Source organism: Bidens hawaiensis, unplaced genomic scaffold, assembly GCF_021521415.1.
Source record: "Bidens hawaiensis isolate Kalapana, Puna unplaced genomic scaffold, B.hawaiensis_p1.1 tig00037647_1, whole genome shotgun sequence".
NCBI classification, from domain to species: Eukaryota; Viridiplantae; Streptophyta; class Magnoliopsida; order Asterales; family Asteraceae; genus Bidens; species Bidens hawaiensis.
The window spans coordinates 1-72089 of record NW_027496581.1 but is presented as its reverse complement, the minus strand read 5'-3'; the positions used below and the strand labels follow the sequence as shown (position 1 = coordinate 72089).

General features: G+C 34.9%; 1 protein-coding gene across 1 annotated transcript; it reads right to left on the bottom strand.

The window, feature by feature from the left end:
• Positions 1-40935: 40935 nt before the first annotated feature.
• On the bottom strand, positions 40936-64797 carry LOC143589599 (RAF-like serine/threonine-protein kinase PRAF). The gene is made up of 8 exons (XM_077070317.1): positions 64612-64797; positions 43266-43370; positions 43020-43172; positions 42786-42949; positions 42481-42628; positions 42247-42369; positions 41685-41772; positions 40936-41574 (listed from the first exon to the last, which is right to left on the bottom strand). Exons 1-8 carry the CDS (start codon positions 64795-64797, stop codon positions 41408-41410), a joined length of 1134 nt encoding a protein of 377 aa, XP_076926432.1. The 3' UTR covers positions 40936-41407.
• Between the last annotated feature and the right edge of the window lie 7292 nt (positions 64798-72089).

Here is a 72089-nt window from a genome sequence, read left to right as displayed (position 1 = left end):
ATTTTTATTTTTAAAAAATTTTATAACACTGTTTCCTTGCTCTATGTTGATATGTATTCTCAATCTAGTTCTATTTTGTGTTTTAAACAAACTACTTTATCATTGTTTAAAAAAACATGTGAAATAATAAATGCAATTGTTATTAAGTAATTTAGTGACTACTTTTCAGTTTCAATGTTGTAAAAATAGGTCATCAAAACTGAATATTCTTCGAGTACTTGCTACAAGGTATGGCGTCGAAGAGAGTTTATTTAACTCCACATAGTTATTAAAATAATCAATCAAATATGATCAACATCAGTCATAATTACATATAGCCGGTCAATTTGAACCGATTTTGACTTAAAAAGTAAAACATAATTTATATTTAATATTGAAAAAACGAATATCATTTTTTCTTAGTTAATGCTTAGCAAATGTTAGAATAATATAGTATTTAAAAATGTATTTATCTTATGGAAAAGGTTTAAATTCACAACAAAAATGTGAATGGTGAGAAGAAATCTAATTTATTGATGTTAGATTTGGATGGAGGAGATTAATTTAAGAATAAAAATTGATGAGAATAACATTAAGATAATAACCAACTTATGATAACTTTCTCTCTCCACATACAAGGTGCATGTCAATTCACCCATAATTTTAAAAGTTTCATAACTATTTCATACGACATTTTTTTATAAAAAATTCACAATAATAACACGTGTTTTTTTCACTTTAATATGAATATCATATTGTTGTATAAATAAAACAGTGAGTTTTTTTAATATTGTGTTACTTAGTTGTTCATTGTGTTTTTTAATTGAGTTTTTCTATAAATTGTGTTATAGATTTTGGTCATTGTATTTTTAATTGATACATATATTAAAGATAAAAATTAAAATAAAGATTACATCATTGTGTGTTTTTGTTCGTCATTGTGTCTTTGTGCTCAACATTTTTCTTTCTAACTATCATTTTGTTTTAGTCATTCTGTAATACGTTCATTGTCTGTTGTTCAGAATTGAGATGTGGCATTCACTTAATTTGATAAAAATAGTATTATGTTCATTGTGTATTACGTTCAAGTCATTGTACGTGTAATATGTAGTTTTCATTGTGTTTTACGTTTCAGGTCATTGTGTTATATGTATTCATCATTGTGTCTTACGTTTCAGGTCATTGTGTTATATGTATTCATAATTGTGTTTTACGTTTTAGGTTATTATGTAATATGTATTTATCATTGTGTTTTATGTATTAGATAACTTGTTGATATTTTTCATTATATTTACATATTATTATTACATAACGGTGTTATTAGAGCATTCTCAATGGGTTCTCCATACCCATCTTTATTTCTAGAATTTAGAAAAAAAAAACATCTAAATAATCACTCCAACCCATTCCCTATCTCCAAACTCCATCTCTAAAATTTAGTGAAATGATATATGAAGCCACCAAATTTAGAGTGTTGTCACGATACTTCATTTCCAACTACCCTTCTATACATATATATTAGAAATAAATTTATATTGAAAATGATAATAAGACAAAATAGTTAGGAGTTAAGATTATAAATGAAAAAAAAAAAGAGAAAAAAGAATATAGAGATGGTAATGTAGAATGAGTTGGGGAAGGTTATTAGAAAATGATGTATAAATTAAAGAAACTATATTTTTTAGTTAAATTTTAAAGATCGAGATAGAGAACATATTGGGAATGCTCTTAGTCCTCAAAAAACACAATGATGAGTTGAAAAACACAATGACTAAAAAAACACAATGACAAACAGAAAGACACAATGGCGAAAAAGACACAATGGTAACAAAAAAGACACAATGACATAATTTTGTTTCAATTTTTATATAATAAAATTATACTTATATTAAAGATAAAAAAACACTTGTTATTATGGTGATTTTTTAATTTTTTTTAAATATCATAAGAAAATGTTATAAACGTCTTAAAATGATGGAGGAATTAATATTTGACTTGCATGTGAAGAATGAAAATATGTACCATTACTTTTATACATTTTTCTTTTGGTTCTCATTGACGCATGTCAAATAATTATGACATCTAACACTTCTCATTTTTTTGCCTTGATAGAATAACAACTTTTATCTTATTTATCTTGATATTCACCTATTTTGTTATAAATATTAGTATACATACTTATAACATTTGACATATATATAATATCCAAAAGTTAATTTTCTTTATATTTAACAATTTCCGAGTACTCCCCAAGTACTCCAAATATACCCAACTTCTCAGTCGACCGCCTAAAATCTGTCTAGCGAATTTTGCAACCTTATACCTTGTGACTAAAACTGGTAAAAAAAATTTCTTCACTGTATATGATTATGAATCTTGATATCACAATATTTGAAAACCTAATGAAAGTCATTTAGAGAAACAAAAAGAAAATTAATTAACTTTATTAATAGAATATGGGAGAAAAAAATACTTACTATTGTTTAAACCTTTTTTAAGAATCATATTAAAATTAGTCTTGCTTTAATTAAAGTTGGAATGTATACTAATAAACAAATAAAATCGATCTATATTTTTTTAATCGTTGAGGTGAGGTAGTCAAATAATTCATTCTAAAAAATGAGAGGTCTTAGTCCCATACGTGAAAAAAAAAATAAAGTGTTTTAAGTTGAACCATAAAATTTCCCATCTATGATGGGTTTCCTCTTAAATATGAGATGAAGACAATCGGATAGGTCAGTGACCTGTTAGTATTAATACAAATGGCCGTTCAAAAAAAACGTTGAAATCACTTTTTTTAATGAAAATTATATCCTCAGTGCCTGAGTGATGCACCATACCATTTGCACCATGATTTTTTGCAAGTCCTTGTCCAAGAAGTCGGATAGATTTGAGAGTGATGCAATATTACCCTCGATGCTTAGAATATGTCCTCTATTTCTCATGCAAATAATGAATTAAGTGTCAAAATACACGAATTAAAATACATACAATGTCTCTACTTAAAAAGGCTATAGTCTAGTCATACTTATTAGAGGGTATTGTTATGAATATCTATTTTATAAGATCAAGATTTACCATCTAGATCTACCAAGCAAAGTAGATGAGCTTTTTGTCAAACGTATTGATAATGTACCATACTTCATGACCATCAAATAGTTAATCTTGTCTAGAGAAAAAGTTAATTTTTTGTAATATAACTACTAGCTCAATGTAAAGGAGAAAATGCACCTCATACATACACATTCATAAGTGACACATTTCACTACTTGCTCTCGTTGTCATATTCTCTAAAGTTCTCAAGTCTTAGTACTAATCTTGTGTTAATTCTTGTTAAATTATAACACGTTATCAGCACGAGCCGCTTATATCCTAATCAAGAAAGGTAATAGACACAAAGGTATCCACATAAGCATCATAAACACTTCTTTAATTATATACATTAGAAAAATATATATGCATATACATATACTAAGTAATAACAATAATATGTATAAACAATGTTATTAAAATTTGATAATTATTCTAACTTTTCATTATGCATTTAATTTTTACTTTCATCGCAACTAACTTTTATTTATATATGCACAATAATATTTCATTTAGAAGTTAGATTTTTTATACTAATAATTCTATTCTTATTATTGTGCATACTAATTATATATTTTATAAAATAAACTTTATTTACTACCTTATTTATTATCGTACTTTAATATTATAAATATTATCTATACATATATAGTCATCATGTAACGGCTATAACGGTAATATAACCGTTATTAAATGGGTATAAATTTATCCTATAAATTACCGATTTTCAATCTCATTTCTTTCTCCATAAACACTCTTCACTTCAAGGTTACTCAAAATAGTTTTCAAGAAATGATCCATCCGGTTTTGATGTTAACCACCATAATGCTAATAATCTTATTGTTCTTAATTTGTAATCTCCCTCCTAAGGAGTTTGATTTTTTCATTTTCCAGAATTTAGTTATGGCTCTACATTTGTATTTTCTTTCAAATTTAATAAGTATGTAATCCTAATGTTTATCTTTTTTGTGTTTAGTAATATAATGGCAAACATCGTAAAACTTGAATTTCCGGCTATTAATATCACCGTAGATAATTATATGTCATGGACGGCACATGTTACACATCTCAAATCAATGGGTGTTTTGAATATGATAACGGAGGGAAATAATTGTGAGGAACAAGACAAGGCAAAAGCCGATGTCTTCTTCCACAAACAATTGACGAGATGTTACAATTTGAGTATTCAAATTGTGAAGATCCATACATTTTGTGGGAAGATTTAAAAAGCAGATTTGATCATCAAAGGGAAGTTCTACTTCCTACTGCTAGATATGAATGGAACAATCTCAGGTTCCAAGATTTCAAAAAAGTAAATGAGTACACCTCTGCTTTGTTCAGAATATGCTCAACGCTCTGATTTTGTGGGCAAATTGTTACTAAGGAAGATATGTTGGAGAAAACTTTCTCCACATTTCATGCATCAAATATGAATTTGCAACACCAATATAGGTTGCTAAAATTTAAAAGATATTCTGATATAAAATCATTTCTCCTCTTAACAGAAAAGAATAACGAGCTTTTAATGAAAAATCATCAATCTTGTCCCACCAGATCACTAGCAATCCCATAAGCTAATATTGCTACTAATAATGACACTAAAGAAAAAAAGTGGGTACGAGGTTGTGGTCATGGCCATTTTGATAAAGTTATTCTAACGGTTGAAACCGTCCATTCAAAGGTAATAATAATTACCGAGGTAATTTTCATGGTCGTGGACGTGGTCGTGGTCGAAATAAAAGAACCACCAATTACCACGCTCCACAAAATAACAATTCCAACCAACTCAATAAATGGAATGGAGCCGGTAGGTCCAAAAACAATGGCACTTCCTGTTTTAGATGTGGAAGTACAAACCACTGGTCAAAGGCTTGTCGCACATCTTCACATCTATGTGAACTATATCAAGCATCTCTCAAAACAAAAGAGAAAGAAGTGAACCATGTGAATAACTTTGATGATCTCAATGTTGAGCTGAACATTGCAGACTTTGATGTGGAACTCTGAAACATATGTTGCTTGACGGCCATAATTATATGCAACAATTATGTATGTTTCTTATTATCTTTAATTATGTGTTTTCCTTCATGTACTGTTTGTTTTTCAATTAAATAAAGTTCTTATTAAAATATATTATAATGTCTTCATTATACACTCATTATTTTTCTTAAATATTTTCAAGATTGAAAATGAAAATCACTAGAGCACAAGATTAAGCAAATGAAGAAGATATATATATATATATATATATATATATATATATATATATATATATATATTGCAGATAGTGGAGCCACACATACTGTACTTAGATCTAAAAAATATTTTTTTGAACTGAAACCAACAAAAGGGATCATTAATACAATATCAGGTCCTACAATCTTAATAGAAGGAATGGGAAAAGCTAATTTACCATTACCAAATTGTAAAAAGATCAAAATAGAAAATGTTTTTTCCCCAAAATCAACAAGAAATTTGTTAAGTTTCTAAAACATATATCATAATGGATACGATACTCAGTCAAGGACTGTTAATAATGAAAAATATTTACATATAATAAGCAAAGATGAGATATTGGAAAAACGGTCAATGCTCCATTATGGTTTGCATTATACATATATAAATGTGCCTCAAACACATATGGCAGTCAAAGAAAATTGTTGTGATTCTGGTATCATAAACTTATGGCATGACAAATTAGGCCATCGAGGATCCACAATGACGAAAAGGATCATTGAAAATACACATGGTCATCCATTGAAAGATCAAAAGATCCACAAAATAGATGAAATTGTAACATTCGTTACTTTTCAAATCCAAAACCCGACCCGTTTATTTTCTTTTGCCTCATTTATTATTCGAACGTTTGTTACTAAATAAATTCCCGTATTCGTTTAAGTATATATATTTCCTTTATTTATGTATTTATTATTGATAATAACTATGAATTATAGGCAATAATACCCCCCCCCCCCAACTAACTTAATACCACTTTTGAATCCACAACTAAAGATTAGAGACCATATTGCAATAAACCACAAATTTTTCTTTTCTTCCTCCACCCAAATCCGTCACAAACAGCCACCTCCCCTTTCCTTATTCTCAACCTCCATTAACGAGTATAGACAACCTGTAATGACTTGTATAACATTCCAATCAACCTCGTATTCTATTTACATCGAAATCCTGAGTCAAACGGCATGAAAACAGGCCATAAATTGTGTAATTTATAAACGAACAGCGGACCAAATTGATTCCTAAAACCCTATATAAACTCGTTTATATTTCAATTAAACCTGCACAAACACTCACCTCGACGTCGTGCATCTAAACCCCAACTTATTTACATCGCACCAGCCATCATCAAGATCGTTCTATACCGAAACAGAGCCGCGCCACTTGTTCCTTGTTCACCATAAATCCGTCACCATAATAGGTAATTAATATATGCCGTGAGATCGGTTTTAGCCCAGAAGCATTAACCCTAAATCAATTTTAACAAACCTTGAACGAATTGGACAATTAAATTTCTAGGGTTCATAAGGGGAAAGAACGAAAATCAGTTATAGTATATAATACTTCGATGTCAAGTTATAACCGTGTTAGGCACCTGCCCTAGTGGCAGGTGCGTTTATGCTAAGGCCTTTGAACTGACCTGGGGACGCGGGGTTCGAGTTTCCCGAGGCTCGGTTTTGCTTTGTTTTTTTTTTGTTATTATTCTTTTAACAATTTTGTTGTTATTTTTAGTGTTCAAATTATTAAATAAACATTATTTTGATAAACCGAACTCTAAGATAACTCTTTTCTTTTCATATTTATGAATATATATATATATATATATATACTTGTTTAGATGTTATAAGTGAGTCTACATATATATTATACATGTACACTTTATAAATAAGATGTATATGTGCATAGTTATCTAATAGTACCGTATTTGTATCATAAACTACCTATGACCGATTTCCTACAAACATTTTGGAAATTGGGACTATGAACATGTGTTGTACATAGTTATCTAATAGGAGTCACATGTACAAATTTTATTTCGATATTTTAATGCATGACTACCCAACCCCTTCAAACTCACCTCATTCTCATGTCACTCTTTTCTCATTCGATTTTATAATCTTGATTTCGAGCTTCATATGTTATTATATTTCTCTAATCATGTGATTCGTTTGTTATGTGAACCTGTCTATGTGAATACTTATTCGTGAATTTTGTTGTCATCCGAAGTATTTCTATTCAAAATTCCCTCTATCTATTTATTTAATTTAGTTATTATTACTTTTGACAATTAACTTAGTAATTTCGCTTTATTTGCAAAGTTGTTACTAGCTATTTATGCTAATCAAATTTCACTCATTTATTTATTTATTTTTTATTTTATTTTATTGCTCTTGCTCAGATGGTTCCATTTATTTATCGGTTTAAAAAGTTTTTCATTTAACTTGTTTTTTCGAACCCGCACAACGGGACGAACTATGTGCATCATGCAACGACCTAAATAATTATGAGTGCATGCATAATTATCAAAGTCCTCGCATGGAACTCATAGTGAATACGGTTGTGTGTCATAACTCAGAACCGAGGGCGATTTTGGGTAACGATAAAAATGTCGATGTGATAAGGGCATGGTGGATAAGCCGCTGGTACATCCTATATATAAGTGTCCTTATCATGTCTTCCGTTTGTAGCATTATTTGGGTCACCTGAATATCTGTGTTATATATATATATATTATAAAAAAATCTCTTGGCAATTACCTTCTTTCTTTATGTTATGTTTTTCTTTAATTTCGGGACGAAATTTCCAAAAGTCGTGAAACCTGTAACATTCGTTACTTTTCAAATCCGAAACCCGACCCATTTATTTTCTTTTGCCTCATTTATTATTCGAACGTTCATTACTAAATAAATTCCTGCATTCGTTTAAGTATATATATTTCGTTTATTTATTTATTAATTTATTATTGATAATAACTATGAATTATAGGCAATAATACCCCCCCCCCCCTAACTAACTTAATACCACTTTTGAATCCACAACTAAAGATTAGGGGCCACATTGCAATAAACCACAAAATTTTCTTTTCTTCCTCCACCCAAACCCGTCACCAACAGCCACCTCCCCTTTCCTTATTCTCAACCTCCATTAACGCATATAGACAACCTGTAATGACTTGTATAACATTCCAATCAACCTTGTATTCTATTTACATCGAAATCCTGAGTCAAACGGCGTGAAAACAGGCCGTAAATTGTGTAATTTATAAACGAACCGCGGACCAAATTGATTCCTAAAACACTATATAAACTCGTTTATATTTCAATTAAACCTGCACAAACACTCACCTCGACGTCGCGCATCTAAACCCTAACTTATTTACATCGCACCAGCCATCATCAAGATCGTTCTATACCGAAACAGAGCCGTGCCACTTGTTCCTAGTTCACCATCAATCCGTCACCATAATAGGTAATAATATATGCTGTGAGATCGGTTTTAGCCTAGAAGCATTAACCCTAAATCAATTTTAAAAAACCTTGAACGAATTGGACAATTAAATTTCTAGTGTTCATAAGGGGAAAGAACGAAAATCAGTTATAGTATATAATAATTGGATGTCAAGTTATAACCGTGTTAGACACTTGCCCTAGTAGCAGGTGTGTTTATGCTAAGGCCTTTGAACCGGCCTGGAGACGCGGGTTCGAGTCTCCTGAGGCCCGGTTTTTCTTTGTTTTTTTATTATTCTTTTAACAATTTTGTTGTCATTTTTTGTGTTCAAATCGTTAAATAAACATTATTTTGATAAACCAAACTCCGAGATAACTCTTTTCTTTTCATATTTATGAATACACACACACACACACACATATATATATATATATACTTGTTTAAATGTTATAAGTGAGTCTACATATATATTATACACGTACACTTTATAAATAAGATGTATATTTATATTCTTTTTACGAATCTCGTTAATGACCCAAATTATATACTTAAACTAATCCATTTAACTTTTCCGTTATTATATATAATTTATAATTAATAATAATGATAATTAAATACTAATAATAATAAAATTAATAATTAAAATGTTAATAAAACACAACTACCATATGATTATGATAATAAGACTAATTACACGCTAACAACCATATCAAATCTCAAAACCCGTCTAAATCTTTGTATTTCGCTATGATTATATTTAATTCTTGGTATCATTAACAACTATGAATTTTTATCGGTGAACCTCGAGGAGCTTGACCGTTTTCATCCTAATTCTTTATATTATCTCATCATCACCTAATTGACACGTTAAGGTGAGTTTACATATCTCCCTTTTTCAATATATGTTTATGTGTGATTATTGCATGCTCTATGATAATGCTCTATGTGCTTAATTGTTTATTTTATGTTTGATGGTTGGTATCTCATCCTCATCTATCCTCATCTAGTATGATCATACACTTACCCAAGTACTTTGATTTCGTATCAATAGGAACGGGTAACATCTATTTAGTTGTTTACATTTTTCATGGAAATTGTGATGCTCACATTAACATATGAATTGTGGTTTTTATCTATATATGTATCTCAACTAAAACTTATGTATTCTCATCAACATTCGTGTTGACAAACTCTATTTTTACACATGTTACAGGTACAAGTAATTTACATTGATCAAGATTGAAGATATTATTTTTTACCTTAGGATATTTATCCAAACAATAAATATGATGTAATTGTTTTGATTATTATAATTGTGTACGTGTTTTGATATTAATGGATTAAATCATTATTGTCACTTTAATTAGTGTCTTTTAAGCTACTGTCCAATCAATACGTTACGCCCGGCATGTTCCGCCGCCTTTGGTCGGGGTGTGATAGAAATGCCTCAATATACATCTTGTTCTCTTGGCAAATTAATTACAATGCATTCACCATTAAAAGTTGATAAAGAATCACTAATGTTTCTTGAAAGAATTCAAGGTGACATGTGTGGACCAATTCATCCACCATGTGGACCATTTAGATAATTCATGGTCTTAATAGATGCATCCAGCAGATGGTCCAATGTCTCTTTATTATCGTCACGTAATGTTGCTTTTACAAAATTTCTTGCTTAGATTATCAAATTACTCGCACATTTTTCCGATTATACCATTAAAAAAGTAAGGCTTGATAATGCGGGAGAATTTACATCGAATGCTTTCAATGATTATTGCATGTATGTGAGGATTGTTGTTGAACACCCTGTTGCTCACGTACACACACAAAATGGTTTAGCCAAGTCGTTGATCAAACGCCATTAATAATGAGGACAAAACTCCATGTTTCTATTTGGGGTCATGCAATTATGCATGTTGGATCATTAATTTGTGTGAGACCAAGTGCAAATCATAATTCTCTCCCCTACAACTTGCCTCTGGCCAACAACCATATATATCCCATAATAGAATTTTTGGATGTGTGGTGTATGTTCCTATTGCACCACCGCAACGTACAAAAATGGGTCCTTAAAGAAGGTTGGGAATATATGTTGGATATGAATCCGCTGCCACCATAAGATATCTTGAACCTTGGGTGATGTATTTACAGCACGTTTTCCTGATTGCCGCCTTAACGAGGCATTTTTCCCGGCATTAGGGGGAGAAAAGAAAAAACAAGAAAATGATGTCTCATGGTGTGTACCTTCATTTTTACATCTTGATCCCAGGACTAAACAATGTGAGACAGAGGTTCAAAAAATAATACACCTATAAGAAACTGCAAATCAATTGACTGATGCATTTACTGATGCAAACAGAGTTACTAAATCTCACATACCAGCTGCCAATGCCCCAGCTCGAATTGAGATTCCAAATAATCAAGTAGATAACAAAATGGCTCATGAATCTAAAAAACGTCTGAAACGTGAAAGACCAATCGGTTCAAAGGATAAAAATCCTCGAAAAAGAAAAAATCTTGAAAAGGAAGTTAATCACAAAGTGTATGATCTTGATGAAACATTGAATACTAAAACCTCTCATGAAGAAGATGTTGATGACAATAACAAAGAAATATCAATCAACTATGGTCACACACATATATTTTGGAATCAAGATGAAAAGGAAAATATTGATGAAATATTTTCTTATTCTGTAGCAAGTGACATCATGAATGGAGATGGTGATCCTGAAACTAAATCTGTTAATGATTGTCAAAATAGACATGACTGGGATAAATGGAAAGGCGCTATGCAAGCTGAATTAGATTCACTTAACAAACGAAAGGTTTTAGACCTATTGTTATTACACCAAAGGTTGTAAAGCCTTTAGGGTATAAATGGGTTTTCGTACGAAAACGAAATGAGAAAAATGAAGTTACAAGATACAAAGCTAGACTTTTAGCTCAAGGTTTTTCACAATGGCCGGGGATTGACTATGAGGAAACGTATTCCTCTGTTATGGATGCAATTAACTTTAGATATTTAATAAGGAGTCTCTAAAAATTTTGAGATGCGTCTTATGGACGTTGTCACAACTTACTTGTATGGATCACTAGACAATGACATCTATATGAAAGTTCCTGAAGGATTTAAACTCCACGAAACATTAAGCTCAAGGCCTAAATAAATGTATTCCATCAAGTTACAAAGATCCTTGTATGGACTGAAACAATCTCGAAAGATGTGGTACAATCGCTTGAGTGATTATTTGATAAGCAAAGGATACACAAATAATCATATTTGTCCATGCGTCTTCATTAAGAAGACAACATCAGGATATGTGATCATAGCTGTGTATGTTGATGATTCAAATATAATTGCGACGCAAAAAGAAATTAATGAAGCTATTGCTCTTTTAAAGAAAGAATTTGAAATGAAAAACCTTGGAAAAACCAAATATTGTCTTGGTTTGCAGATTGAGCATATGCATAATGGAATACTTGTGTGTAACATCCCAAAATTTCTAAAATGATATTAATTATGTTATTTATTGTCAGTAAGGAAGTTTACTCGGGTTAGCGGGAAATAATTAAATAAGTAGGAGTTAGTATGGGTCGGGCTAGTGTTGGGTAATGGATATGGGTTATGGACTTGGGAAAGAAGGAAGAGACCATGGGCTTAAGCCCATGATCCATAATTATATAAACCTTAAATTCCCATTTTTCATTCATTTCACACATATGCCATACACCACCAAAACACACACTTAGCTCTCTCTCATCCTACTTTCTCTCTCTAGCCGAAACCAAGAAGAAGAATCGATCCCGACCCGATGTATGATAGTATGATGTTGTTTATACTCAAACCCGTTAGATTTAGTCACGAAACGACGAGCCGACACCGTTAAACCGTTAAAGTCATGAGATCCAGGTGGAATCGGGTATAAACCGATCCTAAGATGAGCTTAGGGGTCACCCTAGCTCAGATCTGGATCGAACGGGACGAAAAAATGGTGAAAATGGTGGTGAAATAAGCGAGATCTCGCTTTTCCGGCGAGATCCCGTTATTCCGGTAGTGGCGGCGCCGGAGGTGTGGGTACGAGGATGTCAGGGAATGTTCTGACATCCTGACCTAACCCTATTTCGCTATGTGAGACTAAAGAATTAACGGTAATTCGTTAACGGAGGTTTGGCGAACTAGCCTTAATTCGTGAACTGATTCGTGAACCGATTCGTTATTGAAGGAATGACGAACTAGCTCTGATTCGTTAAGGAATGAATAACTAATTAAACTCAATTCGTTAAGTAGTTCGTTAAGGGAAAACTGACGAATGAACCACCAGTTCGTTATGGTTCAGTTCATTATGGAAGGGTCCAGTTCGTTAAGAGGACCAGTTCGTTATAAAGGTTCAATTCTCTACAATTTCCACTTTGTTAGAGGGTTCAGTTCGCTATAAAGGACGATTCGTTATAAAGTAACGAATTAGCCAATTCGTTAAGGGAGACTGAATAACGAATTAAACCCAATTCGTTAAGGACCAAGTAACGAACCAAATGTTTAATAGAATGACAGAATGGTCCCTGGACTTAGACAGAAAGATATAAATACATATTATCCCTTGGACTTTATTAAGACATGAAAGATACCTTTAAAGATTAACGAGTAACGATTAACTAACCGGTAAAGATTCAATGAAGTAAAACCGGCTTAGACGCGTAAGGCTAATTAAGTAGCAATGAGAGGGACTAGAGCGGTACTTAATATTGTATTTATTAAACAGTTAGTCGCACACAGCTAAAGAGGAAGTAATTAATGGAAGACGTAACCGCATTTAGGTGAGTTTCCAGCCCTACTTCCTTGTTATGTTTTCGGTTCTATGTGCATACTCGATGTGATAGTTAATACACTTACCTTAAGTGGTAAGTGTATGCCTTGTATGATTTATGTATGATGGTGCATGAACGATCTTCGGATATTGCATGTACCATCAAGTGATAGTTAAAGGCACGATTGATGTGTATATATGATAGGTGAAAGATGTATGTATGTTATGATGTTAGTACATGAACAGTCTTCGGATATTGCATGTACTGCCAGGTGATAGTCGAAGATATGACTATATAAATAAATTTGATATATGAATGATTGATTGTCGTACGTGAATGATATTCGGATATTGCATGTACTGTCAGTTTATAAATAAAGATATAAATGTCATATGTAATACATGGATGATGTATGAACATTATAAATGAACACTTTTCGGGGCGTGAACGATCTTCGGATATTGCACGTACCGACAAGGGGTATAACTGTTAAACGAAGGATGTGTAGAACGCCTAGCGTGTTCTTATGCTACAGTGTACTTATTGTACATGTATATAGGTACGTGAATGGTATGTAAGTTCTACGTCTGACATAGTAAGTTAGGACGGAAAATCCCTCTAACTTCCATTGGACATAGACTTGGCATGTGGTGGCGTAGTTAAGGACTGCGGGCCATATACGTGTTATAGATGTTAGATGGGAACGTAGTTAAGGACTGCGGGCCTTATACGTGTTATAGATGTTAGATGGGAACGTAGTTAAGGACTGCGGGCCTTATACGTGATATTGATCTTAGATGGGAACGTAGTTAAGGACTGCGGGCCTTATACGTGATATTGATGATAGATGTGAACGTAGATAAGGACGGTGGGCCTTATACGTATTATAAATAATAGACGTCAACGTAGATAAGGAATGTGGACCTTATACGTATTGTAGATAGGCCCCAGCATAGGAAAGGACTATGGACCTTATACGTGTTGTATTTGTGTTGTGGTAGCATAGGGGAGGACTGCGGACTTCGTACGTGCTATGGTTTAGGTTGCAACATAGGGAAGGACTGAGGACCTTGCACGTGTTGTCAATATAGGATGGTATAGGGAAGGACTGCGGACCTTGCACGTACCATAATTTGGTTAACATAGGTAAGGAATACGGACCTTTTACGTGTTCATGACCTTGAGTACAGGTATAGACGGCGAACTATGAACGTACTCTCGGTAGACTGAGGTAGTGATTGTAGATATGTTTGTATGTATGGTAGTAGGGTAATTGATTATGTATGGGTACATACCTTCGGATATGTATGTTTGTATGATATACGTATGTGTTGTATGTCGCCTGATTAACTAGAACTCACTCAGCGTAGCTGACTTTTAGTATGCACGCAGGTGATCAGGCTGAAGAGTTAGCATGAGGATGGCACGTGGCATGGATTGAACGGCTGGCATTTGAAGATGAAAGAAATGATGTTTTAAATATAATGTTTTATGTTATGGTTTAAAAGAAAAGATTAATGTTTTGTACCAAATGATTAAAGTTAACGTTTCCGCGAAAGTTTTTAATTAACTCTGATTTGTAGAACTGTGTTTATGAGTAAATCCAACGCTATAGTAGGGCTACCGGGAACGGGGCCTTACATTGTGCATCAGTCAACTTATACTGAGAAACTCTTAAAGCGTTTCAATACGGATAAAGCAAATCCTTTAAGCACCCTAATGGTTGTTGGATCACTCAACGTTGATAATGATCAATTTCGCCCTTGCGAAGATAATGAAGAGATTGTTGGTCCAGAGATACCATACCTTAGTGCAATTGGAGATCTTATGTATCTTACTAACTGTACAAGGCCAGACATTTCTTTTGCAGTTAATTTGTTAGCAAGATTTAGTTCAGCTCCTACTAAAAGGCATTGGAACGGGATAAACACATTTTTTGATACCTTCGAGGTATTGTTGATCTAGGCTTGTTTTATCCTAACGACTCAAAAGAAGGGTTGGTTGGTCATGCAGATGCAGGTTATTTATCTTATCCCCATAAAGCAAAATCTCAAACTGGATATGTATTGAAGAATGGAGGAACTGTGATTTCATGGCGTTCTCAGAAACAAACACTCGTTGCAACATCTTCAAATCACGTCGAAGTTATTGCACTGCATAAAGCTTCAAGAGAATGCGTATGGTTAAGATCTATGTCAAGACACATATTGACTTCTTGTGGACTATAGAAAGATCAAAGTCCAACTCCTCTCTATGAAGATAATGCAGCTTGTGTCTCTCGGATGGAAGAAGGGTATATCAAAAGTGATAAAACAAAGCACATACCACCAAGATACTTTGAGTATACTTGGAACCTTATTAAAGACAATCATTTCGAGATGAGATATGTCCAATCCAACAACTCAGCTGATCTTTTCACAAAAGCACTTCCTACAACAACATTCATGAAACACGCTCATGACAATGGCATGCGCCATGTACAGAGAATGTAACACCTTATATATTGCAACTTAAGGGGGAGCTACAAACTGCACTCTTTTTCCCTTGGCTAAAGTTTTTTTTCCCATTGGGTTTTTCTTTAGCAAGGTTTTTAACGAGGCAGTACTTCAAGACCCCAAAGTTTGCAAAGTGTCATCCAAGGGGGAGTGTTATGAATATCTATTTTACAAGATCAGGATTTACCATCTAGATCTACCAAGCAAGTGGATGAGCTCTTTTTGTTAAACTTATTGATAATGTACCATACTCCATGACCATCAAATAGTTAATCTTGTCTAGAGAAAAAGTTAATCTTTTGTAGTATTAGTACTAGCTCAATTTAAAGGAGAAAATGCACCTTATACATACACATTCATAAGTGATACATTTCACTACTTTCTCTCTTTGTCAAATTATTTAAAGTTCTCAAATCTTAGCACTAATCTTGTGTTAATTCTTGTTAAATTATAACAAGTATATTATTATTATTATTATTTATAGTTGACTTATACTTATTTGTTTTCTAATTAATTTGTATAGAATTGTAATTCCTCTTCTTTATAATGAGGTTACATTGTAAATGATAATCAATTAATGAGTTGAGTTATTCTATAAAGGTTATAAAATGAGAAGAGATAAAAAAACCGATAAATGATTGTCATGTATCAAGTGAGTATCAAAAGAGGAAAGACATAAATGAAGAAGACACATATTTTTCTACTTAAATGTAAGGCAAATGTCAATTCTTCGATTATTTAAAAATGTCTACAACTTTTTCATACAACATTTAAAAAATATCACCACAATAACAAGTATGATTTCGTTTTAGAAAAATTTAAAAAAATTACGTCATTGTGTTTTTCTGTTTGTCAATGTGTCATTTGTTCGGCATTGTGTCTCTCTATTTATCATTGTGTCTCTATGCTCATCATTTTATTTTTGTTTTTTTCAAAAATGATGAAATCTGAAAATTGTAATAGTTAAATAACACTGTTGTGTAATCCTAATATGTAAATATAATGATAAAATAAGAACAAATTTATCTAATACATAAAACGCAGTGATGATACATATTACATAATGAATTGCAGCGTAAAACACAATGGTAAACACATAATATACAATGACCTGAACATAATACACAATTAACGTAATAAACAATGATTAAAATACGATGATGAGTACAAAGACACAATGACCAGGGCCGGCTCCGAGAACACAAAAACAATTTTGGGCCAAAGGCGAAAAATATTTTGCCCAATAAGTAAAAGAAACATTTTTTTGGGTTTAAACAATTTAATTTTACATGGACTTACTTGGTTATGATTTAAGTTGTGTAAAAAACTTTTGTATAAAAATAAACTTAAAAAGGTTTCAAATAAGACTTGAACCTACAACATCTTGGTTAGATGTCATATCTCTTTGCCACTAGACCAAGCTAGTGGTTATGTAATTGTGTTGAAACATTGATTATACATATTTTTTTTCATAAAAATACATATAATTATAAAAAAAATTCGGGCCTAGCGGGGTATCGGGCATGTGACCGTCGACTACCCTGCTTCACCCTTAGGTTGGCCCTGACAATGACTAATAAGAGAAAAAATGATGAGCGTAAAGACATAATGGCAAACAAAAGATAGAATGACATAATTTTTGTTTTAATTTTTATCTTTTAAAAAACAAAATGACTAGAACCTAAAACACAATGCATAGAAAACTTAATTAAAAACACAATTACCAACCAATAACACAATGTATAAAAACCACTAATTTTTTTATTTTTTTATACCAATACGATACTCATATTAAATATTACAAAATTTTTGTTGTTATGGTGATCTTAAAAAAAAGTTGTCGTGTGAAAAGTAATAGACATTTTAAAATGGTGAGAGAATTGACATGTGTTTTGTATGTTAAAAGAGAAATTCATCAAATATAGACTATTCTATTTATGCATCTTTCATAATATTTTTTCCTCTCAAATTAATCACAATCCATTCAAAACTAATACCAATTTTAAAAGGGATAATTCTCAAAAAGACCCAAATGAATAGAGAGAAAAATATCTAAAAAGTCACAAGATTCCCAAAATAACCCAACGAATTTGTACTGATGCGACACTTAGGAAATATAACCGACGGGATTGTAGAACCAATTAAAATTTGACACTTGGCATGACTCTAACAAAACCGACCAGATTTTTGAAAATCTTGGAGTTTTCGCCCAAATCTGTTATTTAAATTCTTTTGTAAAAACAGTTTCTCCATATGGTTTTTTTATGTTTGGTCCGTTCAAATTCTCCATAATTCCTAACTTCTTCTTCATCTTATTCATCTTCATCTACATCTTCATCTTCATCATGAAACCACCACCATCTTCATCTTCATATTCATCATCATATTCATCTTCATCTACTTTTTTTTTTCTTCTTTATTTACTAATCTCCAAACCAAACTTAATTTCTAAGTTTTCTTAACCCACCATGAAACCACCACCAACCACCTTCAAACCCGAGTATCCACACTCCAACTCACCACCACACACCACCACCGCCATTAACCTCCTACAAGAATGCCTTAAAAACCACGCCACCACCATTAGCGGCCACGCCACCGACGGCTGCGGCAAATACTTGCCGTCACCGCAATCCTCCCATCGCCACCCCACCTCAATAAAATGTGCCGCATGCGGTTGTCACTGTAATTTCACCGTCGTAATAATAATAAGATGAAGAATTTCGTGGTTTGGAGATGAGTAAATAAAGAAGAAGAAGAAGAAGAAGAAGAAGAAGTAGATGGATGAAGATTAAGAAGATGAAGATGAAGAAGAAGTTAGGAATTATGGAGAATTTGAACGGACTAGATAAGAAACATAAAAAAAGCCGTCTTGAGAGACTGTTTTTTAAAAGATGATTTAAATAAGAAATTTGAACGAAAACCCCAAGATTTTCAAAAATCTGGTCGGGTTTGTCAAACTCATGCCAAGTGTCAAGTTTTAATTGGTTCTAAAATCCCGTCGGTTATATTTCTTAAGCGTCGCCTCAGTACAAATTCTTTGGGTTATTTTGGGAATCTTGTGACGTTTTGGATCTTTTTTTCTCTCTCTTCATTTGGGTCTTTTAGGAATTATGGTGAGAGAATTGACATGTATTTTGCATGTGAAAAGATAAAATACATATTTTGTCCACCCACATAAACACCTTGATATCTTGTTCAATGGGTCTACAATATTGAATCCTTTTATATGAAATATTAAGTATCTCATTATGTCTTATTGATATGTTGTGTTACATTATCAATCAAAAAGAAATTGTACGTACTGAAATTTCAATATTGTAGACGCATTGAACCAATTATTCTATGAAACCCATTGACAGGAACGGCAATTATCATAATGAGATAATGGCCCATGAGGATAGTTGATGCCAGCATGACTTATGTTTGTCATACCTGTCTAACATATTACCACACTAAACGCAATCATTAGTAAACAAATAATAATGAGGATCGTCGATCCTTTATACCCTAATACACATTTCAGGAATAATCTATCCGTAAGATAGTTAAGGATAAAGAATCCTCAGCATAAAATTCATGCCCTAACAATTGCCCCCAAAATGGCGTGTGACAGTGGAATACAACTGTCATTTTGAATTTCAAAATTGATGTGAAAATTGATAGATGGGACGGTTCCGCCAGAATATTTACCATTTAGCCCCCAAGGTTAATTATAACCGTCTATATATGCAGCCTATATCTTCGATTATAAACATACCTTACGCCGACTCATCAGGTATCCTTCTTATCTTTTTTCTTTTATTTTCTTATACAATGTCCAGCGCTTCGTCTTCTTCTTCTCCGTCTGCTTCTAAACCCTCCGAACAAATTTCCGATAACTGTGAGTTGTCGAAAATGGAACCTCAGTGCCATATTGCTAATCCGTCCGCCGAGATTTGCAAACTCATGGATCCCGAGGTTGACGAATTTCGCTCATTATTCCCTCCAAAAACTCTATTTTGTCTTTATGAGTCTAGCATTCGCTGCGACATATACTCCAAGATCTGGGTTTGTTTTCCGGCGACTCCGTTCTTGATTGGGTACCAGTATCCTTTTCCTTCTTTCACTCAAACTTTCTTCGACTCTACCGGCATATCCTATATTTAGGCTATGCCTATGGTTTGGAGAGTTCTCAGCACCATCAAAAGAATCATCGAAGAGGAGAAAATCGATTTCGGTCTTCCCGAGTTATCATACTTATATACCCTCACTACCCATGGTCCTACTCGTTTTATCTTCAAGTCCAAGCCCCGACAGCCCCATCCGCTCTTAAAAGTCACTCTAAATGATTCTGTGTGGAGGAATCAGTTTTTATTTGTAAAACGCGATTCGATACCAGCGGGACTGATCTTCCTTCAACATGGGTTACGAAGGGTAGGATCATGGATCCTTAAGAAATAGCAGGATCCTTTATGCTTTCAATTTTAATCCTTATTTCTTCTTGTTGTCTGCAGTTGAAAACTTCGCTTCATTGGGTAAACTACCTGGAACAGAAGAGAAAGCAAAACGGTTCCTAGCACTGGATACCGAAGTCAGGACTTTTCAAGCTCGTTTTACTAAAGCTTTTTGTGAGATCTCTTCAGGTTCCAACATGTCAAGTAAGTTAATAATTTTAAGATAAATAAAATAAAATAGAATACTTATCTGTCGATTTTTCTTCCACAGGCGCCAAGAAATCAGGAAAGTTTGTTCTCAAGTTCTCTCTAGATGACATCGTCTGTATGGCCACTTCTCCTATTGTTAAAAAGGAAGCCTTAAAGGTAGCCACTAGTTCCGAGCCTAAAACCACAACAACGAGGGCCAAATATGCTGCGTCCAAGAGAAAAAGGTCTCCCGAGCCCGAAACTCATTACGACATTGTCAACTCTGTAAGTATACTATATTCTGTCACTTCGTATTTTAGGATCCAATATTGTTCCAATCCTTATTTGAAATTTATTGATAGGCTGTGACTGCTATGAGGGATCACTATGAAAAGATTATCCATCAGATGAGCGAGAAAATGTCCGGGTTAGGGAAAGCTGTGGTGGCTAAGGACAAGGCTATGCTCCATCTCTCCCAAGAGAAGAAACAATTGGAGAATCAGCTATCCTCATCAGAGACTGGGCGTCAGGAAGCATTGAAGCAGGCCACGGAGGAAGCTAAGGTGTGGGCTGCCAGGTCAGTATTTCAGGCATGGATCAAGATGGCAAAGAAGGCCGGTGATCCTGCCTTCGACAAAACGACCTGGGAAGTGGAGAAGTGGACAAATGCTCTGAATGATCTTGGTGGCGAGGATGAAGAAGATATGGCTGAGAATACCGAGGCTGGGCCTAGTGGTGTCAAGGAGATGGACGAAGCTGGTAAAGGAGAAGGTGATGTTGCGGTTGAAGATTCAACTTAAGTGGGCAATGAAGGATATCAAAGACAAGGCCCGAGCCCACTTTTTTTTATTTTGTGTTGGTGTTTTTGTGAGCAATTTGGTCTGTAATAAACAATAGTATTTAGGATAAAGGATCCATGATCCTTAAGACAACTGGCGGGGGTGACAAAGGTGGAGGGATCCTCTGTTTGTGGGGATGAAGCCTTTGTTGCCCCTGCTTTTAATTTTCCTGCACTTATGAACTGTTAGTAACTCTCACTTAACCCGGATGGATGGTCCATCTTTTGCATGGTGAAGTCCGGGTTAAGAATTTTGGATAAGTCCTGGCGGCTTATCTTAATCAATATATAAATTTTTTGACTATTTACTTGTTTTTTATTTTTGAAAGATTGTTAGATATGACTTTAGCATTATTGATAGTTTTGAAAAATAATCTTAAGTAAATATTTTCAGGATAAAAGATCTTATGAAAATTATTCAGGATAAAATATCCTTAAAGAACAAATAGTAGGATAAAATATCTTTAATAGTTGATAAAAATTATATAATAGAATTCCCTTAAAGGGCAAATTTTAAGATAGAGTATCCTTAAAATAGTTAAAAATTTTTAGTAATAAAACAACTTTAAGGGAATAACCTTCTAAGTTGAGTTATCCAAATTTATTGCAACCAATATGATACATAAGTTAATTAATAGAGATCATACCAGAAGGTCTAGATAGACCTAAGTTACTAGAAGTATTGAACTCTCAATGATAGCTTTAGGATCTGGGATCCTTAGATTTTTAATCTTCACAAAGAAATTAGAAAATCTGTTGCAAATAATTCATAATGTTAATTGGGATCAAACCCATTAAGTTGGGGACAAGTCCAAACAATATACTGGGGACAAGCCCATTCAACTAGGGACAAGCCCGTGTAATCTGGGTACAAGCCCGTGAACTGGGGACAAGCCCAAACTGGGGACAAGCCCAAAAACTGGGGACAAGCCCAAACTTGCGATAACGTGAAAACGTTATAAACCGGTGGTATGGTACGTCTACCATAAATCGTAGGATCCTCCATATAGCCGAAGACAACGAAATTGTCAGCCACTAAGCGTGTACTGGTCCCGCTGCCCCGGACTATACGTTGGATAGCGTGCGCTCCAGGCGAGAGTGTAGAAACTTTATTTATAAGAAAGGTGAAAACCTTTAAACCGTAGGGGATATGACCATCAGGGGTCATATCCAATCGTGGCCAAGGCCAAGAGAAAATAGGATAGTACTTCAAATGTAAAGGAGAGGTGGCCAACCTCTTGATCACCAAATTATTTATTATAATCATGCATGGTTAATCAAACTTGGAAAAGATAAAATGTTAAGAATATATTATCCTTAAATTAACAATAACAATTCAAAAAGAATAACTGATTAGATCGATGTTACCGATTTTGGGATCCTTGACCCTTTAAGGATAATATATCCTCTAAGGATAATAGATCCTGATCAGAAAAAATATCTCTTGAGGTGGATGGCATTCCATGCTCTTGGTAACCTGTTGCCTTTCATTGTGAGCAAATGATATGCCCCCTTTCCTGCCTCCGATTCATTTTGATAAGGTCCTTCCCATTTGGGTGCTAACTTTTCATCAGCCGGATTAGTTGTGTTTTGGAAGGCTTTCCTCAACACTAGATCTCCTTCTTGAAATCTTCTGATTCTGATAATTTTGTTGTATGCCCCAACTACCCTTTGTTGATATGCTGCCATCCTGATCTTGGCTAGGTCTCTGAGTTCTTCTATAGTATCCAAGTCTTCAATAAGGGTTTCTTCATTGGCTTCAGGATCACGGATGCTCGTTCTTGCTGTAGGAACCACCATTTCTGTGGGAATTACTGATTCTGATCCAAACACCAATGAGAAGGGTGTTTGGCATGTTGCATTTTTAGGCGTAGTCCTGTCTGCCCAAAGAACATAAGGAAGTTCTTCAGCCCATTTTCCCTTCTTGGATCCTAGCTTCTTCTTTAGATTGTTGATGATGATTTTGTTTCTAGACTCTACTTGACCATTGGCTTGAGGATGAACCGGAGTGGAAGTAATCATTTTGATGCCCCAACTGTCACAAAAGTTAGTGGTTCTGTTCCCGATAAACTCGGAACCATTGTCACAAACAATTTCAGCAGGAATACCAAATCTAGTTATAATATTTCGTTTAATAAAAGATATTACTTCCCTTTCTCGGACTTGTACAAACGCTTCTTCCTCAATCCATTTGGAGAAGTAGTCAGTTATAGCAAGCATAAAGACCTTTCCACCTGGTGCTTTTGGTAGCTTGCCTACAATATCCATACCCCATTTCATGAAAGGCCATGAGGAGGATATAGGATATAGAGGCTCCACTGGTTGATGAAGGATGTTTGCGTGTCTTTGACAAGCATCACATTTCCTTGAATATTCCACTGCATCCTTCTTCATTGTTGGCCAGAAGTATCCAGTTCTGAGTATTCTGGAAAATAATGCTCTTCCACCTGTGTGATTGCCGCAATCTCCTTCATGAAAATCCTTGAGTACTTCTTGGATCTCAGGATCCTCAATGCATCAGAGATATGGATCTGCGAGAGATTTTCTATATACCATATCATTTAACAAAATATATTGGGATACCTTGAGTTTGAAGGACTTGGGATTTTCTGTGGCCGGAATTTCTCCAGTCTGGATGTAGTTCTTGATAGGATGGATCCATGATCCTTTTTTATTTGAGGATAAAGGATCCCAGAGTACGATTTCTTTATCATTCGTTATCTCTCCAGCTTCCTGTTCTCCTATTGCTGGCAAGAGAATGTGGATTATTGGGATTTTCAAATCCTCAGGAATCTTCAAAGATGAGGCTAAGTTTGCCAAGGCGTCTGCTCCAGCGTTTACTTCCCTCGGTACCTTTGTAATACTAAATATTTCGAAGGATTTCGATAACTCCTTCACAATATCTAAATATTTAATTAGTATCTCACCTTTAACAGCATACGAGCCATTAAAGTGGTTAGTTATAAATAAAGAATCTACATAAACTTGAAGATACCTGATCCTCATGATTTTGGCTAATTGCAAACCTGCGATTAGAGCCTCATATTCTGCTTCATTGTTTGTTACTTGGAACTCACAAGCTATGGACTGGGGTAATATGTCCCCCTGTGGCGATTTCAGTAGGATCCCCAATCCTGTTCCTCTTACATTGGAAGCACCATCGGTGAAGAGTATCCAAGGATCCTTGGTCTTTTCCAGTTGTTGGACCTCCAAGTCAGCTTCTTTTTATAGATCACTAGTGAAATCAGCCACAAAGTCCGCGAGTGCTTGAGACTTGATTGCTGTTCTTGGCTCATATTGGATATCATATGCACTTAATTTTACAGCCCACTTGGCCATTCTACCTGATAACTCTAGTTTTCTAAGAACATTCTTCAAAGGATATTTGTTCTCAAAACAATAAGATGAGTTTCGAAATAATGTCTCAATTTAGTAGAAGCCATAATGAGTGCAAGAATCAACTTTTCTAAATGAGAATACCTGGCCTCCGCATCTAGAAGACTTTTACTTACATAGTAAACGGGATGTTGTTCACCTTTATGATCCTTTACCAAGACGGCACTTACTGCGTTTCCTGAGACAGCTAAATACAGGTATAAGGATTCTCCATCCACAAGCTTCATTAGAGCTGGAGCTGAGGATAAGTAATCCTTCAAGGCTGTAAGCGCAGCTTCATGCTTTTCCGTCCATTCAAATTTTTTATTCTTCCTAAGGATGTCATAGAAGTCCTTGCACTTCTCGGAGGATCTTGAGATGAACCTATTGAGAGCAGCTATTCTTCCTGTGAGCCTTTGGACATCCTTTGCGTTTGTAGGGGATTTCAAATTGAGGATGGCTTCAATCTGCTCAGGGCTTGCTTCAATTCCTCTTTTGGTCACCATATATCCCAGAAATTTTCCAGCCTTAACACCAAAGTGGCATTTTGACGGATTCAATTTCATGTTATATTGGTTGAGGATATTGAATGCTTCCTTGAGGTCTCTAAGGTGATCCTCAGCTTTCTTTGACTTCACTACCATATCATCTATGTATACCTCCATAGTCTTATCCAACTGATCCTTGAACATCATGTTGACTAATCTTTGATAAGTTTCCCCTGCATTTCTTAGTCCAAACGGCATAGCGGTATAACAGTATATGCCGGTAGGAGTCATGAATGTTTTATCCTCTTGATCGGATGGTTCCATTTGAATTTATTGAAATCCAGAGGAAGCATCCATAAAGGTAAGCATTTCATGTCCTGCCGTCGCATCCACCATGGAATCTATATGTGGTAATGGGAAAGGATCCTTGAGGCATGCCTTGTTTAAATCTGTAAAATTGACACACACCCTCTACTTTCCATTCTTTTTTAAAACAACGACCACATTAGCTAGCCATCGAGGATATTGAACCTCTCTGATCATACTGGCCTTAAGAAGTTTTTCAACTTCTTCTTGTATGATCTTGTTCCTCTCAGGAGCGAATTTCCTTCGCTTCTGATGGACGGGTTTAACAGATAAATCAAGGCCGAGTTTATGAGTGATTACCTCTTTTGAAATACCTGTCATGTTCGAGTGCTTGAAGGCAAAAGTAGATCTTCTTTGCCCTAAGAAGGATATTATATCCTCCTCAATTTTATTGGGGATACTGGATCCTAAGAACACCTTTATTTCTGGATCCTCGGGGTCCAATGATACTTCTTTAAGGTCTTTCTCCCGAGCTTCCAGCACGTCCCTAGGATGTTGCTGTAATTGCTATGCTATGGTTGGCTTGGTTGTTGGCTTCATTGATGATGAATAATAGTTCTTGGCCTTCGCTTGGTCAGCCACTATCTTTACAACTCCCCAAGGAGTAGGTAGCTTGATGCATTGGTGATAAGCTGAGGCTACAGCCTTCATTCCATGGAGCCAAGACCTACCTAAAATAACATTGCAACAGGAAAGGTTATCTATAACACAAAATTTTTGGTATGAATTTAACCCTTCGATATAAATTGGGAGGTTGATGTCACCCAATTTCTTCTTGGTTTCGCCACTGAAACCGACTAGCACCGAAGTTCTAGGAATGATTTCTGCATCCGGGATGTTCATCTTCTTGAGGACATCATGTTAGATAATGTTGACCGAGCTGCCACCGTCTACTAGGATCCTACGTATATAATGGTTAGAGATAAATAAAGTAATAATCAAACTGTCGTGATGAGGATCCCGAATGTTCATCTTGTCTTCCTCATCGAAGAAGATTCTCTTGTCAGTTGTTAAGGTGGTTGACACTATTGGTCGATCTCCGTTATCCATCTTTATCTCTTTGGCAAGTCTTTTTGCTGAAGAGAAAGAAGTTCCACATATGTCTGAACCTCCGAAGATGAAATTGACCGTTTGCACATCCAACTTATCCCGATGAGGATCCTGGATCCTCGAATTGAAAAAGATTCTCTGATCGGTCACTCGAGTAGTGGGGATGAGTTGTCTTCTTTCATCGTCCAATTCGAATTCTTCTACGGGATTTTCTTTTATAGCACAAGAATCTTGAAATAATTCGTAGTCTCTGGAGACAAAGTTGATCACATGAGCATCTGCCGGTGGTGGTGTTGCTTTCTGTGGAAGGTCTTCAGGATCCTGGATCTTGGATTTTTTCCTTCCCAAGAGTTCTTTAAAGTGACCCTTGCTCAGGATGTATCCAATTTCCCTCCTTAAGCCGATGCACTCGTCTTTCGTGTGGCCAAAATCTTCGTGGAAGGCGCACCACTTATATTTGTCCTTGAAGCTGACAGTCTTCTCATTCTTTCCAAGCCACCTTGCTTTTTCTTCCAAAGCCTTCATGGCACAGATCAAGCCATGAGTGTCCACAAAGAAACAATAGTCGGAGATGCAAGGATAGTCTTCATCGTCATCTCCTTCTTCAACTACCCGTACGTTCTGATTGTTGAACTTGGCGTACGGCTTCGAATTGTTGTTCCTGTTCCAGGATCCTTTATTCTTTTCGGGGGTTTCTTGTTTTGTTTGTCCCCCAAGACGATCCTGGATCCTTCTGTCTTCTTCCAATCGGATGTATCTCAATGCTCTGCTTCTGACTTCGTCTAGTGTCCTGCACGGAGTCATCACTAAATCAGCATAAAAGGGGGAGCTCTTCTAAATTCCCATCTTGAATGCTTCAACAGCAGTAGTCATGTCAAGATTTGGGATTTCTAGAGCTTCCTTGCCGAACCTGGTAACGAAATCCCTAAGGGATTCATCACTAGGTTGGATAACACGATATAAATCACTAGTTAACCTCTCAAATTTCCGACTACAGGAAAATTGAGTGTTAATTAAGTTAACTAAGTGAGAGAAAGAAGTAATTGAAAAATGAGGAAGACTTAGCAGCCATTTTAGAGCGGCTCCCGTTAGTGTGGATCCAAAGCCTTTGCATAGGCAATCTTCTTTGAGTCTCTCCGGAATAGGATTGATCTCCATCCTTTCCCTATACTGTGCTATATGTTCTTCAGGATCAGTGGTCCCGTCGTAATTCTTCATATTCGGAGTCTGGAACCGCTTCGGGATTTCAGCATCACATATAGGCGGAGCAAATCTGGATACTTTGTGGCTTCCCTCAGGTATCTCGGGGATTGATCTTATGACCCCGGGAACACTGGATATTATATCCTTGAGCTTCTGCAACTCCTTGGACATAGCTTGGTTGATACTTGTATCCTTCATGGAACCACGTTTAGCATCTAAGGGTAAGGGATCGTACAAGTTACCTCTTTGCTGAGTGAAGGTTGGCATCTCGGATGAGTAGATGTGATAAGAGGAGTCTGCGATAAGAGTTGATCCTCCAGAGGCTATGGTCTGCATGGGGATTATGTCTCCTTCATGGACTTCGGGAGAATCGTTGATGTTGGACGCCTGTGGATCCTTGATTCGGAAAGAAGGATCCTTGATTCGGGATGAAGGATTCTTGAGGTTGGGTACCGTAGGATCCTTTTGGAAGGATGGCTGATCCTTGCCGATAATATGAGGATCCTTGATTCTGCTGACCCATGGATCCTTGTTGGAGGTTAGTCGACCTTGGCTAATCTAACGAGAATCCTTGAGCCTGTTGGCCCATGGACCTCTGTTGAAGGATGATGATCCTTGTTGAAATAGCGAGGATCCTTGGGCCTGTTGACCCATGGACACCTGTTGAAGGATAGATGATTCTTGTGAGAACTGAGCCATAGATTCTGGGCTGGTGAAATCCAGCATCCTTGGCATCAAGGGGGTGAGATCCTCTGCTGACCTCTTGTTTTTCTTGAGATCTTCTATCTTGGTTGGTCTTTTTATGCTGCTCCATGTATGCTTTAACCTGCGATAACATAGATGAAACATCACTGTTAGTATTAATCACCGGGGCAGCAGCAGCGGTTTTTGAGCTCTGAAAGACTGGTAGTTGCGTTTTGCTCCCAGCAGCAGCAGGCCGTTGCGTTCCCCTGATTGGCGGAGGCATCGGTGGCAAAGTCCTTGATGAGAGAGGAGCCGTAGCCAGCATGGTTGATGAAGAAGAGGTTGATTGAGAGGCCATTTTTAGTGATATGGGTATGAAAAAGTTGAGAATGATAGGAATAATATGGATTATAGCACCAATCGCCCCACGGTGGGCGCCAAATTTTTTTGGATAAAAATCTGCTAAGGATAATGTATCCAAATCTGTTAAGTGAGGTGTAGTGCTAAGACGTTAATATTGAATGTGTAATCGAAATCTTGGTAGACACAATGATTTGATCACGAGGGAAAAAGCCCTTGAATACGATAATCTTACTTCGGTCAAAACTTAACAAGGTAATCTTTGATCGATTGACTTCGGTCAAGGATTCACGAGGTAATCTTTGGTCGAATCACTTCGGTCAAGGATCAACGAGGTAACCTTTGGTCAGATAGTACGTGATTATAGTAATTTCCGGCACAAAAAACCCCCGGACGGTGAAAACTATCACCGTCGATTATATTGATAATAAAAGGTGGTTACAAGTGTGGTGGAGTTGATGATCGAGATTACAAAGTAAACTAGTGATTAGAGAGAGTTTATTTCTTCTGCTCTAGTGTGTGTGATGATACATGTGTTTTTTCTACTCGATCATAACTCAATTAAATAAGAAAATACCAATAACAATATTTCCTAACAATCCGAAAGTCTTCCACTAGCCTCTCCCATGACTTTGACCACGTGCCAATAGCCGTTCAGTAGCGAGATAAGCGGAAGAACGAGCCTTGGAGCCGTTGCAGATATTTAAACATCAATCTTCACATGGATTTATCCATTAACAGCTATCTTGAATAAGGATCTTGGATTCATACTCCAGCTAGGGAATGGCCCATGAGGATAGTTGATGCCAGCATGTCTTAGGTTTGTCATACATGTCTAACATATTACCACACTAAACGCAATCATTAGTAAACAAATAATACCGAGGATCATCGATCCTTTATACCCTGATCACATTTCAGGAATAATCTATCCGTAAGATAGTTAAAGATAAAGGATCCTCAGCATAAAATTCATGCCCTAACAGTGTGCAACATTTTTTTTAACAGCAAATTAATTTCTTGCTTCCCAAAAATTAAACTCGAGATCTTAAGCTATGTGTAATGAAGGGGCTACAAATTGGGGCGTTTTGCGCCATTTGGCGCCTAGTCAGCAAATAATGAGTTTTATTTTTGGGGTGTAGTGGTGTTGTAGCCTAATACACACATATATATAAATATATATATATATATATATATATATATATGGGTGGGTTAACGTACAATAATGGCTTATCGTACATTAGGTACGCGACATTCCAGAGTGTTTGATTAAAAAACGCGCTGTGGCAATTTCGTAAATAACCAAACAGTAGTTCGCGATCAAAATTCGTCGATTAAAAATCAACTCTGATCCAAATTCAGAACTTGTCGCTCAATCTAATCCAATTTCTAAACTCTAATTACAGCTTAAAGTATGAAATCTCTATAGTCAAAAACCAAATCAAAATTGAACGTCGTTGAACATCAAGAAATCTTCAAATTGATGATTTAATCAATCGAATTGATGTGTAAGAGGCTTTAGAATCATCAATCGATTATGGAATTGTAGAAATAACGCACTCAATCGAGCTCTGATTAGGGTTCAAAATATTATATTTAAATGTTCTGAAACAAAACTGAAGACCTTTAAACGTTTTGACCAAAAAAGAGCATATTTAAACATTCTAATACGTTCAATGAAGTTCTGGGTGTTCAAAAAACAATGAACATCTTTAAACGTTCTAATACGTTCTATGAAATTCAGGTTGTTAAAAAAAGTTTAGAAATTTTGATAAAGTTTAGAAGTTCTAAGAAGTTCTGGGTGTTCAAAAAAGTTTAGAAATTCTGATAAAGTTTAGAAGTTCTAAGAAGTTCTGGGTGTTCAGAACTTTTAAAACTAACAAAAAAAAATTAAACACATGTAAACAAGAAATTGAACACTGAAATCACTTCATATAATCTCATAATCATCAAACAATCGTCAATCGACCGTTAATTTGATCATTAATTTGATCATATGAACAAAATATGGAGCGTCTGCAACTGGGTTTCTGCAAAACTCAAAATTGATTAATTGAAACTTTAAATTGATGATTAATTGAACCAGTTTCAAAGTTTAATTGATCAGTTAGTTCAACAATTTCAATTTCAGTTGGGCAATTTTATCAACTGACATGTGAGCAACGATTGATGGTTGTGTCGGAAGAAGATGGTGGTCGCGAAGGTTGGTGGTGGACAGAATCGTTGAACGGCGATGGTGAAGGTGGACGGAATCGACGGGAGAAGAGGTTGACGGAGGCCGGCTCGCGTAATTTTGATTTTAGGATTAGGATGGTTATTGAAGATGGACGTTCCAGAATGTCGCGTACCTATTGTACGATAAAGGATTTTCATATTCTATCCTTTATATATATATACACACACACACACACCATACACGTAAGAATATAATAATAATATCTTCAAGGAGTTGCCGGCAACAAAAAGCAATCGCCCAGCCCTATTCGCCCCTTTATCGCCCAAATTGTCACCCCCGGGGGAGGTGTTCTCGCCCCTATTCGCCCAAAGCTGTAGCTCACTACACACAGCCTTAGTGTTAGATGGTAAAATGATTTATTGATTATTTCATAATAATGAATTATAGTATATAGTGAACGAAATGCATCATCATCATCATCATCGTACTCAGTAGGTATATCCCGCTAATAGCAAAGCTATGATAGGGTTTAAAGATGGTAAGATGTAGACATGCTTACCTCTACCCTTTAGGAATAGAGAGACTGTTTTCGGTGAGACCCCTGGCTAGATAGTAATTTTGCATAAAGCCTTGAACATAAGACACGTAACACTCAACCATAAGGACACCGCAGATTGGTGCATGTACCCAAAGTTTTAAAAACGGGTATTTTACTTCTACCGGATTGTGCTAAAAAAGGGTACAACCTGTTGAACCGGGTTATACTGGAAGGTTCAACCGGTTAAATAGTTTACCTTATAATTTCCTATAAATGTAACTTTAATCCAAAATATCCCAAAAGTATATGATTCCATAACAAAAATTAATCTAAAAGTTAATCCATATTAAAAAAATAATGCAAAATCACTTAATTTTTTAAAAAATAGTCCTAAAGTTTACACGTTTGAATGTTAATTGTTGGGTTAAAAGTAATTTTGAAAAAATATGGGCCGAAAATATCAAAAATTTATCGGACATAAAACCGATTTTCCTGTAAAAACCGGTATTTTAGACAAAAGTCGTCGGTGCAATGTTCTAGCAAATCGGCCAAAAATATCGGACTCAAAATACCGGCCTGTTGTGCGAAATCTGGTTTAACCGGCCGGTTTAATCCGTTTTTTTAAATACTGCATGTACCATTGTCTTTCGGCTATCAACACCACCACATGATGCCTGATTAACCTTCCGTCACTTATAACGTCATTTTCATGCACATAGAGAACGGAATGCAAACCTTAAAAACTAATGTGGGGCCCGTGCGTTCACACTAATAATACTTAACAATAATAGAGTCCAATATTTGGCGTTTAAGAGGTATTTCCTTCGCACCACCAACCCTAGGACGCTTGCAACTTATATTAGATTACAAATTTTGTGTGTATAACAAAAGTTGAATGACACTGGTCAACAAGAAATCATCAAACTGCAGGTACAAGTTTCTTGATCTATTTTTTCACTCAAATTTGTGAGATGTTATTTCAAAGTATGAAATTCTTTTACGTCAAAAGAGAAGGCAAATGAACAACGAGTTGTGTTGTTAGCCCATTCTGAATTGTAAAACCAAATCTTTTATAAACTAATTGATTGATCTTAAATCCATAACATTGATATGCATAGCCCGTTGGAGTCGGCTAAGTAGCTCCACAACCTCAAGCTTTTTTATATATTTTTTTCTTGAAAATGAGATCGGTACCGTACCGGTGCCGACCGGTTCCGGTCCCGAAAATCGCAATTTTTTGGTACCGGTACCGGGACGGTACCGGTATTGAAGGTAAAAAAATTCGAGAAATACCGGTACCAGTACTGATACCGAAACTCAAAACTTTGGTATCGATTCGGTACCGATTGTACCAAGTCGGTACGATTTCGGTAATAATACCAATACGATACCGGTACCAATCGGTACCAGTCCCAAAGTTGCTCATCCCGACTTAAAAGACACATTTTTATTTTCCTTGATTTGATATAAATTTATCATATATAGTACACAATATTTATAATATAACACCTTGATTTGATATAAATTTAATATAACACCTTGATTTTCAACATAGTAAGAAGACAAGTATGAGACAAGTAAAACACCACAATGGTTAATAGTTTATTAGGCTGAGGGGTGTGGGGCTTCAACGGGGGCGTTAGAGCCCCTCCGCTTGCGCCCCCAGGCGCTAACACCACACCGCCGGGGCGCTAGCGGGGGCGCTAACGGGGCGCTAACGCGAAAAACAATGCAGGCGTGAGCTGGTTAGCGGGAGAAGAGAGAGAGGAGCACACCTTTTGAGGTATTTTGGACCGTTGGGAGCCGAAAAAAACAAAAAAAAAATATATTTTCTATATAGGTTTACGGAAAAGAGCCGTTGAGCTCATATTAAATTAAAAAAAAATATTTTCTTAAACTATAAATATATACCTTTATAAAATATACTTTATTTCACAATTATACACCTTTCCTCCTAAAATCCTCTCAAAACTAACACAAAAAAAATGTCGTGGTACTCGTCAATTGAGCTCACAATTTTTTGTAATTTGAATTTTATATATTAATGTGTTTTTTTTATTAATGTGTGTTTTTTTAATAATTTATGAGTTTTTTTAATAATACGTTGTTTGAATATATTTATTAAAAAATAAAAATAAAAATTTTCGCTGGAGCCCCTCCACACCAGGGGCCATGGCTCCAACGGGGGCTCCAACAACCCCCTTATCCAGTTTCTCTCTCTGCCACACGTCATAATATTATTGGTTGGAGCCTCCACTAAAGCCCCCATTAAAGCCCCCCACACCCCCTCAGCCTTATTGGTGCTTACTTATGTTGACTTATTTGTATTATGTATTTCTGCTTTTTGTCTGTCAATCATAGGGAATGAAGATTGACTTTTAATTCAACTACTTTAATGTCAAAAGGTCGTACCCCATGTCAAAGGGTTAAGTACATTTAACTACCGTAAGCATGTAAATCAAATCTAGGCAGCAACTCCATTTGTTTGTTGTATTGATTCTCTTTGTCCTTAATTATAGTTATACTTGTTTCTTTTGTTTCCTTGTATTATAAAAATATATATCACGTACAAGTCCAAAGACGAGTGGTTGTTCTCCTAATAATAATTGTGCATGGCATACCTTAATTTTGGTTCTTAATCTCTACTTGATGTGTAACGCTTAAGAAGTTAGTTTCTTCCCATACGTATTTTATCGTGATTGATTTGAGGACTGGTACAAAATACAAACATTCTTGTAGGGGCAAACACGATATCATCACACCACTAGATCATGAATCATGGATCATGGACAATATTTATAAAGAGGCAAACTTGATAGGGAAATGTCTCTTATTGATAAATTCTATGGTAATAGATCATTTACAAAATAAATTATAACAAATATGAGTACATATATTAATAAACGAAAAAAGGCTTTAACCTACTATCATTACTTCGCCGTTAAGCCACAATATTAGAATTTGGTTGAGATTAAGTGTTACACATTTCCCCTTAAAATGGTTTTTTTCTCAAGGAACAGTTTCCCACATACAAGCACTATAAAGGTGGGCTACAAAAGATGACCATCCAACCAAAAGTTACACGTCATAGAGTATATCATAGGTGTTGAAACTCTGGTGTGTTTCTCACACTTTAAGCTTTCTTACGTGTATTCTCTTATGTTTTCGGAGTCCTCGAGTTACTATAATTAGCAAATGACCTTTGTTGATAAGAAAATGTCGAATCATTTAACTTGTTACATTTAGTAGGTTGACCTTTGTCAACTCTAAACTGCGTTGCAGCAGGATTTTATGTGTACAAGATTTTTTTAACGAAAATGACACCCCGGTAAATGTTTATAAATTTAAGAAGCAAATCTAACGAAAAGAAAAGGAGACACTTACACTTAGGGGTGCCCAGGCGATTCTCATTTTATTTTCCGGTGACGGCAAAAAAATAAAACTTAAATAAGGTTCAAAATTTTTAAAAAATAAGATAAAATTAAATAAATAAACCTCTAATGTAATATGCTCATTAATACATACTCATTATAACTTATTATTCATATGGATTGAACGAAGTGAATTGAATGTAAATCAAGTGATTAAAATATCATTTTACCTCTTCAAAATGTTGGAATTACAAGTAAATGCATTAAGTGTTTTACCATATGAATAACAAATTATAAAACTGTTAAAATCAAAAAAATTCTTAACATGTCTTTTCCAAATACTTTATAATATGCTTCGTAATACGTATAGAGATGTATATAAACACAGTCACACACTACACATCTTTAATAACAATAAGTGGTTTAATGAGCAATTCAAAGCTGAAAAAAAATGCAGTCTTTATCTATAGGCTCGTTGTACAACTAGTCAGAAATTCACAACTTTGTTAGTTGCTAGCACTACTAGGAGCCTACTCAACGTCTCAACATTTGGAAAACTAAAGTCCAATCAGAGGTTCTGAAGTCTATTCAAACATTCGTCATAGCTTATATAAACTCGCATTCCCAACCCCGTGGAGCAGTGAACTTGAGTGTTTAGGTATCGTTTTCGTGTCAGCACGGAGTAGGCGTTCAAAAGTTCGAAGTTTTTAGGCTATTTGCACCAAAATGTTGCACCCACTGATATTATGCAGTCATTTCATATTAAGTTAATGGAAAAGAGAATCCATCTCACAAGGAAAGATGGAAGAAAGTGGAAGCATTCCACGTGTGTATAAATAAGAAAGATAAAATCCATATCATATGGAAGGTAAGAAAAATTTGGAAGCTCTTTATAAGGAGTTGAATTTCCATAGTAATACTCTTATATGCCTAGCATGCACCCAGTGGTCCTAGCAGAGGGTGCGACGCACCAACGCGCACAGGCACGGGCTCAGACGATTAGACCAAGATGTGACAAGCTACCAGAGTACAAGGACAAAAAATGAAAATCTGAAAGTTTAGGAAAACACATACAGCGCTTTGGGCTACACAAAGCAGCCCTACTGCATGGGCAACGCGTGGCATGTTGTCAGACCACATGGCAGCCCCAGCTATGACTCGTCAATTTTGAGTCGGTTCATGCGGCGCGAATGGTTCATTTGCACTACGCGAAGGAACCTAAAAACGGCTACAAATGGGGAGGGCCACGGCACATTCCATTTCACACTGAAACTCTCTCTCTCTCACACATATAACTTCGTTTTGCGTGCCGCTCCTGGTAGTGCGTGCCAAGCCTCGAAGTTTTGACAATATAAGCTCGCGGCATAGAGTAGAAGTGTTGCTCGTACTAGCTTAGGCATATAAACTCTGAATACTCGTGTAAGGTAGGATTCTTCCTAAGTTATTATTTTATTAGTATATCATACCTTAAACCCTAATCAAGGGTATATCCTAGACCTTGATCAAGATTTATAAATACAAATATCAAGTTAAAATAATATTTCTTTAAATTAAGAAATATAAAATTTTATATACATGAGGCTATAGTTAAAGTATTATTTCTTCATGATTAAGAAACATAAGTTGTTACATACAAAGGGTATAGTTAAAATGTTTCTTCACAATTAAGAAACGTAAAAGTTTTATATGAAAGGAGTATAGTCAAATAGTGTTCCTTCATGACTAAGAAACATAAGATTTATATACAAGGATGTCAGATTGACGTTTCTTCTTGAAGAAAAAAATTATTATATATGTTTCTTCATGAAGAAGAAACTCAGTACATGATTGGCAAATAAAGAAAAGATTTCAGATCTACATATTTTATTCAAACAAATGATCAATCAAGGTTTATTGCTATAAGAACTAGACTAAAGGTCTGTAGCCAGATCAAAAGACGATCCTGATATTAATATAAACCTTCTTTATTATAGGTTAATCATCATTCATTCACAAAGGTTTTCAAACGAGATCACTACATCATTCAGAACAGACAATCACATGTGAATATGTTAAACCTTTTACAAACAGTCATTAAGATAAACGGGTTTTTTTTATCTTAGACAGTCAGTCAAATATTTATTAGAGATTACATGATCTCTAACATACAAAGATTTAAGGGATTACGTGATCCCTAATTTACAAGATAGAAAATAAAAACAACTCAGTTCGAGTACACATGTGTCTGGATCCAAATATAATTTGTCTAGTCTATCAATCAAGGCTACGTTGCCGCAGACTAGAAATCATCATAAAAGTTCTCCAATTAACGCCAGTTCCCGGAGAACCAAAATTGTGTGTGTATGATAAGTGGTACAAATCTCATTAATAAGAGACGTTTATGCTGAGACTGTTCAAGAAAACTATCTTGTCAGTCGGTCAAAGATTTATTAAATGTTTTTAGAGTCAGATTCACTAGCATATCGCTGACGTATTTTTTCCCACATTTCGGGGAAACATATTAGCACAGGTAACAAGGAATTAGAGTCACTCATGGAGTTAAATGCTCGCAAGGTAGAGATGGCTCAGTTTTAAATTATCAAAATATTGCAAACAAGAATTTAAACATGATTTGTAAATTAAAAACTCGGGTATTTATTATTCGAGAAGTTTTCAAAATAATAATATTTTATTTTAAACAAAGACTTATGATAAATAACCCACAACTCTAATATATTTATAAAACAGATACCAACTATTGATTACACGCCTAAGTCTTAAGTTGGGGAGTGACATTATTATGAGTTGAAGAAACACAATTAAAGATGCTTTACCACGTCTCTTGTTTTCTTTGTGTGACGGGTCCATCCAAACCAGTGGCGAAGATTGGATTAAAACATCGGGGGGGGGGGGGGGACTCAAAATGTATACAAAATTTCACAAACAAAGGGGCCGGGCTCAAATTTTTGGCCGAAAACGGCTAAATTTACACTACGTATAAAAAAATTGGTCGAAAATGGCTAAATTTTACACAACGTACAAAAAATTTTGGTCAAAACGGCTAAATTTACACTACGTATAAACATTTTCGGATGAAAATTAGTAAACTTACACTATTGCGTAAAAAAACAGGGGGGAAGGAGCGACCCCGGGCCCTAATCAACCTTCGCCAATGATCCATACCATTATTTATTGTAATTAAATACAAACGACTATAAACATATAATATTAGACATAAGACATAAATAAAAAAACCATAATCATAGAAGTACAAGATAATTAAACTTATTGTCTAACAATAATCTAACAGTTAACAATTGTGTCGTGACTCTTACTTTAATTAATTATCAGCGAACATAAATATCATATCTTTTTCAATCTAGTCAATAGGTCGATCCATTTATGATGTGCCGGTAGATCATGTTAAACGTTTCGACTCTCTCACATGTGTTCCTTCACTTGTTCGATATCTTGTATGCGAAATGGTACCTTTCCTGACTCATGTTGCCATGGAAATTGCCGTGATCGTTTAACCATAATTGAAGATTGTGACCTATCATTTGATCAATGATGGTATCGGCCCACGCCCTCACCAAGGCTACTTCCTCCTCGATCATTCGTGGTTCTTGTGAACCGTTGCGTAAGCCCACTAGGGTGTTCCACAACCCGCACTACAAACTCACTTCCCCTACTTGGATTACCTAGGGAAGTGTGCTTGACATACTCAATACACTTGCGAGTAGGGTGTCCCATCCACCTAATTAATAATTACGCCACACTTTTACAACTAGCGTAATAATTATTATGCTACTTCGAATGTGTTATAGTGTGATAATTAGGGTACTACAACAAATTTGAATTACCGTAATAGTAATTGCGCTACGTTAGTTCAATATATTATATTGTAATTACCATATTTACCAAAATACCATCATACTTTTTTTTTCTTTTCTCTTCTCTTCATATGTTTCACACACTAAAATAGATTTGTATTTGATCCTTAACTTAAAACCAATGTATTGTAACATAAAATCAACTTTTGGAAATAAAACAATGTGGGATAATGTTTAGTATGTATTGTCACTTAAAGTTGTTAAATTTTAGGTAAATGATAAGTGTCTATGGCTTGATGGGCAAGGGAAAATATTGACTTTCCGTATCCGGGTTGACATAGAACGCAAATATTATATTTCTATAAATTCCAAATAATAATTAGTAAGTAACAATTATTAGTTATAGTTGATAACTAATAATACTTTCAGCTTTCTTTAGAGAAATAACTACTTTTATTTAGAAAGCAATATCCTTGAAGGAGACAACTAATTATTGAACAACTCCGTTGGTTTAAATTAAAATGTCGTTATATGTTATACTTTAAGAAATATTAATTTTTAACCTTAATTAGTTATTGATACAACTAATCAGTTGTTTAATTGTTTAAATAAAGAAAGGTCAACACACTGCTAACAAATCCATCATCTAAGAAATTGACTTTGCTCTTATCTTAATATCAAAAAAATATTTTTCTCTTTTTAGTTATCTTGAACCCTTGATCGTAAGAATGTCTAGTAGAAAAATGTAGCAGGGTTGCGTAAATGAGTCGAGTCAAGTCGAGCTAGCTGTTGGGTTTGAGCTTGGACTCGAGCTTCGACTTAAACAAGTTGGTTTGGCTCGGCTCATTTATCTTAACAAGTTAAAGGATAGAACTCGAGTTTGACTTGTAAAATGCTTCAGTCAGCTCGTTAAAACGAACTTTAAAATGTTGTTTACTAAAAAGTTAAAACCGTGTAAAACGGAAATAAAAAAAATCACTATGATTAAATAAATACTGTGGGAATAAAAAAAGCTACTTAAATTTAAATAGTAATAATAATTATTATAAATGAACCTTCTAAAGAAAAGCTCAACAAAAGAGGGAAAAAAATTCAACTATTGAATATTGCATAAAAGCCCCTCCAACCATTTTAATGGCCCATATGCCCCCACACCTTTTTATTTAATAAGTATATAATTTGATAGTGAAAATAAATTCAAGTGAAAACAAGTTATGTTCGTGTTAAATCGAGAAAACCAGTATCGTTTTAGAGATGATGTCAAATTCCTAGCTTAACATGCCAATGACGAAGATGACCTATCTAACAATTAGGCAACAAGCTTAGTCACACGTAACCTATCTTTCTCACAAAAACTAAACTCGTAACCTTCTATACATGGGACTTTTGTAGTACCACTAGACGATATATAACTTGATAATAAATCATGGTATAGCAACATATATTATTAAATTAGAACATCAACATGCATATATAGATAATAAATCATGATACTCTCTAAAGTAGAAAAAACAATCCTAGTAAGGACATTCCAATAAAGCATAAACCACACCAAAATTGACTTGTTTGATATTCAATTGCAGACCCACTGCATTGACTAGCTTTTAAATATGTTAGGTATATTAACTTTATGTGATATGAAATACGATAGATCGAGAGAAACTTATAACATATAAGGAAATACTAATTAAAAGATAAAATTACAAATACGCGTTCATGTAAGAACTACGTTACAATCTATGTCTATGATGCGGTCGAAATACTTACATAGGCGTTTATGGTATTTTATTAAGAGTTCATTACATATATAATACTTCTGGTTTGACAAAACTAATATCTTTAGGATTTTAACTTTAGGAGATTGTATATTTGAGATATATTCTTTTAACTTGTGACATGTTTAGGTTCTAACGCGTTCATTAAGAAGCTCGTTAAATCTGTGTAAAATGACTACTTCACTCTTTTAATGCAAAACTTAAGTGACTGCTATTGATGGCAAGTGCTACTAACTAGAGTTAATACAGATGGTGTTAGATACTGGAAGTTACTAAGTGGATGTCAATGGTCTTAAAAGAGTTACCACTAAGGGCCTAGGCGTGCTCACGGTGAACCCAAGTGCTATTGATGGCAACTTGTTACTACGGTTAATGGGTTTCTATCGATTGAAAAAGATACTACTAACGGGCATTTATTTTGACGAAAAACTTGCTCATGCAAAGGGACGGTTACTACTAACAAAACAACTCGATATTAATACAAGTGTGTTGCCGATATAGAGTAAAGGTCAAATTGTTACTGAGATCAACTTGCTATTGTGCAACTTAATGCCTACGAAGTTTCAACCGCTTAATAAAGGATTCTCATCACTCTATTGATACAAACATCACCAAAATAGTCTTGACTTTTTAACCTAAAATTTTATATATGAAGAACATCAAATACATTAAAAGTTTAAAAATAAAATATAACTTCAACAAACTAAATAAACATATTATTGCCTACTAAAACAAAGGGCAATAATAATCTGGATATGCAGAGTTATATACATGTGCATTCCTTTAACTTAGGGCTGTACCCTGCAGCAGCCACTCTCAACTCTTAAAACCATGTTGAGTGGCATCAGAGAGTACTCGCGGGAGCAAAGAGGTTGTTTCACGTACGATCATTTCAGCCTGTGGGGCAAAAACGTCATTTCACATTAATGGCTGCGGCCATGTTTCTTAATTTCTGAGAAATTTCAGAAAAGGACGGTCTTTCGGAGGGGTCAGCAGACCAACAACTTTCCATCAAGGCCTTCCATTCAGGATCGCACCATGTTGGGATTGTTGGACGTAACAAGTTGTTCACAATGCCTCCTGTATCAAATTCAGAATTATTATAAATATTAATTTATTTATTTCATAATAATCTAGCTATGTAAATAAATATATTTGGCCCTTATGAAAGGGCAAAGCGAAGGGCGTACCAATAATGGAAGCACAATGCATATCTCCATACGGTTCATCGCCAGTGAGCAATTCCCACATGACAATCCCAAATGAATAAACATCAATCTGAATTAAGCAACAAAAAAAGAAATAAATAAATGGTCCGGTGAAAAGAAAATGTTTCTTCAACCTGATTCTGGTGGTATAAGTTTCTATACTTGTCTAAAATACATTTACTTGTGATAAGAAAAATTAGAATAATAACTTGTAAGTTGTAACCCTCATAAATTGGTAAAAAAAACGTGTATGCATTTTCTATGCAATTTTTTATGTTGAATGACATAAAACTTCATTAAATTTAAACCAAATTAAGGGATAACAAGTTATTTTTTAAAATTTTTCTTCTTCACAAGTACATGCATTCTAGACAAGTTTAGACTTTAGAGACTTCAACATACCAAACTTGGTTGAGAGACTTGCTCGTGTACAAATACGTTGAGGGACTTTTTATGCACAATATAAAAGTATGGTCTTTAATGACATTTACCGAAGAAGTAATGGGATGATGGGGTTATTTTAGTCATTCATTTAAAGACATACCTTTTCAGATACCATATGATTTTTGCCACTAAGCAGCTCGGGTGCCATCCATGGTAATGTTCCTCTAACACCACCAGAGACTAAAGTGTGTTGTTTCACCTTCGATAGGCCAAGATCTCCTATCTACAAGGATGCAGATAACACACACGAACAAACATGTATTTATAGAGCCCAAGAAAATTTATGAAGTCAACAAATAACAGGAATTGAAATGAATACAATTAACTGACATACCTTGCAAATGGGTCGATGTGGATCTCTCATGTTGACAAGAAGGTTTTCACATTTTAGATCAAAGTGAACTATATTCTTTCCATGCAAATATTCCATTCCAAAAGACGCGTCCATAGCTATGATAAGCCTCTTCCGCCGATCAATAGTTCTGTCACCAAATCAATCCATTAATAACAATGTTTGATTGGACACAGTTCGATAGAGAAAATGTAAAGTCAAATACCTAAAATGCCCCTCAAACAATGAGAAAACAAAAGACATTATTGCTAGATCATATTCATGTATAACTAATAGTAATCAAGTACCTGTCTTTTTTCTGTAAAAACTGTTTGAGAGATCCATTAACCATGAACTCAGTTACTGTTGCCAAAGAGCCATCGGGCCCGTCACGAACGATACCATAAAACGAGACCACATTTGGGTGATGCAATGAGCTTAAAATTAAAGCCTCCTTCCAGAAATCTGCAATCTGTACATATAATATATTTAAACAACTTAAATGCAGTTCTTTGTAACTAATATATTTAACGTGATCATACCAAACGTTCTCTCTCGGATGGCTTGCCAGCAAAGCAACTGGCTTTAATTCTTTTGATGGCTATATCTGAACCCTTCCATTTGCCATGATAAACAGCTCCGTATGTACCAGACCCTAACTCCTTTACTTCCTCCAGATCATCATTTTTAATAGTCTAATGAAGAATGTGCATACGAATTATGATTTATGAGAAGTCATATTGTTTTTTGCAAATTTAATATAAGTGAGGACTGAGGTAATGAAGAACCTGTAAACCCCTAGCAAAAGCTTCCTCCTCGGCCTTTGTTGGTTCAATCTTTGTTTTGATTTGGGTGTCACTGTCAGAATCTAACTCCAAATCTGCAGGTGCATCCTATATAGCAAGAAAAAGATTCAACATAAAAAATGAATAAAAGTTAACAAAATTGCTCATATTTAGTATGATTCAAAACTTAGGCAAGTTGGGTTGACCCATTTGAGATTTAAATAACCCATCAACGTATTGAAATGTAAACGGGTTGAAATTACCACCTCAAAGTTACATTAATACAAAGAAAGCCCAAAAATGCATCATGTTGTCTAGGGTGTTCATGGTTCGGTTGGAAACCGCGAAACCGCCCAAACCGGCCATCGGTGACAGTCATCATTTCTCGTCTGATGGTTTTGTTTCTTGCACAACCTCTATTTGGTTATGTTTCAACATACTTTTTAACAGCTGATTTCCTGCAAAACATTATCAACTCATTTTATAAAAAAAGACCATTATGCCCTTCTTTTCACTAACCTGCATATCAAAATTGTACCTCCATACTCAGATATTTGACCGAAGCATCTGTGGGTCTTAGACTTTGAAGAAGCCTTTGAACAAATAAAATTCAGTTTTGAAAAACCCCTTCCAAACTCAATGCTACCACCAGTAACCTAATTTAAGATTTGGTGATGGCATTGAGTTTTGGAAGGGATTTTATCAAAATTTAAGATCTTTGGGAAGTTTAAGATATGTGGAAACCTTAGATTTTTTCTTCTTGGCCAAGTTTGGAAGTCACATAACATATATATATTAAAGCCTAATAATTTCAGCCACCAGGTTTATTGCAGGCTATATCTATTACCTTTTAGACACATCTCTTATCAATATAGTAGCCGTTTGTCACATTTAGCCACACTATTAAAACATGTGGCTAGTTAAATGTCACAGTATGTGGCTAATGCATGTGTTTTTTGTCACATGTATCAAAGATCAAACAAACTATGACTGTAGGTCACATTTCGCCACACGTTTTTATAATGTGGCTAGTTTTTGTCACAGTTTTTTTCAAAGTGTGGCGAAAAGTACCAGAGTAGGTATAGAATGGTCACATGAAGAATAATATGTTTGGTCAAAACATTCTGGAAGGTTTTCAAACATGGTCAAAGACCTTTTAGCCACACATTTAAGCCGAAGTGTGGCAAATCGCCCAGACCACATGTGTGGCCGAAGGTCGATATTCATGTAGTGATGTGACCATTTGAAACTTCACCCTCTTGTGTGATTATGCCCCTAGAATTTCCAGCAAACGCCACATAACCCCCTTGAATATTTCTCACATTGGTCAATAGGTTGAGATTTCCAGTGATATGACGAGAACATCCACTATCCATTATCCAGTTTTCACCAGACACAGTCTTGGATGTACCCTACACACAAAGTAAAAATGATTAGTTCAAAAAGGCAGCCCAGGCCTCAGTCTTGGGCACCTTTTGGTTTTCTCTTTGATCATTAATTTGAACAAATTTCAACTGTTGTTCAGTAACTTGAGTATATGTTGCCGGCTTCCTAGACTTTTGTCTTAGATAAGCAGCTTGAACAATGTTTGAATTTTTGTTCTTACATATGGGCTCAGTTGGAACGAATTTTGGTTTCACTTGACCATGAGTTTCATTCATATGAATTACCTTACGAGGATGCATGTCTGAAAACATAATATGCGTATCATCTGCACATGATATAGGTCGCTTCAAGATCTCCTTTATCACAAGAACCGGTTTTGAATGGTCCTTTACAAAAGGATGGAGATTTTGAGTTTTCTGTTGACCACAGTTTCTCACCACATGACCTTGTTGACCACAAAAAAAACAACTTCGCATGTCAACATGACCATGTTGAGGTCTGGCAGAAACATATACAACCGAAGGTTGATAACTTACATTTTCAGTGAATCGTTTACCCAAATCATCAGAAGTAACAGACTTCTTTTTCATATAAAAATCAAGGTTAGAACAATTGGAAAAACTTTTCAATGTATCTGTTCCTGTTGATTTAACAAACTGAACCTTTTTAGCTTGTTTTAACAATTTTTTTGCTTTCATTACCAGGTCTGATGAGTTCGATGTTTTCGCACAAACATATTGACGTTCCAACTCTTTCAACTTCTCAGTTTCATTGTAAAAGACGCTCTCAATTAGTTCTGGTTTAATGATACTAATTGGGATATCTTTTTCAGTGAACATTGTATCCATACCCTTCAACTTAAAAACTCTAGCAGGTGATGGCTAAGAACTAGGAGGATTAATAAAACGCATCAAGTCCTCATCAAAAATTTTCGGTTTTTCTGACTTCTTTGCCCTCACAGGTTTAATTTTCATCTGATCTTCCTTTTTCACATGAGGCTTGTGTGAACCATACACAGCTTCCTCAAATTCATGAGGCTCGCAAAGAATATGATTAGATCTTGGGATGTTCTTGTTCTTGTGTATAACCTCAGGTTCAAACACATCCTCAATAATTACTTTGTCAACATTTTCAACAAATACTTTGTTTCTTTCAACATGAGGTTTTTGAGGATCAAATTGGGTTTTAACAGTTTCAGTTTTAACAGGTTTAGCATTTTCTGAAATCACAAGTTCTTTCACAATTACCTCTTCTTCTCTTTTAGCAAAAGGATTAATTTTATAGTCATTGTGAAACGGTGGCGGAATTTCAACAAAACCTATACCTTTCTTTGAATCTTTTTGTTTTCCAGACACTTCAATGATTTCATTCAACAGAAAAGAAGAGTTTCGAAATTTACCCAATTTGTTTTTCAACTCAAGAACCTCATTCTCAAGTTCGGTTATCTTTGAACGATGTTTCAAGATTTCTTGAAACTTTTGGTCATTAATTGTCATTTTCACAGATAACTCAGCCTTGAGATCGTGGTTACTTGTCGACAATGCTTCAATCTTCTCACGAGATCTCATTTGAGATTCAAGAGATTGTCGATAAGTATCCTTTAGTGAAGAAATTTCTCTCACTAAATTATCATTATGATTCAATAAAGATTCTAACTTCGGTTTGTTAGTTTCACATTCAACACACATTACTTTAACAGATGAAGTAGCAGAGATAGAATGACTAACCTCATTGATCTTAGCCATACAAGCAAACACAGTTGTAGGCTTGTCACAAGAATCGTCAGAATCCGATTCAGAATCATTGTCAGAGGACAGCTCACTTCCACTTGCATCTTGAAAGTGTTTAGTTAGCCCAAACATAACCAAATTAGCTTGGTTATCATTAGACAGCAGTCGTTGTGACCAATCATTTCCATCAGCTAATATTGCTTGTGACCCAGAAGTAGACGGTTTCTTTTCAGCATCATTACTTCGTGGTGTAGAAGAATTTTGATTTTGACCACGAGGACCAGTATACTCCTTTTTCGGCTTATTACATTCTTTAGAAAAATGCCCTAACTCTTGACAATTGTAACATTTCACTTTTAACTTGTCAAACCCCAATTTCTTGTTCAATGCAGGAAGATCTTTGCCAGTTCTTTGCATGAATCTCTTAACCTTATGAACAATCATAGCCATGTTCCATTTTAAATCCATAATCTCTAAATCATGTGGATCAATCTGATCATAATCCTCATCAGTCAGATCACTTGTGGCTATCTTACTACTCACCAAGTTTTCATATGAAGACATGAAAGCTGTCAAGAAAGCAAAATTTTGTTCAACTTCCTTCATGTTGACAATAGGTGGTGGAGCAAATGGATTTGTAGTAGATGAATTTCCTGATCCAATAGAAACACTAGGTGATCCAGAATTACCAGCAGTGTAAAAACATGCTCTTGGATCATTATAAACTGTTGTTTCATTTTCACCTGCATGTTGTGTGAGAAAAGCATTGATATGTGAAATGATAGAACTTAGAGGCATACTACCACCATAGAAAGCAGGATCTTGGCTATCCTTGGAGGATTTCTGACACTTAAGATCATATTCTCTTGCTTCAATCTTTTGCAAGAATTCAGTGGCATTCAAGTCTTCATTCGCAAAATAGTTATTCTCTTTTAGAACCATTAGAAATGTTGAATAAGAACTTGGTAGTGCACTCTTAATCGTGTCAATCTTGTCAACCTCAGAAGTTTCCAATCTCATCTTGTCCATCTCATGTAAGGCCCCGTTACCGGTAGCCCTACTTTCGTGTTGGATTTACTCATAAACACAGTTCTAAATATCAGAGTTAATTAAAACATTTACGCGGAATATAAAACTTTCATAAAACATTACATAATTCATAACTTGTCTCAAAATATCCTTTGTCTTTCAACATTAAAGCATTAAAATTAAAACATCATAAGTCTTCAGATGCCAGACTCTTGTTCAATGCCACGCGTCTCCTCAAGCAAGCCGCCTCATCCTACTCACCTGCGTGCATACTAAAAGTCAGCTACGCTGAGTGAGTTCTAGTTAATCATACACTATACAATACACATAAACTTATATTCTTTCATTCATACTTTCATACTTTCATACTTTCATACTTTCATTCTTTCATTCTTTCATACTTTCATTCTTTCTTTTGTATTAACTTACCTTCATATCTTACGTTATAAAAAGCATTACGCCCTACATTCCTCGAGTATTATTAGGGCTCGGTACCCTCCTTCCTCGAGTATTATTAGGGCTCGGTACCCTCCTTCCTCGAGTATTATTAGGGCTCGGTACCCTCTTTCCACGAGTATTATTAGGGCTCGGTTTCCCTCTTTCCACGAGTATTATTAGGGCTCGGTTTCCCTCTTTCCTCGAATATTAGTAGGGTTCGGTTCCCTAGTTCTCGAATATTAGTAGGGTTCGATTCCCTCTTCGTTACCATACAACCATACATCATACCTCGAGTATTATTAGGGCTCGGTACCCTTTTCGTAACCATACAACCATCCTTTCCTTCTTTTATTAACTTTATCACATTCATACACATAAGCATACATATCATACTTACCTTATACTTAGCGTTACAACCTGACAGTACGTGCAATATCCGAAGATCGTTCACGTACCATCAAGCAATCATTCATACATATCACATCATTCACATAAGGCATACACTTATCTCTTAGGATAAGCGTATTAACAAACATATCGAGTATGCACACAGCCCCGAAAACATAACACATAAATGGGGCTAGAAACTCACCTGAACACGGTTACGTTCACCGTTAATCGTAATTCCTTTCTTCAGTTGTGCACGGCTGACTGTATAACAAGTATACGTATCAATTAACTATCACTTCTCATAATGTATTTCTATCTTTATATGACCCACAACGAACGGGGGTCCGGGGGCAGCGCCCCTGGCAGCGGGGTCTAGGGGCGGCAGCCCCTAGCAGGGTCTAAGGGGCAGAGCCCCTGGCTGGGGTCGAGCTGCCAAGTCAACTTGGAAAAATTTTATTTCCATTAACTGTCTTAACGCATTTTTCATTAGATTTTTAATTCATTTTCTAAACGAACTTGACTTTAAGCGAAGTTAAACCTTAGGCGAACTTAGCTTTAGGCGAAGTTATCAGGCGAACTTGGCTTTAGGCGAAATTAAACCTCAGGCGAACTTAGCTCTAGGCGAAGTTATCAGGCGAACTTGGCTTTAGGCGAAGTTACCAGTTAGGCGAACTTGGCCTCAGGCGAAGTTACCAGTTAGGCGAACTTGGCCGTAAGCGAAGTTATCAATTAGGCGAACTTGGCCTCAGGAGAAGTTATCGCTTTGAAGGCGAAGTTATCGCTTTGAAGGCGAAGTTATCGCTTTGAAGGTGAAGTTGCCCAGTTGCAGGCGAAGTTGCCCAGATCAGCCACGGCTTTGATTTCTGTCCAGCATTTTGGGCGATTTTAACACCCTTGTTATGGTTCGACATCACCCACTACGTTTCCCAACCATTTTCGGTCGTATCTACACTATAAAACTTGGATCTTTAAACTTCAAAGATCAAGAATCATACCTTTTTGAGCTTGTTTGGATCTCGTTTACTTGTTTTCACAACTAATCGCTCTCTCTCTCTCTCTCTCTCGGATCTGCCCGGTTCTTCCCTCGGCCGGCGGCGAAGTTGTGTGGTGTGTGTGTGTTTTGGAGTGTGTTAGAAAAGTGATAGAATGAAAGATATTTTTGGGTTTAGGGGGTATTTATATCCCTTAAATCCCATGGACCTAAGGCCCATTCTCATTTAACCCATCTCAATTATTCCAAGTCCATGATCCGCTCCTTACACGATATTAAATAATTAACGTGAAATCACTAAACATAACTTTCTTTATTCAACATTAAAATTTTAGGATGTTACATCTTAGCAATCAAGTGATTAAATCTAGTAGTCATCTCCTTAACTGTTTCTCCTTTCAATAAGTTAAAGTTTCGAAATTGAAACTTAAGCATTACCTTCTTACTCTCAGCTGTGTTTCCCATACTTCTCATACGAATATGTTGAAATAACGAATCACAGATCTTTATACTTCCCACTTGATGAAAGATGTTTTCGTGTAAAGCCATAGTAAGAGTAGAATAAGCCTTTGTTACAATCTCTAATGCTTTCTTCTCTTCTTGTGAATATTGAGAAATAGCTTTAGGAGTAAAACAAATAGTGTCATCTCCAATCATTGGAACAACATATACCTCATCTAGGAAATATGAACAGTCATGATGAACAGGACCCAAAGGAGCACGAAAACGGGGTTCCCATTTAGCAAAGTCGCTAAATTTCATCAACCTTGGACATTTTGAATGTGAGCCTATTTCAGTATCAAGTTGCAACATTTGTTGCATTAACATGTTCTGTTAAGCTAGTGCATACATACCAACCATGGTTGATAAATGAGAAATTTCAAACTCTAAGGATTAGAATTGAAAATTAAGATTAACAAATGATGAACAGTAAGGTTAACGAACTGTGAACAGTTGTAGCGAACTGTGAACAGTAATTCGCGAATTACAATTTAACGAAGAAAAGAGTGATCAAGTAACGAATCAGAAATGATTTTAACGAATTAGAAACAGTAACTTTGGCGAATTAAAAAGATTTTATGACGAATTGGATGACGAACTGGGTCAACGAATCAGGTGATTGTCTTTAACGAATCACTAAGAAAGACTTAGCGAATTAGATAACGAATTAGCTACAATTGATAACGAATAAACTTATAGCGAATGAGGTTGTCACAACGGTTTGTAACAAACTCTGACAACAAATGCCACGTGACAAAGGTTGTTATAACTCAATTTCTGAGGTAAGACACGTGTCACACGAATTTGTTGACACGAATCAGAATGTATAACGAATTGGTTAACGAATCAGGCAGAACTCATAGCGAATTAGCTAAATACGTTAACGAATCGAGTGGAAAGATTAACGAATTAGATATGAATCTTCAAATCTTCAAATCTTCAAACAAAGATTTCCAGATTTCTGGAAATTTGAAGAACAAAAACCCATAAATCAGATTTGTAATTCTTAATCAATACTTCACCAAATTACAAACTTAGCGTATCAAATTACTCGTAAACCAAACGTGAATCCAATCGTATCTATCCCGTAACACAATTCACTTTAATTCGTATCCAATTTAACCAAAAACTAAACCCCTGTTCTCGGCTAAAACCAGATCCAACCAAAATCTATCAAAACACAAACCACAATCCAATTCCAATCGTCCAAACCTCACCAATACCTTAATACTTTCAAAACCAATCCAAACCATCCTTAATTCATTCAATTAACCTCAATTTGATGCAAAATCAAATCAAACAGAAACTTATCACTAAATACTATAATTATCAGTCTGATAACAATAATTAACTATCAAATCAAGCGTAAACGAGCACTGAAAGCTTTGATACCACTTGTTTGAACACGGCCAATCCTTAAACAGTAAACAGATCTAAGATCTGATACATGTATGAATACGATTAACCTAAATACGGATCTAGTTCATTATTACGTTTGATTGTATGTTATATGTATATATTATCAGTTGTATGTATGTGTATAATATTAGTATGAAGCTTGAGAGTGAATTGGGCAGAGGTTCGATAATTAAAACTCAAAACTTAAATTAACAGTGAACAGTGTTCACTATATATAGAAGATGGACTTAGTTCGTTAACATTCCATAACGAACTAGGGGCCACTTCGTTACATACATTAAGTGGAATAAACTTAGCGAATCACCCCCTGATTCGTTAAACATCCTTAACGAATCAGGAGGGATAATAACTTAGATCTAGTTCGCTAAACATCCTTAGCGAACTAGACATTACATTAACGAACTACAAGATAAAATAATTGTTTATTACATAAACCAAACGACAAATACGTTAATGATAAATACAAAGACTCGAGACACTAAACTGTGTACTAACACAGTCAGCACAACTATGAATTCCAAATGCATATCATACTCGAACTACCCTTTGGAATTGCATAGCCTACTCGTTGTCATTCACGTTTACCCATCTGATCCAATTCTTGTATAACACTTCATTGTCAGATTCAAATATGTTCACTAGCCACATAGGATCAATAATCCATATAAACTCTGTCTTTAAACCCGATCCAAATACAACTACCGCCTCGCCGGTCTTGTTATCGTAGTACAACCGATTAAATTTCATATAAAGACTTTGAGGAAAAGTCTTTATAGGAATTTTCTTCGTACGCGAAGACTTTACATTAAGTACCAGCTTCCTCCAGCCGGTACGTGGATCAATCTCATCGATATATACGTATTCATTGGCACCTATGATTTGAAGAACTTAAAAGCATAATTTACCTCATGTACCAAGTGACGATATAACCAATCAGCTAACTAATTTCCTCCTCGGTTCATGAACAGCTTGATAGATGATGCATGAACGTCCCAGTGTGGCATGGTAAGCACGTTAGTAATATGTTTGTAATACTGAACCCCGTATTCCCACATCACAATGCATACTTTAAGATCCGGTCCGTACATCCACGAGATAATATTACCTTTGATTGTCTTTACAGCAATAAACTGTAACAACTCGGACTTTTCAGAATTTATATTCTTTATTATAACCCGACCCGTTTCAATATTCGGGAACTTTTATCGCGTTCATCGGTTAAATTAACTATTATTATTTAATTAGTTATATAATATATATATATATATATATATATATATATATATTTATAATTTGTAAAATATGACAAATCTAGCCCTTAACTAAGGTTTTACCTAAAATGCATCATCTTAAACATTAAGGGGCTGAAATGAAAATCTTTATAATCCATTTACTCTAACGGGTCACCACAACCCGTGTCTTGATCAAAAACCCAGACCCGCTATCCGATTATCATACCCAATTATAATTCATTTACTTTCACCTTAATTCTCGACGTTTATTTGAAAATTGAATCAATCAATGCATTATACATACCATACACAGCCTAACTGACGTTCTAATTAAGTTATACCAATCAATATTGATTCGTAATTCCTTTTTAAATGACCGACACTAACCCGTTTCTTATTATACAAGCAAACGAACATATTAATTCAGTTAATCACTCCCACACAACCCTCTTTGCAGCGACATCATAAGCCCTCTGTCTAATCTGATTAAAGTGTACTGAAATAGTTGTTCATCACCATTGTTGGCCGCGACTTGGTATTCCTCGTTCACCATCGATACTTAAGTGTTTCGGGTAATTAAATTCTTGGTTAGGATCACGAGTTTATGCTTATCAATAGCCCCAATATCAATTCGATTGATTGTGTCGGGATGAATCGAATTGATGTTGTTAGGGTTTATGTTTGTAGTTTGCATCTGCGACTGTCTGGTTATAAATTTTAATTCTTAAGATCTAATCACTTGACTAGCTGGTTTAGTTAGCTTAATGGCGTGCGTTTAACTCCTTGAGCCGCCCACTGGCGCGGGTTCGAGTCCCGACCAACCATTCTTTTTTTGGAAACTATTTCTTTTAATTGTTTTTTTTTTATTTTAAAAGGTTTATAAATTATTATAGTTAGTGGTAAATATCAAATAAAACTTTATTTTATTAAAGCAACAAATAAACCGATCTTTTTCCGAACCTTGGTTAAACGCCACACACACACACACACACACACACATATATATATATATATATATATATGGGTGGGATTTAGAGAGAACTCCTCTTAAAGAGAGAACTAGAGAACTAGTAAAGAATTATTTTTAACTATTTTAAAAAAATTATTTTGTGATTTTTTTTCTTTCCTCCTTCTAATAAGATGATGTTGTTCCTAAAAAAATAAGAAATTAAAAAAAACCGTTGATGTAATGCGTATGTGCATTAATGTGTATTTTATATATAAAATAGTGTTTTATTGCATATAATACAACACAAATACATTATCTAATACACACTATTGAATATATACAAATACAACACTAATAATTGTATGCAAAATACATTATTCCATATATGTAATACAACAGTAATGCACATATGCACTATATCGATTTTTTTTAATTTTTGTATATAATATAACACTATTGCAAATACACAATACAAACAATTATATATATGCTATTCAACACTATTTCAAATATCAAAATGCACACTATTACACATATGAATTATAAAAAAAGTCGGTGTATTGCATATATGCATATATGCGTTACTCGTTAATTTTTTTTTATTTTTTTTTATTTTTATATTTTTTTTGTGGTGAAGAATAACAACATATAAGAAGGATGAAAGAAAAAAATTTGAAAAATATTTTTTTTTAATTAAATTAAAAATACTTCATTATTAGTTCTCTAATTCTCTCCATAAAATGGATTTCTCTCATGATCCTCTCCCTATATATATATGTATATATATGTATATTTTTATATTTGTAATGGATTATTTAAGGTTTTAATATTCGAAAAGGCTATTAAGTTAAAATGTATATTTAAAAAATAAAAAGGAGATGTAGTCTAAAATACATATTTAATGTAATCTTGTTAATTAACAAGTATTTTATAAAAGTTCATATTTTATATCGGTGTTATTATTTGTTAGAAATTATTCGCAATATTAATTTTAAAAGGGAATCTTTATTAATAATAAGAATATATATAAATATTAAATGTATTTTTATCTTAAAATAATTATTTAAAACAAATCTCTTTATATGATTTATCCAAGCCTTATAAATATTTACTTTATGTAATTTGTATAATTAAGATAATGTTATTTATGATAAACCGTTGTTAAATAAAAGGAATAAAAATTAATTATAAGTCTAAGTCATATTTAATTTACAAAATCACTCACTCGATCATAAATCCCGAACCTCATCGAATCTCGAACGTCTTTGATTAGCATTCGTATTTTAAGTTTATAGTAACTTATGTCATAACTCATATTTAGGATTTTCCGTTGGGCAATCTTGAAAGAAGTGACGTTTTGTATCTTTGTTTATCTCATTTGCTTTCTCAACCAGGGGATTACAACATTTCCCTCTTTTTACTCGTTTTCTCAAGTTTTGGGGAGATATGTGTAAATTATATTTCTCATAAATACTTATACTCAAAACTGCAACTATTGTTTTATGTGTTAACAACTTAAACCTTACTTGTTTGTGTCCTTTTTTGCCTTATATGCTTCCGCATTCGGAGAGGTCCAACATAATCCCAGTCTATTATGATCATACGCCAGTCGTTAGCCTTTGTTCTTCTCGACATCTGATGTGCTAGAAACAGTCAATTAAAAATCAACTAAATTAAACAAGTAATAAAAATTAGACCTAAGACTCAACTACACAAAAAACCGGCAAGTGAACCGGTCAATTATATTAAAGCTAAGTAAGTCCGGAATATCGAACCCACATGACTCTATAAATTACGTTAATTAACTAATTAGACTCAACTTACGACACGACTATTTATTATTAATGTTTAAAGGGGGTTTTTAAACTAAGATTAAACTAAGAAAGCAAATAAACAAGTAAACTAGAAAACAAGCAATTAATCACGAGATCGAAACCAATCAGAGAAGGAATCTACCAAGGTAAGAATCCCATGTATCAACAATCATCAAGCAATGGACAAATAACATGATATGGAAACTGATTTCTGAACATATTCATCTAACAAACCCTTAAGGAACCTTGACTGAATCAAAGAAAATCCCATAGAACAATTATTAGATTATTAAGCAATCAGTTATATTGATTTCCTTACAGTTATTAAATAGGGTTAAATAATAGTATCATAGGAAAGCAATCTCACGAAACACTAAACCCTAGATAACTTGATAAGCTAACATGACATCATGAACATGGATCAACACAATGAGCAAGAATATTGTCACTAATCTATCCTAGCATGCGATTGACCGAGACACATAAACAACTCCTCACCTTACAGCTATTGGAATTTAGCAGAACATTTAAAACCCTAACCAACAATCAACTAGCTTTTATGATCTAATGGGCCCATTCAATCACAATAATCAAAAAACCAAGTAATGATTAAACATAAACCCTAAATCTAAAGAACACAATCAAAAGATAAAAGATCTATGTGAAGCAATAGTTAACAATTAATCAAGTTAACAAACATTCATATGCATCATGAAAGCAAAATCAAGTCTTTTACAATTAAAATAACGAAACCATAATCAAAACATTAGTCCAAAGAAAGAATCATGCATCAAACATGTTCATCAAACCTAGGTAGACATGAAGTCTAGCCTAGAATCATTATTGAAAACAATCCTAAACAAGACTTAAAAACAAAGAGGAAAGACATGACAAATAATGAACAAGGAACGAAAGTTAGAGCGATAAAACCCTTTGCAATTGATCCTTGAACACCTCTGCGAAAGCCTTCTTGATCCTCCTTGATTCCTAGCTCCAAAACTCCTTCAAACCCTTGGTTTTGCTCTCAAAAACGGCTGGAAATAAGCTTAGAATCGGCTAGGTTTGCAAGAGATGCTTATATAAACGAGTACGGGCTTGGAATTTGCAAAGATGGGCTGACCAGGGGGCTCTAGGCGCCGCGCGGCCCCCCTTGGGCATGCCTTCGCGTGGCGCGGCTTCTTTGGGTGGGAGCTCCGCAATTTTGTTTGTTATTTTATGATATATCTTGCAAAATCTTGATAATCATCTTCCTTGAACTCCAAGTAACAATAAGAATCTTCTAGACCTTGCTTCCCTTGCTTCTCCAGGCCACCATATATATGAAAACATAATAAAACATTAGTGAAGCAATCATGTAATCATTGACGAGCACAACGAACTTAAACTTCTCACGAAATGATAGAAAGAATTAAAGCTTCAATGTTCAAGACACCAAAAGAGTTAAAACATGATAATTCTTAATCAATACTTCACCAAATTACAAACTTAGCGTATCAAATTACTCGTAAACCAAACGTGAATCCAATCGTATCTATCCCGTAACACAATTCACTTTAATTCGTATCCAATTTAACCAAAAACTAAACCCCTGTTCTCGGCTAAAACCAGATCCAACCAAAATCTATCAAAACACAAACCACAATCCAATTCCAATCGTCCAAACCTCACCAATACCTTAATACTTTCAAAACCAATCCAAACCATCCTTAATTCATCCAATTAACCTCAATTTGATGCAAAATCAAATCAAACAGAAACTTATCACTAAATACTATAATTATCAGTCTGATAACAATAATTAACTATCAAATCAAGCGTAAACGAGCACTGAAAGCTTTGATACCACTTGTTTGAACACGGCCAATCCTTAAACAGTAAACAGATCTAAGATCTGATACATGTATGAATACGATTAACCTAAATACGGATCTAGTTCATTATTACGTTTGATTGTATGTTATATGTATATATTATCAGTTGTATGTATGTGTATAATATTAGTATGAAGCTTGAGAGTGAATTGGGTAGAGGTTCGATAATTAAAACTCAAAACTTAAATTAACAGTGAACAGTGTTCACTATATATAGAAGATGGACTTAGTTCGTTAACATTCCATAACGAACTAGGGGCCACTTCGTTACATACATTAAGTGGAATAAACTTAGAGAATCACCCCCTGATTCGTTAAACATCCTTAACGAATCAGGAGGGATAATAACTTAGATCTAGTTCGCTAAACATCCTTAGCGAACTAGACATTACATTAACGAACTACAAGATAAAATAATTGTTTATTACATAAACCAAACGACAAATACGTTAATGATAAATACAAAGACTCGAGACACTAAACTGTGTACTAACACAGTCCGCACAACTATGAATTCCAAATGCATATCATACTCGAACTACCCTTTGGAATTGCATAGCCTACTCGTTGTCATTCACGTTTACCCATCTGATCCAATTCTTGTATAACACTTCATTGTCAGATTCAAATATGTTCACTAGCCACATAGGATCAATAATCCATATAAACTCTGTCTTTAAACCCGATCCAAATACAACTACCGCCTCGCCGGTCTTGTTATCGTAGTACAACCGATTAAATTTCATATAAAGACTTTGAGGAAAAGTCTTTATAGGAATTTTCTTCGTACGCGAAGACTTTACATTAAGTACCAGCTTCCTCCAGCCGGTACGTGGATCAATCTCATCGATATATACTTATTCATTGGCACCTATGATTTGAAGAACTTAAAAGCATAATTTACCTCATGTACCAAGTGACGATATAACCAATCAGCTAACTAATTTCCTCCTCGGTTCATGAACAGCTTGATAGATGATGCATGAACGTCCCAGTGTGGCATGGTAAGCACGTTAGTAATATGTTTGTAATACTGAACCCCGTATTCCCACATCACAATGCATACTTTAAGATCCGGTCCGTACATCCACGAGATAATATTACCTTTGATTGTCTTTACAGCAATAAACTGTAACAACTCGGACTTTTCAGAATTTATATTCTTTATTATAACCCGACCCGTTTCAATATTCGGGAACTTTTATCGCGTTCATCGGTTAAATTAACTATTATTATTTAATTAGTTATATAATATATATATATATATATATATATATATATATATATATATATTTATAATTTGTAAAATATGACAAATCTAGCCCTTAACTAAGGTTTTACCTAAAATGCATCATCTTAAACATTAAGGGGCTGAAATGAAAATCTTTATAATCCATTTACTCTAACGGGTCACCACAACCCGTGTCTTGATCAAAAACCCAGACCCGCTATCCGATTATCATACCCAATTATAATTCATTTACTTTCACCTTAATTCTCGACGTTTATTTGAAAATTGAATCAATCAATGCATTATACATACCATACACAGCCTAACTGACGTTCTAATTAAGTTATACCAATCAATATTGATTCGTAATTCCTTTTTAAATGACCGACACTAACCCGTTTCTTATTATACAAGCAAACGAACATATTAATTCAGTTAATCACTCCCACACAACCCTCTTTGCAGCGACATCATAAGCCCTCTGTCTAATCTGATTAAAGTGTACTGAAATAGTTGTTCATCACCATTGTTGGCCGCGACTTGGTATTCCTCGTTCACCATCGATACTTAAGTGTTTCGGGTAATTAAATTCTTGGTTAGGATCACGAGTTTATGCTTATCAATAGCCCCAATATCAATTCGATTGATTGTGTCGGGATGAATCGAATTGATGTTGTTAGGGTTTATGTTTGTAGTTTGCATCTGCGACTGTCTGGTTATAAATTTTAATTCTTAAGATCTAATCACTTGACTAGCTGGTTTAGTTAGCTTAATGGCGTGCGTTTAACTCCTTGAGCCGCCCACTGGCGCGGGTTCGAGTCCCGACCAACCATTCTTTTTTTGGAAACTATTTCTTTTAATTGTTTTTTTTTTATTTTAAAAGGTTTATAAATTATTATAGTTAGTGGTAAATATCAAATAAAACTTTATTTTATTAAAGCAACAAATAAACCGATCTTTTTCCGAACCTTGGTTAAACGCCACACACACACACACACACACACACACATATATATATATATATATATATGGGTGGGATTTAGAGAGAACTCCTCTTAAAGAGAGAACTAGAGAACTAGTAAAGAATTATTTTTAACTATTTTAAAAAAATTATTTTGTGATTTTTTTTCTTTCCTCCTTCTAATAAGATGATGTTGTTCCTAAAAAAATAAGAAATTAAAAAAAACCGTTGATGTAATGCGTATGTGCATTAATGTGTATTTTATATATAAAATAGTGTTTTATTGCATATAATACAACACAAATACATTATCTAATACACACTATTGAATATATACAAATACAACACTAATAATTGTATGCAAAATACATTATTGCATATATGTAATACAACAGTAATGCACATATGCACTATATCGATTTTTTTTAATTTTTGTATATAATATAACACTATTGCAAATACACAATACAAACAATTATATATATGCTATTCAACACTATTTCAAATATCAAAATGCACACTATTACACATATGAATTATAAAAAAAGTCGGTGTATTGCATATATGCATATATGCGTTACTCGTTAATTTTTTTTTATTTTTTTTTTATTTTTATATTTTTTTGTGGTGAAGAATAACAACATATAAGAAGGATGAAAGAAAAAAAATTTGAAAAATATTTTTTTTTAATTAAATTAAAAATACTTCATTATTAGTTCTCTAATTCTCTCCATAAAATGGATTTCTCTCATGATCCTCTCCCTATATATATATGTATATATATGTATATTTTTATATGTGTAATGGATTATTTAAGGTTTTAATATTCGAAAAGGCTATTAAGTTAAAATGTATATTTAAAAAATAAAAAGGAGATGTAGTCTAAAATACATATTTAATGTAATCTTGTTAATTAACAAGTATTTTATAAAAGTTCATATTTTATATCGGTGTTATTATTTGTTAAAAATTATTCGCAATATTAATTTTAAAAGGGAATCTTTATTAATAATAAGAATATATATAAATATTAAATGTATTTTTAGCTTAAAATAATTATTTAAAACAAATCTCTTTATATGATTTATCCAAGCCTTATAAATATTTACTTTATGTAATTTGTATAATTAAGATAATGTTATTTATGATAAACCGTTGTTAAATAAAAGGAATAAAAATTAATTATAAGTCTAAGTCATATTTAATTTACAAAATCACTCACTCGATCATAAATCCCGAACCTCATCGAATCTCGAACGTCTTTGATTAGCATTCGTATTTTAAGTTTATAGTAACTTATGTCATAACTCATATTTAGGATTTTCCGTTGGGCAATCTTGAAAGAAGTGACGTTTTGTATCTTTGTTTATCTCATTTGCTTTCTCAACCAGGGGATTACAACATTTCCCTCTTTTTACTCGTTTTCTCAAGTTTTGGGGAGATATGTGTAAATTATATTTCTCATAAATACTTATACTCAAAACTGCAACTATTGTTTTATGTGTTAACAACTTAAACCTTACTTGTTTGTGTCCTTTTTTGCCTTATATGCTTCCGCATTCGGAGAGGTCCAACATAATCCCAGTCTATTATGATCATACGCCAGTCGTTAGCCTTTGTTCTTCTCGACATCTGATGTGCTAGAAACAGTCAATTAAAAATCAACTAAATTAAACAAGTAATAAAAATTAGACCTAAGACTCAACTACACAAAAAACCGGCAAGTGAACCGGTCAATTATATTAAAGCTAAGTAAGTCCGGAATATCGAACCCACATGACTCTATAAATTACGTTAATTAACTAATTAGACTCAACTTACGACACGACTATTTATTATTAATGTTTAAAGGGGGTTTTAAACTAAGATTAAACTAAGAAAGCAAATAAACAAGTAAACTAGAAAACAAGCAATTAATCACGAGATCGAAACCAATCAGAGAAGGAATCTATCAAGGTAAGAATCCCATGTATCAACAATCATCAAGCAATGGACAAATAACATGATATGGAAACTGATTTCTGAACATATTCATCTAACAAACCCTTAAGGAACCTTGACTGAATCAAAGAAAATCCCATAGAACAATTATTAGATTATTAAGCAATCAGTTATATTGATTTCCTTACAGTTATTAAATAGGGTTAATTAATAGTATCATAGGAAAGCAATCTCACGAAACACTAAACCCTAGATAACTTGATAAGCTAACATGACATCATGAACATGGATCAACACAATGAGCAAGAATATTGTCACTAATCTATCCTAGCATGCGATTGACCGAGACACATAAACAACTCCTCACCTTACAGCTATTGGAATTTAGCAGAACATTTAAAACCCTAACCAACAATCAACTAGCTTTTATGATCTAATGGGCCCATTCAATCACAATAATCAAAAAACCAAGTAATGATTAAACATAAACCCTAAATCTAAAGAACACAATCAAAAGATAAAAGATCTATGTGAAGCAATAGTTAACAATTAATCAAGTTAACAAACATTCATATGCATCATGAAAGCAAAATCAAGTCTTTTACAATTAAAATAACGAAACCATAATCAAAACATTAGTCCAAAGAAAGAATCATGCATCAAACATGTTCATCAAACCTAGGTAGACATGAAGTCTAGCCTAGAATCATTATTGAAAACAATCCTAAACAAGACTTAAAAACAAAGAGGAAAGACATGACAAATAATGAACAAGGAACGAAAGTTAGAGCGATAAAACCCTTTGCAATTGATCCTTGAACACCTCTGCGAAAGCCTTCTTGATCCTCCTTGATTCCTAGCTCCAAAACTCCTTCAAACCCTTGGTTTTGCTCTCAAAAACGGCTGGAAATAAGCTTAGAATCGGCTAGGTTTGCAAGAGATGCTTATATAAACGAGTACGGGCTTGGAATTTACAAAGATGGGCTGACCAGGGGGCTCTAGGCGCCGCGCGGCCCCCCTTGGGCATGCCTTCGCGTGGCGCGGCTTCTTTGGGTGGGAGCTCCGCAATTTTGTTTGTTATTTTATGATATATCTTGCAAAATCTTGATAATCATCTTCCTTGAACTCCAAGTAACAATAAGAATCTTCTAGACCTTGCTTCCCTTGCTTCTCCAGGCCACCATATATATGAAAACATAATAAAACATTAGTGAAGCAATCATGTAATCATTGACGAGCACAACGAACTTAAACTTCTCACGAAATGATAGAAAGAATTAAAGCTTCAATGTTCAAGACACCAAAAGAGTTAAAACATGATAATTATATAATACTTAACTCAGAACCTAAATTAATAAAAGATAAACGAAACATAAACTAAAACGAACTCAAAACATTAAATAAACAAAACTTTACACAGGATTCGAGATGTGTAAATAGATGTATATCAAATATCCCTACACTTACTCTTTTTTCGTCCCTGAAAAAGTCTAATGCAGTTGGATCAAAATCGGAAAATACAGTCTTAAAAACATATAAGTTAATTTTTAAAGCTTAGAAGAACGCAAAAACCGCGATCACTGATATTGTTGTCCACTTAAACCCATGCCTTAATCTTTACCGGGACAAATAAGATCCGACAACTATATTACTCAGTGGTTTACACAATTAAGACACGCTTATTTTCAGCTTTTACCGGACCAGACCACCCCCAACTTGACTTAAACCTCAAAATTAGCAGAATTAAAACTTTTGATGCTCTAGTTTTTCATGAATAGTTAAGACGATCAAGGGTATTGTTTATCCACCTAAGCTTAAGCATCAAAGTCTACCAAGCAGCCATTAGATACGATTAAGGTTCAATTAATTAATAGCTAGTGCTCCTCACAACATGACATACCCCCGTTATCAAGCAATACCCCGAACCCATCACCATAGTTGAGTATGCAAAATTCCATCTGTAGGGCTTACATGTAGCGTGTCCCTTGTGGTCCGTTTCTTAATGGTAATGAGACGCGAGCAAGGGGACCCCACATGGCTAACAGCATGGATGATCAAGTCTGTAGTGTATTTGTACCTTTGTACTTTTGTGATCATGGTTTATAGACTTATAAGGGTTTGCTCTTTTTGGCTTTATTTTAAATATTCACAACCCCACTTAGGAATTATGAATACCCAGATGAATAGATTGCATACAGACCCATGGTCTTCGGACCCGAAGCATCCCATCAATACAAGATTTAAGGTTATAAAATCATACGCCAAAGAGGTGTAAAACACTAAACTAAGCATTTTAAGTTTATATCATAGGCTACACGGCATACTCTAACGTTAAACCTACCCAAGCATCATATGATAACGTATTCAGATTTTAAAACTCATAATATTTCCACTTTTCATACCAATAATTGAGGCTTGAGTATGGCCCGACCTTTCATTAGTTATCTTCCACGGACAAAACGCTTTACCCACAAAAGATTTCCGTTTTAATCATTTTATCATATTTGCCCTTTCATTTTCAAGGCTGAGCCTACCGACACATCCCAAGTTAAGTGCGTTTTCTTTATTTATCTCATATTATTAGTAGTTTGAAAAACCGATTTCCGATAAATATCATCATCTCCTACTTTAACGCAAAAAAACTAAATTCAATGGACATTTTTAAAACAATTTTCAAGTTTTTTTTTTCAAAGTTTTTAAAATTTTTTTTCTTTTTTTTTAAATTTAAACTCGATTTAAACTACGACTCAAATATCATGTCCCCACACTTAAATTTTGCATTGTCCTCAATGCAAGGATAAGGACGACTTAAAACAAAAAAATAAAATAAAATCGGACTACAAAAACTAAAAATCTAAAAATTAAAAACAAAAGAAAAATAAAAAGAAAATAAACAAGCTAGATAATGGAAAAGACTTAGCTGGTAATATGCGCATGAAACATGATGCCAAAGTCTTCTTCCATAAATGTCCTCCAACTACGAACGTGCTCAGAAAATAGTAACTCCTTCTCATGAACGTAAGCGGCCAAACAAAACAAATAAACATGTCTAAAAACTGTATCTTATCACAACGATAGATATTATGCAATTAAAGTATTTCACCAATAAATATATAAAATATAATAATCAGGAGCAAATAAATAAGCATGAATTATTCGGCTCCACTGCTACTCCATCCCCACACTTGTCTTTTTCATTAAAGTCTTCATTGGGGATCATCTCTAGCTCATATAGTCTCTCTTTTACCTAGCAAAACTCAAAAACACCAAAACAAAGAAGAACTACAAAAGACTACGTTAGCGACTCGATGACTCAACGAAACTAAGAAAGTAGAAATTAAAATAAACAAAAATCTACAAACTCTACACTTGAGTTTTCACTCAAGAACCCATGCTATGCGAATCACGTGGCAGACCGAGTGGAGCTTCCTCCACCTCGGTAGAACTCCAATGCCCTTAAAGATACCAAATCACGATCCGACCATTCGTCAATCTTGGTCTTCTTCTTTTTAACACCACGAAACTTCTCAATCTTTCGCTTACCACCACCTTTTACTCCAACATGCTTCGCCATCTCCCGAGAGCTCGAAACCGCTCGCTCATTCCCCACACTTAAACTTACAGAACGGGAACAATCAAGACTAGGATCCATGCCCTAGATAAATGATTATATCGAGTAAACTGGGCGACATGGATCAATGAGACCGTCTTGACAACTCGGATGTCTCATGGACTTAGCCAAATAGGTGGCACTATCATCACCGGCTCTAAGAGTGATCTTGCCTTCAAACACATCAATAATTTCCCTAGCAGTACGTAAAAACGGACGACCTAATATGATAGGAACTCTCTCGTCGGCCTCCATATCTAAACCAACGAAATCTACGGGGAAACCCAAATTATCTACCTTAACGAGCAAATTCTCTACGACACCCCTCGGATACTTAACGAAACGATCGGCTAAAGACAACGTCATACGAGTAGGGGTGAGCTCTCCTAGGTCTAGCTTTTCATACAAAGAATATGGCATAAGGTTTATACTAGCTCCTAGATCGGCTAATGCTTGACATGTCGTGTCACTTCCGAAAAGGCATGGAATGGTAAAAACACCGGGGTCGGGTAATTTCTTCGGTACTTTATTGAGAACTACTGCAAAACACTATCCATTTAGGGGCATAGTCGACAGCTCCTCCAACTTATCATTTCCTTTAAGAAGGTCTTTCAAAAATTTGTCGTACTTAGGCATATGTTGAAGGACTTCTACGAATGGAAGGTTGACATTCAATTGGCTAAATATATTAAGAAAATGCTCGTAATCTTTTGTATACTTTTGATTTTTTAGACGAGCGGGATACGGGACATAGGCTAAGACAATGGTGTGTGGTGGTGGCCGGACTCCAACCGGCTTCTTATCGGTGTTTTTCTTAACTTGCGGCTCTATGATTGGTGTTGTACTATGTGAGTTACCTGGATCCTCTACCTCTATCTCCTCATCTATCAACTCATCGTCACTATCTTTCCTAATTTCTCTACTAACGACCTCCGGACCAAAAACCCTACCACTACGAGTGGAGATGGCGTTCAATTGAGCAGCTGGATTAGTTTGAGGGATACCCGAAAACTGACCTGGGGGCCTTTCTTCTAAACGACGAGCAATATCACCAACAGTCCTTTGAATATCGAGAATAGAAGATTGTTGATTCTTAAAGAGCAAATCGTGTTCGACTAACTTTTTCTGTGTAACTTGATCTCTCTCCAAGATTAGCTTCATCATCTCTTCCAAACGCCCAATTCCACCGTTTGAATCCTGCACATTATTTTTAACATTAGTACCATTGGTACTATTTTCATTAAAATACTGACCTTGTCTTTAATTATAAGAGTTTTGAAATCCGGGTGGTGCACTTGACGGACGCCAGTTAGAATTATTCTAATTCGGGTTTTTGTAGGTATTCCAACTATGATTATTGTTGTTATAATTGTTGGGAAACCTATTCAGACCAGCAACAAAGTCAACCTATTGATTCATTCCGGGCACTCCAACATACCATGTCCACCTCTACAAAACCCACACCTGTCCACCTTGGCCTTCTGCTCCTTAACCTCTCAGGTTAGTGATTCTAAAGCAGCAGCCACACTAGTATCCAGATTAACCTAGTGTACACCTCGAGCGGATGAGGATGTACTGTTGACGGGAGTGGAATTCCCGCGATGTGGCTCTTTGGCAAGGTCCGATTGAGCGAAGCTGTCAAACATCTCGTTACACTTGGTGACATTTTTCCTCGCCAGTAATATTCCTCCCACGGATGTGTCGAACCGAACTTGGGTTTCGTAGTTCAACCCATTGTAAAAATTTTCCACGAGAGCCCATGGTGTGAGACCATTCTGTGAGCAACGAGCTAGCATGTTCTGAAAACGCTCCCAAGCATGACAATAATGCTCCCCTGGCTCCATGTGAAACGAGTGAATCTGATCGCGAAGAATAGCCGCTTTAGCCGGTGGGAAGTATCTCTTGATAAATGCAGAACGTAATGCTTCCCAAGTAGTGAACGTGCCAGGTGGCTACGAGTCAAGCCAAGTATCTTCTTTACCTGCAAGTGAAAACGGAAACAGGTGTAAGAAAATAGCATCTTCGGTAGCACCTTATAAATTAAAAGTTTTAAGAACGCGGTAAAGTCGGTTAATGTGAGCCGGTGCATCCTCGTCATCACGCCCCGTGAACTAATAAGTTTGAACGATGTTGTTCATTACGTATGACGGAATTTGCCACGAGTTGGGATTGTTGATTGAGGGATGATGATGCATGACTGGTTTCCGGTTAAACCATCGAAGGCTTGAGCAGCAATTGTTCCGTCGTCGGCCATTTGATCTTGATTTCTCGGACTTTCAGGCGGTGAACTGGGTGGTGACGAATTTGGTGTAGACGCGGGTTCTGACGGTTGTGTCTCTGCTGACGAGCTAGACTCGGTCTTCAACGGAGAAAAATCCAGATTATCTAACGGTGGTCCTTGCGAACGAAGATGTGGCATAAACTTTAAAGACGTAATAGACCAAGTGAGTAGACTCGAATACTTAAAAAATAAAAATAAAAATACACTAAAACTTAAATTAGACTCCTACGACTCAAACGAAAATAAACAAATAGCACGAATGTAGCAAATAAGTCCAACTAATAATAACGCAATTGCCAAGAGTCCCCGACAACGGCACCAAAAACTTGATGTGCTAGAAACAGTCAATTAAAAATCAACTAAATTAAACAAGTAATAAAAACTAGACCTAAGACTCAACTACACAAAACACCGGCAAGTGAAACCGGTCAATTGTATTAAAGCTAAGTAAGTCCGGAATATCGAACCCACGGGACTCTATAAATTACGTTAATTAACTAATTAGACTCAACTTATGACACGACTATTTATTATTAATCTTTAAAGGGGGTTTTTAAACTAAGATTAAACTAAGAAAGCAAATAAACAAGTAAACTAGAAAACATGCAATTAATCACGAGATCGAAACCAATCAGAGAAGGAATCTACCTAGGTAAGAATCCCATGTATCAACAATCATCAAGCAATGGACAAATAACATGATATGGAAACTGATTTATGAACATATTCATCTAACAAACCCTAAAGGACCCTTGACTGAATCAAACAAAATCCCAAAAAACAATTACTAGATTATTAAGCAATCAGTTATATTGATTTCCTTACAGTTATCAAATAGGGTTAATTAATAGTATCATAGGCAAGCAATCTCACGAAACACTAAACCCTAGATAACTTGAGAAGCTAACATGACATCATGAACATGGATCAACACAATGAGCAAGAATACTGTCACTAATCTATCCTAGCATGCGATTGACCGAGACACATGAACAACTCCTCACCTTACAGCTATTGGAATTTAGCAGAACATTCAAAACCCTAACCAACAATCAACTATCTTCTATGATCTAATGGGCCCATTCAATCACAAAAATCAAAACACCAAGTAATGATTAAACATAAACCCTAAATCTAAAGAACACAATTAAGAGATAAAAGATCTATGTGAAGCAATAGTTAACAATTAATCAAGATAACAAACATTCATATGCATTATGAAAGCAAAATCAAGTCTTTTACTATTAAAATAACGAAACCATAATCAAAACATTAGTCCAAAGCAATATCATGCATCAAACATGTTCATCAAACCTAGGTAGACATGAAGTCTAGCCTAGAATCATTATTAAAAACAATTCTAAACAAGTCTTAAAAACAAAGAGGAAAGACATGACAAATAATGAACAAGGAACGAAAGTTAGAGCGATAAAACCCTTTGCAATTGATCCTTGAACACCTCCGCGAAAGCCTTCTTGATCCTCCTTGATTTCTAGCTCCAAAACTCCTTCAAACCCTTGGTTTTGCTCTCAAAAACGGCTGGAAATAAGCTTAGAATCGGCTAGGTTTGCAAGAGATGCTTATATAAACGAGTACGGGCTTGGAATTTGCAAAGATGGGCTGACTAGGAGGCTCTAGGCGCCGCGCGGCCCCCCTTGGGCATGCCTTCGCGCGGCGCGGCTTGCTTGGGTGGGAGCTCCGCAATTTTGTTTGTTAATTTATGATATATCTTGCCAAATCTTGATAATCATCTTCCTTGAACTCCAAGTAACAATAAGAATCTTCTAGACCTTGCTTCCCTTGCTTCTCCAAGCCACCATATATATGAAAACATAATAAAACATTAGTGAAGCAATCATGTAATCATTGACGAGCACAACGAACTTAAACTTCTCACGAAATGATAGAAAGAATTAAAGCTTTAATGTTCAAGACACCAAAAGAGTTAAAACATGATAATTATATAATACTTGACTCAAAACCTAAATTAATAAAAGATAAACGAAACATAAACTAAACTGAACTCAAAACATTAAATAAACAAAACTTTACACGGGATTCGAGATGTATAAATAGACGTATATCAACATCTCTGTTGTACTTGCTCATTTGGTTACTTTGTTATTCTCATATGACTTGTTGCAAATACTTATTTATATATATATACCATATGTACACTTAAACTAGTATGTTGCTCACTCAACATGTGTTGTTGACAAAATTTTATTTTATACGCATATGCAGGTTATTATAGAAAGTTGATGCAGGTTGGTGAAGACTTAGTGAAGAAATTAAGTTAGAAACTAATTAATCAAGATCATTTGTGGTATAAGTTGTATTATTGTATGATTATGGATTATGTATTTGTTGTGTTTGATTTATTTGAGAACTTAATTTAATTAATAGATATTGTCATTTTAATAACTCTTGATAGTATACTTTGAAAAGCTGTGAGCAATCATTTACGCCCCGGTATTTCCGTCGTAAGTTGGGGTGTGACAGATTGGTATCAGAGCCGAATGTTTAAGATAAGTCGTTAGAAATTGCCTTAGACACATGTTCAGGAGCCATATACGTGCCTATTTGTTTGCCTTTATGTGTTCAGTTTTACATTGTTTACAGCTTTCCTAGATAATTATTTATTAATTATTGTATTGTTATGCACACACACACACAATCTCCGAGGCTATGCCTCAACATTCAAAGAAAATTTTTCGAAAAAATTAGATTGCTTTCATTTCCGGGAAATTCCTTAAGAATTCCCACCTGTTGTTTTCGCTCGTACACTTTAAGGCTAGGTTATGTGGCATGTCCCTACGATAATTGAAAGGGGAAGAGAAACTGTGAGTTGGGCACGGCAAAACGGTTCCAAGAACCAAAGGTAAGACGATATTCCTTACCTTGGTGATAACCTGATCACAGTACTCAACCCTATGGACCCGAGCGAGACCCATAAATGTCATATGACTAACACCCTAAGCTGTCAACCGTGACCACATTAGTGGTTGCACCCCCATAATATTTTTAAACCGAATTCACGATGGTTCGTGGCTAAACTCGGTTTTCCCGATTATTGTGTTCCGTTATTTAAATGGTTAGTTGGGTGAAAAATCCGTGGAACCCATGGGCACTCCTACTATCCATTTCGTAACTTGTTTTTCGTATTTTTGTTGGAGTAATCAAACGTGGTGATTCACAAGATACTCCGACTACCCATATTTATTTCGATAGTTCGTTATTTAGTTTGGTCGGTTAAAACACCGTGTAACGCTCATTGGGCCGAAAAACTTCATTGCATTGTTAATTCGTTAATTAGTTGGGACAATAAAATTGCCATGTAACGCTCATGGGCTGTCCAACTCAGTTGTTTTTTGTTAGTTCGTTGGGCCTTCAAATTGCCATGGAAAGCTCATGGGAGGCCAACATCCACAATTTATATTTAATTATTTTATTGTAAACTTAATCAAATCTAAATTTTAATCTGACTTAACTCCTCATGTAGACATCACACATTAATCTTATTGACTACATCATTTAATAACTATTTACGCTATGTACCCCCCTCATCTTATAATCTTTCACATTTAATCTTATGACGCAAATCCCCTTACTTATTAACGCAACATTAATATAAGTTATCTTCATAGTTAAACATTTTATTATTCTTATGATTTCCTTAATTTATCCTTCATCTTGTAAATCCTCATTTTTGTTCCCTATAAAATTACTCATTCAAGAAACCAACATTATCCTCGACATCAGTTGTTTGATTCTCACAACCACTGTATGGCTGCCTGTATCACCAAAGAGATAGCTGCTACGATCCCTCGGATAGTGACCCGAATTGAGGACATCAATGCATCTTATTCAACTTTTTCCACTAATTCCTCTGCTAGTGACTGTAAACCATTTACCTCCACCCATCCTCACAACAAGAAATGTTAGAACCTTGCTGCAGCAAATCCTAACCACCCGCAAGTCTCTTCAAACAAGAAACCTTACCTCGGTCTTTTTCCGTCATGCTCCATTTGTAACCATCATCACTTGGTTAAATCCCTATACCGTAGCTGCACCCAATGTAACCGTTATGGCCATTTTGCTAACACATGTCGTGTCCTGCCTACTACACAAGCTGTTTCGCAAGAACCTACCCCTCATGCTCAACATGATGTTCCTAATACCCGTGCTTGCTACCATTGTGGAAACCCAAATCACCTCTGTAATACGTGCCCTCAACTCACCCAACCTCATCAAGCCCAATCTACAACTACACCATACTACTTGACCCATGCTTACCAAGCTCAAACTCATCAACCTCATGTCCCTCAAGCTCCTCCCATCAATCAAGGTCACCTTTACTTAACCCACCACTATCAGACCCCACAACCGCAAGCTCAAGTTTACCAGACATATTTCCACCAAGCAACTCTCTTGCAAACCGTCCAAGCTCCAGTATTCCAAGCAATGCCGAATCAATCTACCTCAACTGCTCCTACTCCTGCAACTTATCATGGTGCCTCAAGTCACTTTAATTAAGCTACTCAACGATCATGAAGACCTTTGTCTTTCCATTTACCTATCTTAATTTATTTTGTCTTTTTTTACATATTGTAACGCCTTTTTATGGCTTATTTCTGTATTTGGACTATTTATCTCCTATAATAAATAAAGTTTCTTTTGATTAAATGGATTGTTTATTAAAGGCTATCTTTATACTTATTCCCTTACCTTCATTAACCTTAACTATTTATAAGCTACCCTTCTTAAACTTTAAATACTTATATCTTTATGTTCAAAAGTCGTCTTAAAATTTCTTTGCTTTATTAAAATCCACTACAACTTTTGAAATTTTTTTATACTTTGGTGACTTTCTAGTGTTCTAAATTAAAACTCCTTATAACTTTTGTTTCTTCAAAGTCATGTTTTAATCAAACATTTTGTAAATCCACACGATGGGACGAATCATATGGACCATCCGACAATGAAAATAATTATGGTCCGGAACATAATTATCGAAGTCCTCGCATGGAAATCATAATGCATAAGATTGTTT

Coding starts and splice junctions, on each gene's coding strand:
- LOC143589599 (XM_077070317.1), bottom strand. CDS start 64,797: ATGGATCCTAGTCTTGATTGTTCCCGTTCTGTAAGTTTAAGTGTGGGG. Junction 42,629..42,785: donor TTTTTACAGAAAAAAGACAG/GTACTTGATTAC, acceptor ATTTGGTGACAG/AACTATTGATCGGCGGAAGA. Junction 41,773..42,246: donor ATCATATGGTATCTGAAAAG/GTATGTCTTTAA, acceptor TGCTTAATTCAG/ATTGATGTTTATTCATTTGG.